Here is a 72,089-nt window from a genome sequence, read left to right as displayed (position 1 = left end):
TTGGGCTCTGTGATTATTCACTTCTGAAATGACTTCAAACATAGGAACACAAAAAATGATTGACTTAAAACATGAAATTTGGCAAGTGATTATACACAATGTGCTCAATTGCTTTCTGTGGAGGTTTTACCCTATGAATTTTTCATAAGAATAAAAAGTACATAATAAGTAATTAATTGATGATTTTTCTTTCATTTAAATAGTGAATATGTCTTATAACTTATAGATTAAGACAATTGTTCTGGTGGACTGAAGTTACAATAGTTTTTCAAATGTTTTGTAAACACATCATTAAAGCTATTAGGATCTAAATAAATCATGTGAATTTATTTCAAACTACTATAATTATTTTTATCAATAGGCTGCTAAAAATCCTAAGTAGACTGGAAATTTTCTACTCCATATGCACATCTTATAAACTTGCCAAAATACATGTATTTTTAAGAATAATAAAAGATTGTGAGCACTAACCAACTGAAATCAAATTTCTCTTTGGTCCATATTTTTACAATTCATATTTTTTCAATCTCATACATTAAAAAGACTTTAAATGCATTTCAATTAATTTCAAGGAAATTTCTGACAACTTACTGATACAGTAGAAGTATCAAATTTGGAGGAATTAAAGGAGAAATAAAAGGAGGAAGAGATAAGGGGAGAAAAGAAATTGTAGTGACCAGTAAGACATACTAAATTTATAACAGCAGATACTACTACTTTTTAACAATATAATAAACAGTTATGAAACTTTTCTCAAGATTAACACTACATTTATATTTTTACTTTAAAATAGGTTATGACTTTTAGGCATAACTCATTTCATTTAGAACCTGACATATTGAACAAGTCAGGGTTTGAAGTTCACATACACCTCAACGTATAAGCAGTATTAGGATTAGAGGAAGTTTAAGATACAAATACTATGATTAAATACTCTCTAGTTGTTAGCTGTCCCATTACGCTCTAGTCTCCTAGAGATATCACAATAAATTATCACAAACTGGATGGCTTAAAACACAGAAGTGTACTCTGTCACGTTTCTGGAGGCCTTCTAGAAGTCGGAAATGGAAGTGCCAGCAAGGCCATGCTCCCTCTGAAGGATCTGGGAAGAAATCACCAGGTCTCTGACCTAAAGCAAGCTCATGAATAAGCAGGTCAATTCCCAATAGTTTTCAAGGCCTGAATATAATTCTCTATGGCTTTTTCTGCTCAGGCCACTACACGCCCCAGGCCTGTGGAAGTCTTGCAGGCCCTATCTTTGGGCTGTGTGTGCTCCAGACTAGCCTCTGACTCCGCATATGTGACACTTGCTGTTACCTGTTTACATGAACAAAAATAATAAATGGTGGACACTATTTGGAACCGATTTTAATCAAAAAATCAACAATGGCCAAAAAAAAAAAAAAGCTTCTAATTTCAAACTAAAAGAGAATAATGTTTTTGAGAATTCTTAGATCATGTGACTTTCTTTGATAAATACAAGATATGTTAAGTACAGAGGGTAGAATATAAAACACGAAGAGTGAATAAAGTCTGTATCATCAATAAATTTAAACACAAAACAAGAAGATAAACTAAACACAAGTTGAAATTCACAGTACCTTCCAGTGAGACTATTAGGCAAATGATGCATTGGGAATATGTGATTATTTAAGAGCAAAACCAATTGAGAGTAAAACACCATAGAAAGGAACAGATCAGTTATCTAAAAGAGTAAAAGAGTGTATTCAGTATAGAGGTAGAAGGTGACTGGACAAAGTAGCTGCTAAATTTGGGGGGAACTGAATTTGCTGGGGAGGAACAATAGGAAGTTAATGGATTCATGTTGATGTATGGCAAAACCAATACAATATCATAAAGTAAAAAAAAAAAAAAAGGAAGTTAATGGAAACTTGCAGGAGGGAAATAAAAATAAGTGAGCTGAAAGAATCAGATGAGAAAAGACCCCTCAAGTCACTATATTATTTACCTGGGAATCTATATAAAGTGTTTTGAGCTGCAGCCCCTAAGGAGATTTTCATGACCAAAATGGCCATTTCTTAACCTGCCCTATGCCCTGTCAAAATGGGCCAGTTATAAGCTAAGAGTATGAAAAGCTGTTAAGTCTGTTTCCTAAAGTTTGTCTGTAACACAGATTTATTAAATCAAAGCCCATGATGACATACTAATTCATAAACATAATTTTATATTAAAATGAGGTATATCTGCAATCATTCAGTTCAGTAGTGCCATTGACAATTAAATGTCCTATGCTCAACAACACAAAAGACTCACCAGTAATATTCCACCATTTTACTCATCCTAATCCAGTCTGTTCTTATAACTAGAGCCTGGTTTTGATATGTCCCCAAATCATAATTTAACATATGCATCACCTCAAGAACAGTAAACCATGAGGGTATCCTGAACTGAGTCACCTTTTCCATCTCTGGAATTCCATACTTAAAAGAAACTGGACCTAGTATGTGTATTGACAGTCCCCTGGAGATGGAAATGGCAACCCACTCCAGTATTCTTGCTTGGAAAATCCCATGGACAGAGGAGCCTGGTGGGCTACAGGGCACGGGGTCGCAAAGAGGCAGACACAACTGTGCACCTAAACAACAACAGACAGTCCACTAGGGCTGCCGTAACAGAACTCCACAGACCAGATGGCTCACGCAACACACATGTTCTTTTTCACAGCTTTCAAGGCTGGGTGCCAAGACTGTGCTCCCAGCAGAGTTGGTTGCTGGTGAGACTTCTCTTCCTGGCTTGCAGATGGCTGTCTTCTTGTTATGTCTTCATGTGGCCTTTCGCTGTGTGCATGTACACTCCTGGTATCTCTTCTTATAAGGCCACCAGGGCTAGTTGATCAGGGCCCCACCTTCCTGAGCTCATTTAACCTTTACTGCCTTCTCAAAGGTCTTATCTCATACAGTCTTATTGGGGTTGAGAGCTTCAGCATATTAATTGGGGGAGGGGTAACTATCATGGTGTGCTGAAATTCATGGGGTCGCAAAGAGTCAGACGTGACTGAGCGACTGAACTGAACTGAACTATCATGGGGTCACAAAGAGTCGGAGACAACTGAGTGACTCATTCACACTCACACACCAACCACACTTCAGTCAATAACACTACGAATAGACCAAAATGAAAGATGGTGAATTTTGATGCCAAAGGCACATGTCTGTTTAGTTGTGATAATAAAGCTCTTTACATTAGCAACAAAATTAGTCTCTTGCTGGCAGTCAGTATTAACAACAGATTTTTCCCCCAGCAAATGGATTCATTTCCTCTAAAGCCTTTCAGTATGTTTGGTGATTATTAAGCAAACCTCCGTCATAAACATTATGCAAGAAAAACCCCATACTAAATGAAATTACACTCTAGCTGCAAGAAGTGCCATCATAAAGATTTGAGAAATCTGAAAATAATTTCAGCCTATAAGATAATTCCAACAAGATAACTTTTCTTTCTTATACTTAAGTGGATCATTCTTTTAACCTTTTTGCAAAGATGTCCACTTGATGACAACAAGGAATTATATAGTTAATATGTTGGCATAGAAGAAAGCTGAGCGCCAAAGAATTGATACTTTTGAATTGTGGTGTTGGAGAAAGCTCTTGAGAGTCCCCTGGACTGCAAAGAGATCCAACCAGTCCATTCTAAAGGAGATCAGTCCTGGGTGTTCTTTGGAAGGAATGAAGCTAAAGCTGAAACTCCAATACTTTGGCCACCTCATGCAAAGAGTTGGCTCATTGGAAAAGGTTCTGATCCTGGGAGGGATTGGGGGCAGGAGGAGAAGGGGACGACAGAGGATGGGATGGCTGGATGGCATCACTGGCTCGATGGACATGAGTTTGGGCGAACTCCGGGAGTTGGTGATGGACAGGGAGGCCCTGCATGCTGAAGTTCATGGCGTTGCAAATAGTCGGACACGACAGAGCGAATGAACTGAACTGAAGTATTCACAACAACAAACACAGCAGAGTGAAGTTTTTGTAACATGTGGAGTCCTTTATCACAATTCTTCCATTTATTTCTGGAATTGAGAGATGCTTTGGTTGTGCAGATATAACTATGCAAACAACACTGTGTGGCTTCAATGAGACTTTCAAATGTTTGCCCAAGTGGAATTTAGGTCTGAGGCATCCGAGGTATAATCAAATTTGAATGTGGATTACTGGAAGGGGGATGTCAGGAAGTCCTTTAGTGTTTGTGGCATAAATAGCTTTTGAAACAGCAGGAGAAAAGAACTGCCTGAAGGCTCACTGAAGGCTTCATATATTTCCATTTTCAGAAGAATATCCTGAAACTAAAGCTATCATCAATATATTAAAATGATCACATTTTTCTTCTTTTTCCCTGCTTTTTAAATCTGCACCAGAGAAACAATAATACAAAAATACTTCTTAGAGCCGTGGAGCTTATGGGGAAATCCGTTGGAAGCTTATTTTTAGAGCATCTATTGTTTCCCTTGGCATGAAATATGAAAAAAAGTATTCTTCAGGATAAAATATTAAGGATTCACATGTATTATTTTATCAGTGCTGGACTGCCCACTATAATATCCTCTAAAATGTAGTTATTAGGTCTAATTTAAATTCTGCAACTTTCTCTCAATTAGATCACTATCACCCACTGGGTGCAGAAACCTGTGGATAGCAGATGTTACAAATCCTTTCTCCTTCAGACAAACTGCGATTTTGGTATATTTCAGGTCTCCAGTTCTCCTGAACATAGCTCTGTGAAAGTCTTGGAGTCTCTTACTGCCACAAGCGAACACTATTTACTTTATTCTTCTGAAAAGAGAAGACATCTATTTGAGGTCCCTAACGATTTGTATCGGAGAAGGCAACAGTAACCCACTCCAGTACTCTTGCCTGGAAAATCCCACGGCAGAGGAGCCTGGTAGGTTGCAGTCTATGGGATCGCTAAGAGTTGTACTCGACTGAGCAACTTCACTTTCACTTTTCACTTTCATGCATTGGAGAAGGAAATGGCAACCCACTCCAGTATTCTTGCCTGGGGAATCCCAGGGACAGGGAAGCCTGATGGGCAGCCGTCTATGGGGTTGCACAGAGTTGGACATGACTGAAGCCACTTAGCAGCAGCAGCAGAAGCAATGATTTGTATAACCAGAGAAAGTCTTATGACTTGGAGAAGAACACTGTGGCTAAATCTCCAAATGAATTGCAATTGTGACACCAGAATGTAAGATGTTCTGACATCAGGGCTTAATGATCTGTTCCCCTAACCATGGAAAGGGCACTGGACAGGTGAGAGAACTAAGGGAATTTCTGTTTACACCTACACTTTTACCATCCTGAATGAGACTTATAAGATTTTTTAGTATTTGGAGGTCTCATTACTGGGTATGCTCATATTAAAGAGGTCTGGGTCTTTCTGTGCCTTGGACAGTAGTTTACAATATGGAACTAGAGCTTTGGAACCATCAGAAGTTGGAATGACATCTTACAGAAGAAATATCTGGTGACAAACTCAGGTGATAAAATTCCATTCACTGATTGATTAATTCATGCATTTATTGACTCACAATAACTATTTTGTATCTCTATAATTATTTAGTATCTCTATATGCTGGGCAGAATTCTGGATACTGGAGACACAAAATAAAACAGGTCAAGTGCTGCCCTCCCCTTAGGGTCTAACAAGAGGAGGCATGCTAAATAAAGACATCACGTGCACTGGAGAAATATAAGTAAAATTTAAAAAAAAAAACTAATCCAGGAAACTTCTCATAAAGGTAGGAGAGAACGAAAACAATATTGTTACCAAATAAACATTAAACCAGAATGTGTTGTGCATCACAGGTGATCTGGTAAAACATTACATAGATAGATATCTCTACCCTCTTATGGGACAAAGCAGGTACAACCCACTACACATGTGTTCTCCAGATAAACAAGAACTGAATCTCAGGTGGGGTAACTGGACTGAACCGCCTGTCATCCACAGCTCATTCTAAATTTATTGGGTAACTGGGGTGGTCCTTGAAATTGCTAACTGGCTTTATCAAAGGAAAAATATACTGCTCTTATTTTATAGGAGGTAGTTTTGCAAGTTGGAGGATGTGCTTGTGATCATAGCCTTCCGCAGAAACCAGGAGACAAGAGTCACTGTCTTCCTGGAAGATTACACACCAGAGAGGGCTCCCAAACCCTTGGGAAGAAATTCCTGAAGTCATTCAGCTGGCAAAAGGCTATTTAGCTTTTAAACAAATTTATATACATAAGAGATAGGAAGAACTTAAAATTACAAATTTTCTAAAGTTTTAAGAAATGAAGGGGAGGTAAGTCTTTCCTCTTATTTTCAACTAGGAGGATTAAGCTTATTTTATTTTGAATTTGCCCTTATAATCTTCTCCCTATGTTACTAAAAAATAGTAGCATTACACTTTTCTAATAATCTCCATTGCTATTTTTACCTTTCTCTGGGCAAGCAGCAGACATTGAAGTATCTAGCAAGTCCAGTAAAATTAAAGAAACACTTTCTTTGAAGTTCATGATAAAACAAATATTTTGTTATCTAAGCTTTTTCCTCTCTTCCTTGAGAAGAGTTCTGGGTTAAGGAAAAAAATTCTGTCCCCAAAGAAATGTTATCTATATTTTAACAGTTCTTTGGAACTGGGAAGGAAAAAAAAAAAAAAAAGATATTTCCTCTTCAAATACTGAATCCCTTTTGATCACTTTGTTTTGATGAAGAGAAAAGAAAGTGTTGGCTTAGGGTACTATGACAATGTCCAAAGGTAGAAAAAGAAACGGAAAGGAGCCAGCACCATCTGTTTCTCAGTGGAGTTTATAGTGTCAATTCTACTTACAGAAATTAACTGGTGTGTTGTGTGTGCATGCTCAGTTGCTTCAGTTGTACCTGACTCTTTGCAACTGAACAAACTGTAACCCACCACACTCCTCTGTCCATGGGATTCTCCAGGCAAGAATAATGGAGTGGGTTGCCATTCCTTCCTCTTGGGGATCTTCCCCACCCAGGGACTGAACTCGTGTCTCCTGCATTGCAGGGGGGTTCTTTACTCACTGAGCCACCAGAGAAGCCCAATTAATTGGTAATACCACCTAAATCAGAATACAGTTAAGATGCAGGCCTCTGTCCCTGTAGTATGATAATTTTCAAATCGTAAAATTCATTTAGAGAAGTAAAGTCTTCTCTTATTTATCAAATGGATAAATAATAAATAGACAAACTGCTTTCTTATCTTCCTGCAAGATTGAACCATCCTCCCCACCCCAGATACCTATTCAGAGAGCTCACTCTTTCCCTGTCATTAGGTTACCTCTCATATGTAATTTTCTCAGAGAGGTTTTACCCTACTACCTTACATAAATAGCACCTTCTCTGTTACATTGAGAACGTCCCTATTCCATTTATTTGTATTTGCTAGCACTTATATTTCCTTGTACTTCCCCCAGCACTTACACAACCCCTGACATGTTAAGGGTAAAACTCTCAAGTGCAGATTGAGTCACCTTCTCTCTTGTAACCTCTACTAAACCCTCTTCTATTCACTAAACAATTTTCTCAGTAAATCTGGAACTAAAGTCTTTTTCCTCTTCTTCTCACATTATTGCATATTTTCATTTTCCAAGGTAACTGTGTGCATATTTATATAGTAACATTTGCTACCTTCAATATACACATCTCTACTACAAGAATTAAAGGCCTTTTAAAGCAAAGACTGTGTTCTTTGCTCTTTAAACCCTAGAAGCACAGTAGCTAACTGCCTGATATATAACATGTGCCAAATAATCAGTTGCTAAATATTAATCGTTATTCAGATAAATATACGTATAAATATTAAAATCTCTAACTTTCTGAAAGGTGAAATCTTTTATAATAAAGCAAATTTAAAGATATATATAGGTACACACAGAGAAAGGAACATGAGTTCATCAGTTTTCCCAGGAAACTATTGGAATTTGGATGGTGGAATTCACTGCCCTATCCAAAAACATGGACTGAACTGGTAAATCTATTCTGAAAGCTATTTGAGATCAGAAAGGTGTTCAAATCCTTCTTGTGTAACACTGTATAGACAGCCTGCTCCTCTGTTTTCTAATGATAGTGGATCTATTATTGTGCTTCTAAGGAGCCATTTTGGAGTAGAGTCAATTTTCTCTACACTGTTCTTTCTTGTTCGAGATTATTCTATAAACCCACAAGATTTGTGACTGATGATACTTTTTTTTCCTCTTCCTTTTTCTACGTTTGGGCACTGTCACAGTAACCTGGACCAATAGTTTTCATGCCATGGAAAGAAAGAGAAAGACTGGAAAAGATTCAATATCTGAAAGGGCAGTGCATTTCTTTCAATTCCAAGGCACTGTTACAACATATACAACACTGATAAAAACTGATTTGGGCACAGAACTTTTTTTCTTAACCTCAAAATTGTCTCTGAGAAGAGACAATGTCATAAATAGCTTGTTTACCACAGAAAAATGCAAGCTAAAATAATTAAATGACAATAGATATATTTAATCTCAACTCCATATAAGGTAACTCTGAAAAAATAAAACATGAATCATTATCTGAATCTATTAAGTATTAAAATAAGAAAGAAACCCCCCAAATAGGATCATTTTATATTAAAAAATTCATAAAACATTTTTATAACTTAAAAGTTATATATCATATATATTTGTACTCTTTAATGTTTTATATGGTAAGGTAGATATTTTCTTTAGGCCAACTAAAGAGGATAAAATGGGTCACAGGATTAGTATTAAAATCATTCAAGTCTTTGGATTACTTTTTTTCTGATCATATGATATTATATGTTAAAACCCCAAAGATGGATGAATAAATACATACATAAGAATGGCACATGTGGAATTTAAATTTATGTGAATTTAGTGAGTTTAAATAGTCAAATATTCAGAAAATACACTGTGCACTGGAAATAGTTCTGGTTTAATAGACTTGGGTATTACGTGATTACTAGAAACCGGTCTGGATTCTTTCAGCAAAGTCATAGGGGGTTATCTCCATTCTTGAATGCAACAGAAACAGGACAGTAGAGCAGAAGTGCTCCCGAGGGAGTCATGACTTCCCTCTAGCCAGGATCCTCTCCACTCAGATTAATAAACCTGTGGCCAAACAGCCATTCCCGCTGAGATTCACAGAGTGTTTATCAGGAATTAAACACTATGGCAGAAAGTGAAGAAGTAAAGAGCCTCTTGAAAGTAAAACAGGAGAGTGAAAAAGTTGGCTTAAAATTCAACATTCAGAAAACTAAGACCATGGCATCTGGTCCCATCACTTCATGGCAAATAGATGGGGAAACAATGGAAACAGCGACAGACTTTGGGGGCCTCAAAAATCACTGCAGATGGTGATTGCAGCCATGAAGTAAAAAGATGCTTGCTCCTTGGAAGAAAAGTTATGACCAACCTAGACAGCATATTAAAAAGCAGAGACATTACTTTGACAACAAAAATCCATCTACTCAAAGCTATGGTTTTTCCAGTAGTCATGTATGGATGTGAGAGTTGGACTACAAAGAAAGTTTAGTGCCAAAGAAGTGATGCTTTTGAACTGTAGTGTTGGAGAAGACTCTTGAGAGTCCCTTGGACAGCAAGGTGATCCAACCAGTCTAACGTGTAAGAAATCAATCCTGAAAATTCATTGGAAGGACTGATGCTGAAGCTGAAGCTGCAACACTTTGGCCACCTGATGGGAAGAACTGACTCACTGGAAAAGACCCTGATGCTGGGAAAGATTGAAGGCAGGAGGAGAAGCGGACAACAGAGGATGAGATGGTTGGATGGCATCACTGATTTGATGGACATATGTCTGAGTAAGGTCTGGCAGTTGGTGATGGACAGGGAAGGCTGGCATGCTGCAGTCCCTGGGGTCACTAAGAGTCAGACGTGACTGAGTGACTGAACTGAAATGAAACACTATGTAAAATAAATATGAAATGTCACTTAGCTATAAAGCATAATTAAATATATATTTTCAGTCTCTTTTGAGTTTGGTTACTGAAATCCATGTATCAAGGTAGAAGCTGGACAGGATTATGTTGTTGTTGTTCAGTCATTAAATCTTGTCTGACTCTTTGCAAACTCATGGACTATATAGCACGCAATGCTCCTCTGTCCTCCACTGTCTCCCAAAGTTTGCTTAAATTCATGTTCATTGAGTCGATGATGCTGTCTAACCATCTTATTCTCTCCTGCTCCCTTCTCCAATTGCCTTCAATCTTTCCCTGCATTACAGTCTTTTTCAATGAGTCAGCCCTTTGCATTAGGTGACCAAAGCATTGAAGCTTTAGAATCAGTCCTACCAATGAATACTTAGGGTTGATTTCCTTTAGGATTGACTGGTTTGGTTTCCTTACAGTTTTCAAGCAATTCATAAAAGTCTTCTCCAGCACCACATTTCGGAAACTTCAGTTCTTTGTGTTATGCTCCGAGCCCGTATCTCCAAACCGACTGAGAGAGCAAGTCCACCACAGTAATGCAAAAACAAGAAGGGAGTTTATCTCTAGCGCGCTAGGGCTCAAGTCTTATCCCACACAAGGGAATCTGACAAGAGCCCCGAACAAAGGAGTATGGCGGCTTATATACAGGCAGTTCTTTGTCTCAGTTACAGGAGTAGCTGGCGTTACATGACTGGCCAGGCAGGATGAGCGCATATCCTGTCTCTTTTTGGGAAACATGACTCAGGTCCTACAGACCGTCGTTAGAGACTGTCGTTTGGTCCCTAACATTCCCCCCTGTCCTTAGATCATATAGAGGAATCTTCCTCTTGGTCCTGAGACACAGTTTGATATTGTTGTGGAAGCACAAACAGCTGTACTGTATTTATGCGTTCTTTTACAAAGGCTATAAGTCTATTGATAATACATGGGCCAAAGGTAAGCATCAGAAGTATTAGCAGGGGTCTCAGCAAGGTGGAGATTAGGGTGGTCAACCAAGGGGATTGTTGAAACCAAGACTCAAACCATCCTTGTTGAGCCTCACGTTGTCGTTTACGTTGGGCTAGTCCCTCTCTCAGTTTGGCCATAGATTTTTTTTAACTATTTTTGTGTGATCAGCATAAAAACAACACTCTTTTTTAGGGCAGCACAGAGTCTTCTCTGTATCTCCCCACAGATCTTTTAGTTATGCCTGGGCGCACCTGGACATGCCCAGAATGCATGATTTGGGAGCTTGCCCCTCTTCCAGGGTACATTTACCACCAGCTTAAGGTCAAAGTATAAGTCTGGCCACCAAGTATTTGGTGGATGTATTGCGGTGGTGGAGTTAAGCATCTCACGTGTTAGTCTATTTTGCAGCTTCCAGGTGATTTTCACGGGTTGATGTGGGTTCACGCTGGCAGCTCCGGAGCAGAGTAACTGGGTCATCCACAAGACGGCCCAGCCGAGCTGTCCTGGTCCTGTTGGCGCCTTTGAAGCTTTAGCCTCAGGGGGTTGGATGGGTGCAGAGATGCTTTTCATTTTTTTAGCGTCTTTCTGCTCTGCTGAAGCAGCTGGGCGTACGTGGTTGCAATGCACCTAAGGCCCGATACTGTCGACCTTTAGGGCAGTTGGGGTGGTAAGAATAACAACATGAGGACCCTTTTATTTGGGTTCTAGTGCCTTGGTTTGGTGCCTTTTGACCCATACCCAATCTCCTGGGCCAATGTCATGTGAGGGAATAGTTTCCTTATTTTGACCCACATGTATTTCCTGGAGCAGTTTTTAGACACGAGAATGCACCTTGCTTAAGGCCATCAAGGCCTCTTGGAATTGTCCCAATGTGGGAGGCGGTAGTTTTTTTTCTTTAAATATTGGACATACAGGGGGAGGTCTCCCATACAGAATTTTAAATGGGGTCAGATTAAGTTGATAAGGAGTATTACGCGCACAGAAGAGGGCAAAGGGAAGGAGGGTCACCCAGTCTCCGCCAGTCTCTATAGCCAATTTAGTTAAAGTTTTTTAGAGTCTGATTTATTTTTTTTTTAACTTGCCCTGAGCTCTGTGGACTGTATTTACAATGTAACTTTTATTTAGTCCCCAGGGCTAGGGCAAGGCCCTGAACTATTTGACTCACAAAAGCAGGTCTATTATCGGAGCTGATGGTCACTGGCAGGCCAAACCTGGGAACTATTTTTTTTTTTTTAATCTTTTTTTTGCCGCTATCATCATGGTTTCTCCCTTTGTAGGAAAAGCCTTCACCCACCCTGAGAATGTATCTACCAACACTAACAAGTACCAGTAACCATACTTGCCTGGCCTTACCTCGGTGAAATCTATTTCCCAGTGTTGCCCTGGTCCTTCTCCCCAATACCTCAGTCCTGCATGTTGTCCTTTTCCTGGCCTCATCTGTTGACGTGCCTTACAAGCATGCACTATTTTTTTACAGTTGTCTGGTGCTGGCGAAATCGCAGGCGCGCAGTCTGAAAGAGCATCAGAGTCTTTTTTTTCTCAGATGAGTAGACAAGTGCAAATGCTCACATAGTTGTCGTCCCAACTGAGCAGGGAGTATCAAGTAGCCGTCTGAGTCTCGGTACCATCTATCTTTATCTTTTTGAAGGTTGGTGTGTTTTTGGATCCAAGCAAAGTCTGTGGATGAACACTCAGGGGTTGAGGGCAGAGTTTCCATACCTGGAGGTGGAAGTCCGATCGCCAACACAGGGGTGATGAAATCTTCATCAGCTACTTTTTGAGCTGCCAGGTCTGCGGCACGATTTTCTCGTGCCGTGGGGCTGTCACCCTTCTGATGTCCAGGTACATGTACTATTGACACAGCCTGAGGCATCTGTACAGCCTCTAAAAGTCTATGGATTTTAGGCAAGTTTTTAATTTTTTTTTCCTTTAGCTGTCAAAAACCCCCGTTCCCGATATATTGGGCCCGGGATGTGTACCGTGCCAAAAGCATAGTGACTGTCAGTGAAAATAGTTTTTTTTTTTTTTCCTTTGGCTCTCTCTAATGCTTGAATCAGGGCAATTAACTCTGCCTTTTGTGCTGAGGTATCCGGGGGAAGGGCCTCTGCCCATATCGTCTGTCCAGAGTCATCTACTATTGCGGCTCCCGCCCGTCTCTGTCCATCTTTTACATAACTGTTGCTGTCTGTGAACCATTTTAGCTCACTGTTATCCAGTGGAGTATCGGTTAAGTCCTTTTGCATTGCTGTTACCCCAGCCAGTATCTCATCACAATCATGGAGGGGGCTATTTTTCTCCGGATTGGGCAAAAGAGTGGCCGGATTTAGAGTGCAGGGTGTTTGGAAATGAATCCATGTGGTGTTAAGTAGCAAGGCCTGGTAGTGCGTCAAGCAGGCATTAGAAATCCATTTACCTGGGGGTTGCTTTAAAATTCTCTCTATGGCATGAGGAGTGTAGACCAAGAGTCTCTGTCCATAAGTCAGTTTATCAGCATCGTGGACTAAGAGCGCGGTGGCCGCGATGATATTGAGGCAAGGTGGCCATCCGGCTGCCACTGGGTCCAGTCTCTTGGAAAGGTAAGCTACAGGTTGCTTCCATGGTCCCCATCGCTGTGTTAGTACCCCTTTTCCTATCCCCCGCTTTTCAACTACAAATAATTGGAAAGGCTTAGATGGATCAGGGAGGGCAAGGGCAGGAGCTTTTAGCAAGGCTCACCTGAGCTCTTGGAAGGCCTCTTTTATTGGCTCAGTCCATTTCCAGTCCTTGTTTTTTTTTTTTTTTGGTCCCCTCATATAGGGGCCTGGCCTTTTCTGCAAACCCCAAGATCCATAACCGGCAATATCCCACCGTTCCCAGAAATTTTTTCACTTGTCTAGGGTTAGCCGGCTTAGGGATCTGGAGGATGGTTTCTTTCATAGCCTGTGTTAGCCACCTCTGGCCCTGTTTTATCTTATAACCGAGGTATGCAACCTCTTGCTTGGCAATCTGGGCCTTTTTGGCACTGGCCTTGTAACCTAAAGTCCCCAAGGTTTGGAGAAGTTCACCTGTTGCCTCTTGGCACTCTTTCTCTGTAGCCACTGCCAGCATAAGGTCATCAACATATTGTAATAAAACAATGGTAGGGTGTTCAACCCGATACTCACCGAGGTCTTCGTCCAGGGCCTCATTAAATAACGTGGGCGAGTTTTTGAAACCCTGTGGTAAGCGAGTCCATGTCAGCTGCACAGGGGTCTGACCACCGTCTTCCTGCCATTTGAAGGCAAAGATCTCTTGGCTTGCGGGGGCAAGAGGCAAACTGAAAAAGGCATCTTTTAAATCTAAAACAGTGTAGCAAATGTAGTTTGGAGGCAAGTTGCTTAGCAATGTATAAGGGTTAGGAACCATAGGATGAATATCATTCACCCGTTTGTTGACTTCTCGTAGATCTTGAACCGGTCTAAAATCAGTTCCCCCAGGCTTTTTTACAGGCAACAGGGGAGTGTTCCATGGGGACCGGCACCTTTTTAGGACCCCAGCATCTATGAGGCATTGTATATGAGGAGTAATTCCTTATTGAGCCTCTTGACTCATGGGATATTGTCCTACCCTCACCGGGGAAGCACTGGCTTTCAGTTCCACAATGATAGGGGGCCTCTATTTGGCTAGTCCCATTTCTGCAGTTTCAGCCCAGGCCTGAGGGTATCTTTGAACCCATGGTTGTATTTTGGGGCTTACTGTCGCTGGGGCCTCTGGCAAGTAGAGTCTGTATTCATCTTTTAATGCCAGAGACAAGACCTGAAGAGGATGCCCAGTCCCATCTAAAACCGACACTTGTCCGTGGTCGAAATGAATTTGGGCATTTACTTTAGACAGTAAATCCCTTCTCAACAAGGGCGCTGGACACTCAGGTATCACCAGAAAAGAATGGGTTACCTGGTGGGCCCCCAAGTTCACATGCCGTTTTGTAGTCCATCCATATCGTTTAGTCCCAGTTGCTCCCTGCACCCAGCTACTTTTTTAGACATGGGTCCATCTTTTTGGTTTAAGACTGAGTATTGGGCTCCTGTGTCCACCATGAAGCGAACCGGTTTCCCCTCCACATTTATAGTTACCCAGGACTCGGGGAGGGGCTTCGAGCTCTGACCCCCCTAGTCGCTATCCTCACCCACGTAGAGGATATGACTGTCTGGAGAGGGAGTCTCGTTCTTGGGGTTCTTGGGCTCCTCTTTTAGATATTTCTTGGGGCATTTATCTTTTCAATGTCCAAACTCTTTACAAAATGCACATTGGTTTTTCTCAAGCTTATGCCTTGTCTTTTTTTCTTCAGTTTTTGAGTCCAATTTTTTCCTTTTTGGAACCTGTTTTTGTTTTCAACCCCAGCAAAAAATATCTGGGCCAGCTCTTTTTGATTTTTACGGTTTTCTTCAGCTCTAATTTTTTTTTTTTCTTCTAATGCGGTCCTCTCTCTCTTTTGGGGTCTCTCTATGATTAAAAACTCTCTCGGCTGCCCTCACTAGATCTTGCAAGGATTGTTTATTTAACCTCCCTATCTTTTGTAACTTTTTTCTAAAATGGGGGGTCTGCTTGATTTACAGATGCTAACATAACTGCCGCTAGTGACTCATCTGCCTGTGGGTCTATAGGGGTATACTGTCTAAAAGCTTTCATTATCCTTTCCAGGAAGGCTGCTGGGCTCTCATTTGGCTGTTGTCTCACTGGATTTATTTTGGCCAAATTAGTTGGCTTTCTGGTGGCCCCTCTAAGGCCAGCCATGAGAGTCTGACAGTACACTCGGAGACGCTCCTTACCTTCAGCGCGTTTGAAGTCCCAGTTGGGTCGCACCAAGGGGAACCCCTCCTCAATGAGGTTAGGCTGTATTGTGGGCCTCCCATCCACCCCTGGCACATTTTTCCGGGCTTTTGACAGGATCCGTTAGTGCTCCTCTGTAGTAAAAAGTACCTGTAACAGTTGCTGACAATCATCCCAAGTGGGATTGTGAGTAAACAGGATAGACTCTAAAAGATCAATAAGACCCTGCGGTTTTTCAGAGAAGGAGGGAGTCTGGGTTTTCCAATTGTACAAATCACTAGTGGAGAAGGGCCAATACTGATATGTCCGTTCTCCACCCTCTCTGGCTGGCCCCGCCCGGACCGGAAACGCATGAATGGTGGAGGAGGGAACCTCCGGGTCTTCTTCTGCTACGCCGGCCATTTTTTTTTTTTTTTTTTTTTTGCCTTTCTCCGAGTTCCCTAGGTGGGGCCCCATTTTCTGGGAGGAGCTGAAGGCTTGGCTCTCTTTTTGGCTTCTCCCGATGAAACCTGTGGAACCTGTGGAAGCAAGGGTGGGGAAGAGGGAAGGGAAGTGAGGGGCTGAAAAACAAAAGGTTTTAGCCAGGCCAAGGTTTCCACCAGGTCCTGTCAGACTAAAATGTATGGACTTTGGTCTGGCTGGGTGTCCCGAAGGGTAGGGAGTGAGCACCTTCTCTCTGACCGCTTGAATAGTAGGCAGGCTGAAGGTGCCTTTTTGTGGCCAGCTGATATCAAAAGCAGGCCACTCGGCAGGACAAAAAGTTACTAACTTGCTTTTTTTCACCAGCAATGATAGATTCTGTGCTCTAGACTTGAAATCAGAGAAGTAGTTAATCATAAGAGATAAAGGAGTAGAAGTCGTTTGTCCCATGATCACAGAAAAGTACACTGGGAGCCAACAGAGCACACAAAGAGCAACGCAGACACCACAAATAGACAAACAGATAACAAACGCAAGGTGGCCACCGACAATGCACTCAATCTTACCTGCAGGATGTTCACAGAGCCAGCTGCCTCCCCAGCACAAAACCGGGCCCCGGCCTTACGCTGGGCTTATTCCAGTAACCAGAGCCAGCTGCCTCCCCAGCACAAAACCAGGCCCCGGCCTTACGCTGACTTAATCCAGTAACCAGAGCCAGCTGCCTCCCCAGCACGAAACTAGGCCCCGGCCTTACGCTGACTTGCCTCTGCACTTAACAGCCAGATGCCTCCCAAGTACAATACCGGGCCTCGGACTTAATCTGGGCTTTTGCAACGTTAGCACCAGTGCTCAGAGCTCTATCTCCTAACGAGGTTACTCCCTTCTACCAGGAGAGTTGTCCTCTCCGGCGGGACGGAGATCCCGGACGAGCCCCCAAATGTTATGCTCGGAGCCTGTATCTCCGAACCGACTGAAAGAGCAAGTCCACCACAGTAATGCAAAAACAAGAAGGGAGTTTATCTCTAGCGTGCTAGGGCTCAAGTCTCATCCCATACAAGGGAATCCGACAAGAGCCCCGAACAAAGGAGTATGGCGGCTTGTATACAGGCACTTCTTTGTCTCAGTTACAGGAGTAGCTGGCGTTACATGATTGGCCAGGCAGGATGAGCGCATATCCTGTCTCTTTTTGGGAAACATGACTCAGGTCCTAGAGACCGTCGTTAAAGACCGTCGTTTGGTCCCTAACACTTTGGTGCTCTACCTTCTTTATGAGCAAGACCTAGTTTACCCCAGAGCCACAGCCTAATTTACCCCACAGCCTAGTTTACCCCACTGCCTAGGTTTCTCCACAGCCTAGTTTACTCCACAACTCACATCAGAAAGCTTCCACAAGCCTGTTATACTCATCCATCAGAGGGCGGACAGAATGAAAACCACACTCACAGAAAACTAACCAAATTGATCACATGGATCACAGCCTTGTCTAACCCAATGAAACTATGAACTATGCCATGTAGGGCCTGCCAGGGTCCAGACCCCACAGTATCCAGGGGAACCCGAAGGAGAAATGGCATCAGTGAAGAGATTTAGAGAGAGATAAGGAAAGAATGTTGTAGATAAGAAAACAGAGGAGAGAAAGAAAAAAAAAAAAAGCGTGGGGGAACCAGGCTTTCGTGGAACTGATCCTGGTCCATCACTTTATTTTCAAAAGGGACTTTTATACCTTGACTTGCACATAGAGGGAAATGAAAGATCCAAAGTCATACAGAGTCAGCCCAAACATTACATCTGTTTTTTCTTTATCAAAACCAGGATTTTCTTCTGCATACCTTTCCCATAAACAATATTGTGTACATTATCTTCTGGCCTTGGAAGCCTATGAACATTTTATGACCCTCTTTTGATAAAGGCTGCTCAACCAGAAAACTTATTTTCCCTTGAAATGTTTTTTTTCTTTATATTTCTAATCTATGTTAGCCTCAGAAAGTATTAAACAAGTTACATTTCTCACGGAGCAAAGGTGCAGTGAGTTACAACAAAGAAAGAACCAATTAGCTCAAAATTCTGATGTGGTTAATTTCAAGGCTACACTTGTTTTTCTTATATTCCAACTATGTTAACTAATGCACTCCCAGGTGCACAGTGGATAAGAGATATGGGAACTTAGCAACAAGCATTGGCCCAATAATGAAATCCTATGCCTAGCACTATTCTAATAGTTTTTAACTCATCAAAAGACCCTATGTTTTAGGCTTCCCATGCCTCTCACAGCTGGGAGGCTGTGAACAATCATATGCGTAGCTGCAAGAGTCTGGATAAACCTGCCAAGCAAGCTAGAATGCTAACAGAGGGGGTTTGATTTGAAATATTCCTCTCATGCCCAGGAGACTTATTAGCTAGAGCCCTAAGTTGATTTTCTCCAGAGAAAGGTGGTCAGGGATAGCCCCCTGTTAATGTCAGAGGAGTTGGTGAAAGTCATGAAATAATAAAACAGAGAGATTCTGGTTTTGGGGTAAATGCTCAAGCAGGTCTAGGGAGCCCCTCAAGTCCTGAAGCCTTGCTTAACAGTTCTCATCCACATGACCTTGTCATGGGTGGGATCTCCCGTGCTGGCTCCCGGCAGGGCCACGCAAGACGGATGGGTCATGGTGGAGAATTCTGAAAAAATGTGGTCCACTGGAGAAGGAAATGTCAAACCACCTCAGCATTCTTGCCTTGAAAATCCAGTGAACAATATGAAAAGGGAAAAAGATATGACACTGAAAGATGAACTCCCCAGGTTTGTAGGCGCCCAATATGCTACAGGAGAAGAGTGGAGAAAAGGCTCCAGAAAGAATGAAGAGGCTGAGCCAAAGTGGAAACAATACCCAGATATGGATGTATCTGGTGGTGAAAGTAAAGTCTGATGTTGTAAAAACAATATTGCAAAGGATCTTGGAATGTTAGGTCCATGAACCAAGGTAAATTAGATGTGGTCAAACAGGAGATGGCAAGAGTGAAGATTGAGTTTTTAGGAATCAGTGAATTAAAATGGACCACAATTGATGAATTTAATTCGGATGACCATTATGTCTTCTACTGTGGGCAAGAATCCCTTAGAAGTAGCCCTCATAGTCAACAAGAGTCCAAAATACAACACTTGGGTGCGATCTTAAAAATGACAGAATGATCTCTGTTCATTTCCAAGGCAAACCGATCAATATCACAGTAATCCAAGTGTATATGCCAACCACTAACACTGAAGAAGCTGAAGTTGAACAGTTCTATGAAGACATACATGAACTTCTAGAACATCAGGAAAAAAAAAAGAAAGGAAAGGTGGCCTTTTTCATCATAGGGGACTGGAATGCAAAAGAAAGAAGTCAAGAGATACCTGGAGTAACAGACAAGTTTGGCCTTGGAGTACAAAATGAAGCAGGGGCAAAGGCTAACAAAGTTTTGCCAAGTGAACACACTGATCATAGCAAACACACTCTTCATCAACACAAGAGATGGCTCTACACAGAGAAACCACCAGATGGTCAATACCAAAATCAGATTGATTATATTCTCTGCAGCCAAAGATGGAGAAGCTCTATATAGGTAGCAAACACATGACCAGGAGCTGAGTGTGGCTCAGATCATGAACTCCTTATTGCAATATTCAGATTTAAATTGAAGAAGGTAGGGATAACCACTAGGCCACTCAGGTATGACAAATTCCTTACAGTTATACAGTGGAAATGACAAATAGATTCAAGGGGTTAGATCTGATAGAGTGACTGAAGAGCAATGGACAGAGGTTTAAGACTTTGTATAGGAGGCAGTGATCAAAACCATCCTTAAGAAAAAGAAATGCAAAAAGGCAAAATGGTTGTCTGAGGAGGCCTTACAAATAGCTAAGAAAAGAAGAAAAGCTAAAGGCAAAGGAGAAAAGGAAATATATACACATTTGAATGCAGAGTTCCAAAGAATAGCAAGAAGATATAAGCAAATCTTCCTCAGTGAACAGTGCAAAGAAACAGAGAAAAAATAGAATGGGAAAGACTAGAGATCTCTTCAAGAATATCAGAGACACCAAGGAAACATTTCATGCAAAGATGGGCTCAATAAACGACAGAAATGTTATGGATCTAACAGAAGCAGAAGATATTAAGAAGAGGTGGCAAGAATGCACAGATGAACTATACAAAAGAGATCTTGATGACCCAGATAACCATGACGGTGTGATTACTCACCTAGAACCAGACATCCTGGAGTGTGAGGACAAGTGGGCTTTAGGAAGCATCACTATGAACAAAACTATAGAGGTGATGGAATTCTTGCTGAGCTATTTCAAATCCCAAAAGATGATGCTATGAAAGTGCTGCACTCAATAAGTCAGCAAATTTGGAAAACTCAGCAGTGGCCACAGAACTGGAAAAGGTCAGTTTTCATTTCAATCCCAAAGAAAGGCAATGCCAAAGAATGTTCAAACTACCACATGATTGCACTCATTTCACATGCTAGTAAAGTAATGCTCAAAATTCTCCAAGATAGGCTTCAACAGCACATGACCTGAGAACTTGCAGATATTCACACTGAACTTAGAAAAGGCAGAGGAACATAGAAAAAGCAAGAGAATTAGAGAAAAACATCTACTTTTGCTTCATTGAGTATACTAAGGTCTTTCTGTGGATCACAACAAACTGTAGAAAACTCTTAAAGAGATGAGACTACAAGACCACCTTACCTCCCTCCTGAGAAACCTGTATGCAGGGCAAGGAGCAACAGTTAGAACTGGACATGGAACAACAGACTGGTTCCAAATAGGAAAAGGAGTACGTCAACACTGTATATTGTCACCCTGCTTATTTAACTTATATGCAGAGTAAGTCATGTGAAATACTGGGTTAGATGAAACATAAGCTAAGATTGCTGGAAGAAATATCAATAATCTCAGAATAGCAAATGACACCACCCTCAGGGCAGGAGGTGAAGGGGACCTGAAAAGCCTCTTGATGAAAGTGTAAGAGGAGAGTGAAAAAGCTGACTTAAAACTCAACATTCAGAAAACTAAGATCATGGCATCCAGTGTCATCACTTCATGGCAAATAGATGAGGAAACAATGGAAACAGTGATATACTTTATTTTCTTGGGGCTCCAAAATCACTGCAGATGGTGACTGCAGCCATGAAATTAAAAGACGCTTGCTCCTTGGGGGAAAAGCTATAACAAACCCAGATGGCCTAATAAAAAGCAGAGACATTACTTTGTCAACAAAGTTCCTTCTAGTCAAACTATGGGTTTTCCAGTAGTCATGTATAGATGTGAGAGTTGGATGATAAAGAAGGATGAGAGCCAAACAACTGATTTTTTTTGAATTGTAGTGTTGGAAAAGACTCTTGAGAGTCCCTTGGACTGCAAGGAGATCCAACCAGTCCATTCTGAAGGAGATCAGTCCCAGGTGTTCTTTGGAAGGAATGATGCTAAAGCTGAAGCTCCAGTACTTTGGCCACTTCATGCAAAGAGTTGACTCATTGGAAACACTCTGATGCTGGGAGAGATTGAAGGCAGGAGAAGAAGGGAACAACAGAGGACAAGATGGTTGAATGGCATCACCGACTCAATGCACATGAGTTTGAGCAAGCTCCAGGAGATGGAGAAGGACAGGGAAACCTGGCATGCTGCAGTCCGTGGAGGTGCAAAGAGTTGGACATGACTGAGCGACTGAACAATCTTTCTTTTGGTCCAACCTTCACATCCATAAATGACTACTGAAAAAAGTGATAACTTTGCTTGCACGGACCTTTTTCAGCAAAGTGATGTCTCTGCTTTTGAATATGCTGTCTAGGTTTGTCATAGTTTTCCTTCCAAGGAGCAAGTATCTTTTAATTCCTTAGTTGCAATCATTGTCTGCAGTGATTCTGGAACCCAAGAAAATAAAATCTGTAACTGTTACCACTTTTTCCACATCTATTTGCCATGAAGTGATGGGACTGGATACAATGATTTTCTTTTCTTTTCTTCTTCTTCTTCTTCTTCTTTTTTTTTTAATATTGAGCTTCAAGCCAGCTTTTTCACTCTCCTCTTTCACCCTCATCAACAGGCTCTTTAGTTCCTCTTCAGGAGATTATACTCACTCTCAGACCTCTTAGACTCTGTCCTTAAATCTGGTTTTACTTCAAAGTTAAAAATAAAAATAAAAACTAAGTTACCCCCAGATTCAAAACTAATTCCTTCTCCCACTTCACTGGTGGCTCAGATGGTATTAGCATCTGTCTATAATGCAGGACAGGACACCTGGGTTCTATCACTGGGTCAGGAAGATCCCCTGGAGAAGGAAATGGCCACCCACTCCAGTACTCTTGCCTGGGAAATCCCATGGATGGAGGAACGTGGTAGGCTACAGTCCCCAAGGTTGCAAGGAGTTGGACACAACTGAGCAACTTCACTTTCTTTCTTTCTTTTCTTTTTCATAAAGTTAAGAAGGGCCTGACAGAGATCTGTTATTTAGGCTTTTTAGTAGAGATGCAACTGATGGAATTAATTTTTATTAGACACATAATTTAGCATTTCTTCAATGCCCTAGCACATTCTAGGTGACACATCTAACAAATATGACAGAATGTCTGGTTGACTGTTTTTCAGAAAGGGGTTGTTTTAGTCTGTTTGGGCTGCTATAAAATATACCACTGACTAGGCAGCTAAAAAAGAACAGACACTGCTTTCAGAGTTAGAAAGATAGAAATCTGAGCTCAGAATGCCAGTGTGGCTGAGAGCTCTCTTCCAGGTCTTAAGATTTCTCACTGTTATTGAGAGGCCCAAAGAAGTAGGAAACTCTCTGAGGTTCTTTTATAAGATACCAATCCCATTCAGGGGTTCCACACTCAAGACTTAGCAACTCCCCCAAATCCTGCATCTTATTATCAGCTCGGAGAGTTAGGATTTTTATCCTATGAATTTGGGAATGATACATTCAGACCACAGCATGAGGATAAAGCAAGATCAACAAAAATCATACAGATATTCAATCAGATACTGGCAAACAAAGGAAGAGTTCATGCCCTAGTCTCTCAGTTCAGTTCAGTTCAGTTGCTCAGTCGTGTCCGACTCTTTGCGACCCCATGAATCACAGCATGCCAGGCCTCCCTGTCCATCACCAACTCCCAGAGTTCACTCAGACTCACGTCCATCAAGTCCGTGATGCCATCCAGCCATCTCATCCTGGGTCGTCCCCTTCTCCTCCTGCCCCCAATCCCTCCCAGCATCAGAGTCTTTTCCAATGAGGCAACTCTTCGCATGAGGTGGCCAAAGTACTGGAGCTTCAGCTTTAGCATCAGTCCTTCCAAAGAAATCCCAGGGTTGATCTCCTTCAGAATGGACTGATTGGATCTCCTTGCAGTCCAAGGGACCCTCAAGAGTCTTCTCCAACACCACAGTTCAAACGCATCAATTCTTCAGCACTCAGCCTTCTTCACAGTCCAACTCTCACATCCATACATGACCACAGGAAAAACCGTAGCCTTGACTAGACAGACCTTAGTCAGCAACGTAATGTCTCTGCTTTTGAATATACTATCCGGGTTGGTCATAACTTTTCTTCCAAGGAGTAAGCGTCTTTTAATTTCATGGCTGCAGTCACCATCTGCAGTGATTTTGGAGCCCCCAAAAATAAAGTCTGACACTGTTTCTACTGTTTCCCCATCTATTTCCCATGAAGTGATGGGACCAGATGCCATGATCTTAGTTTTCTGAATGTTGAACTTTAAGCCTAGTCTCTAACATCACTTAAAATGCCAGTGATAGGGACTTTCCTGGTTGTCCAGTGGTTAAGACTTCACCTTCCAATGCAGGGAGTTGTGGGTTCAATCCCTGATCAGGGGGCTAAGATCTCACATGCTTTGGAGCCAATAAAAAACAGAACATAAAACAAAAGCTATATTGCAACAAATTCAAGGAAGACTTTAAAATCATCTACATAAAAAGAAATCTTTTTAAAAAATGCCAGTGAAGTACATTATTTTGGCAGCAGTTTTAGGAATCGATGTGCAATTCTGTTACAGAGAAATCTGAATTCATTTACTTTGCTATGAGAATGAAAAACATACAAACACACAAAGTTTCTCTTTATATGAGAGCTACTTCCAACCACCCCTCAGGAAAAGAAAAAAAAAAAAGATTCATACATGGTGCACGAATATATGGTTAACATCTGCAGCAGTGAAATTAGAATGAGATAATGAAATAATATGACTGACTAATTTGAATTAGATTGTAGGGTGCAAGATGTGTTCAAGTTTCATACTGAGCATGGCCTGTCTTATTACCTTTCCTATAAGCCTCACTGGAGGATTCCTTTGAACTCAAAAATAGTGAGATCAATACCAAAATCATCCTTCCACCTAACCTATTCAAAACAAAATGCTGCTGGGTTATTTTTTTTTCCCCCTCTCTGGTTATGTACACCAAATCTGGCATGATGACAATTTCCCCCCTTCCTCAAGGGTGCTGATGAGTGAGTGCTAACAATATGAAACATCAGGGTTAATAATGTCAGAAAGATTTACTTCTTAAAAGGCAAAGTCTTTGCAGCCGCATGTAGAAAATGGAGATTGGCAGTTTCATTACTTACCTTAGTAATTCTCTTCCTTTTAAAAACCAATTAATTTTTGTCTTTACTTGGCCTAAATTATACTTCTCTATGAAAGAAGTTACAATGAGACCACTTCTAGACAAATCATTATTAAAGTACCTGGGCAATGATTGATTTTTTTGTTTCTCTCAGAAGACACTATGCTCGTTTTATTCTGGCTTCAGGTTTTAAGATTATTTTAAAGACATGTTTACAAAGGTTTATATTCACATGATATTTTCCTTCAAAACATCAGTGAATCTAGCTTAATGAAGAAGACTTCTGATCAAGAATTTGCCAAGTTAAGATATCAAAAAAAAAAAAAGTCAACTTCTCAAAGGTAATTTTTTACTTACTGAATACAAAATTGAACACACACATCCTTTACTTCAACACATAATCTACTCTACTTGAATCATTTCACCACACCAAAGAATTTTGTTTAAATAATTATAACGCATGATAAGATGAAAGAATATGATAAATATGGGACCTCATAATTACCCAGATATATGGATAATTATTTTGTAACATAAAAATACTGTCAACACAATTTCTTAAATTAAACCCAATCATAAGGAACAAAGAGAATGTAGCTGAGTATACGTATTAATAATAGATTTTCAAAGACAACATGTGATAAATAAGTCTAGACTATTTTGTAGGCTACAGATCATTGTAATCCAGGAGTTCTTCAACTGAAAAAAAAGAATTAAGTAAAATCTTCATAAAGTTCTAATTTTAGACAACAATAATGCATGTCTTTTAAAATTTAAATATCCGTAACTGGCACTTTTTCAGAACTGGAGTATCACTTCAGTTCAGTCGCTCAGTCATGACCGACTCTTTGTGATCCCGTGAATTGCAGCATGTTGGGCCTCCTTATCCATCACCAACTCCCGGAGTTTATTCAAACTCATGTCCATCAAGTTGGTGATGTCATGCAGCCATCTCATCTTCTGTCGTTCCCTTTCCCTCCTGCCCCCAATGCCTCTTGGAATCAAGGTCTTTTCAAGAGTCAACTCTTTGCATTAGGTGGCCAAAATATTGGAGTTTCAGCTTTAGCATTAGTCCTTCCAATGAACACCCAGGACTGATCTCCATAATAATAGACTGGGATCTCCTTGCAGTCCAAGGGACTCTCAAGAGTCTTCTCTAACACTACAGTTCAAAAGCATCAATTCTTCAGTGCTCAGCTTTCTTCACAGTCCAACTCTCACATCCATACATGACCACTGGAAAAACCATAGCCTTGACTAGACGGACCTTTGTTGGCAAACTAATGTCTCTGCTTTTGAATACGCTAACTAGGTTGGTCATAACTTTCCTTCCAAGGAGTAAGCATCTTTAATTTCATGGCTGCAATCACCATCTGCAGTGATTCTGGAGCCCCAAAAAATGAAGTCTGACACTGGTTCTATTGTTTCACCATCTATTTCTCATGAAATGATGGGACCAGACGCCATGATGTTTGTTTTCTGAATGTTGAGTTTTAAGCCAACTTGTTCACTCTCCTCTTCCACTTTCATCAAGAGGCTCTTTAGTTCCTCATCACTTTTTGCCATAAGGGTGGTGTCATCTGCATATCTGAGGTGACTGATATTTCTCCTGGCAATCTTGATTCCAGCTTGTGCTTCTTCCAGCCCAACGTTTCTCATGATGTACTCTGCATAGAAGTTAAATAAGCAGGGTGACAATATACAGCCTTGACATACTCTTTTTCCTATTTGGAACCAGTCTGTTGTTCCATGTCCAGTTCTAACTGTTGCTTCCTGACCTGTATATAGCTTCCTCAAGAGGCAGGTCAGGTGGTCTTATATTCCCATCTGTTTCAGAATTTTCCACTGATTTTTATGATCCACACAGTCAAAGGCCTTGAGATAGTCAATAAACCAGAAATGGATGTTTCTCTGGAACTCTCTTGCTTTTTCAATGATCCAGTGGATGTGAGCAATTTGATCTCTGGTTCCTCTGCCTTTTCTAAAACCAGCTTGAACATCTGGAAGTTCAAGGTTCACATATTGCTGAAGGCTGGCTTGGAGAATTTTGAGCATTACTTTACTAGTGTGTGAGATGAGTGCAATTGTGTGGTATTTTGAGCATTTTTTTGGCATTGCCTTTTTTTGAGATTGGAATGAAAACTGACCTTTTCCAGTCCTGTGGTCCCTGCTGAGTTTCTAAATGTGCTGGCATATTGAGTGCAGCACTTTCACAGCATCATCTTTCAGGATTTGAAATAGCTCTACTTGAATTCCATCATCTCCACTAGCTTTGTTCATAGTAATGCTTTCTAAGGCCCACTTGACTTCACAGGATGTCTGGCTCTAGATGAGTAATCACACTATCATGATTATCCGGGTTGTGAAAATCTTTTTTGTACAGTTCTTCTGTGTATTCTTGTCACCTCTTCTTAATATCTCCTGCTTCTGTTAGGTCCATACCATTTCTGTCCTTTATCGAGCCCATCTTTGCATGAAATGTTCCCTTGATATCTCTAATTTTCTTGAAGAGATCTCTAGTCTTTCCCATTCTGTTGTTTCCTTCTATTGCTTTGCATTGACTGCTAAAGAAGGCTTTCTTATCTCTCCTTGCTATTCTTTGGATCTCTGCATTCAGATGCTTATATCTTTCCTTTTCTCCTTTGCTTTTTGCTTCTCTTCTTTTCACAGATATTTGCAAGACCTCCCCAGACAGCCATTTTGATTTTTTGCATTTCTTTTCCATGGGGATGGTCTTGATCTCTGTCTCCTGTACAATGCCACGAACCTCCATCCATAGTTCATCAGGCACTCTATCTATCAGATCTAGTCCCTTAAATCTATTTCTCACTTCCACTGTATAATCATAAGGGATTTGATTTAGGTCATACCTGAATGGTCTAGTGGTTTTCCCCACTTTCTTCAATTTAAGTCTGAAAGAATTCAATAAGGAGTTCATGATCTGAGCCACAGTCAGCTCCCAGTCTTGTTTTTGCTGACTGTATAGAGCTTCTCCATCTTTGGCTACAGAGAATATAATCAATCTGATTTCAGTGTTGACCATCTGGTGATGAGAACTGGAGTATATATACAGACAATTTTAGTATAGTTTAAGTTACGGTTTTAAATTCAATATTAAATGCTTGCAACATTTTGAAAATATTTATATATTCTGTTTTCAGTTGGTTGTATTTTTTGTGAGAGTGCATATGCTAAATAAATGTATACACATTTATTTAAATATCTATATATACACACATAGCTATATAATTTTATCCTAATCTAAAATATACTGATCTACTAAGCCAGATTGACAGTGATAATGTACATATTGTCAAACTATTTGAGATCATTGTTTGTGGAATATATATTTTTGAATTTCATGATGCCTGATACAAAGTAGGCACTGAGTGTTTGTCTAATGTGAAATTAATTGAAAGACTGAATTTGCATATAATGTATCCTTGAGTAATGCAAATGTGTACTAAACACAATGAATATTTTAGTTTAATGTTGAGACATATATATTACTATTTTTAAGACAAGTAGAATATTCCCTTATTTCTCAATAGAAAATAAAACCATTGGCATACCATATAGAGTGGCATCACTGTAGTAATAACTTCAAGAGCCGTGTCTGCTCTCTAGTCACAAACATGTATGGAGTTGGGGGGAAAATAGGATTGAAACATTACCAGGAAAGACACAAGGAGAACACACACTACACAAAGAAAAATCAAGCATATAGATGAGTAAATATTTCACATTATATACAATCTGCTAAAACTATTAGAAAATTGAAATAAAGACTGAATGAAATATACATAAGAAAAAATTAGATAATGTGGTTTTCTCAGGAATACGTCACACTGAGGAGTTATGAGAATGTAGCTATATTAATCAGATACAGAATTGATATTTTAAAATATTCTAAAACATATTACAATTTTAAAATGCTTATATGAAAAAATTTATGGCAGAATTTATAGTACCTTTTGTAATTAAAATGACAAAATTATAAAGAGTCAGGGCTACCCCTGAATTTGGTTTTAATCAATGTTTCTTTTTGATCTGTTTTTTTTTTTTTTAAGAAATTTAAAAAGTGAGACACTCAATAACAAATAATTGCATATAGAAAACCATTTTATTCATTCTTATATACATCAGAAAAATATCATACTGTTGACCAGTCCATTTTACAAATTTTTAAAATCATTTTGTAATAGGTACATCATTTCCTTTGGATTAGGTTCCATGTATAGAGATACCTTATCTGTTCCCTAGAAACTGGGTACCAGAAGTTCTCTATCCAACATTTTGTGTTCAGAGGTCCCTGAATTTAAGAGTCTTTTGGGAGTTGCTAGGCCCACCTTCCATGGAAGGTCTTTACTGATCTTCTGAACAGAAATAAGGCTTCAAGCCTATGCAAAATAGTCCTTTCCTTAAGTAGTAGCTCTAGGACTTCTGTAAACACAAAATCAAAACATAAAGTCAAAAGCCCTAAAAGCTATCAGGTTTGATCCAAACCTCTTGAATTCCTAACTCAAAGTAACCTATTTTTCTTTCTCATAATTTCTCCTCTCTGAGTTATGACGCTGTCTTCTATTCGTTTAATTAAAGTGAGGTTTATGTTGTTTGTTTACATAAAATAGAAATGTATGGTCCCTCAGGAAATAAGTGTTCTTATTAGAGTGTACCTTCCTTCACCCCATTGCTAAGAAAGTCTTTGAAATTAAAAACACAAGACTTATGTATTTTCTGGAACGGAAGGAGTGAAATATTATCAGTTCCTTCATGATTGAGTTAACTTTCCTCTCCCAAACAAACAGAAGAGGAAGTTTCTAGTTACATAAGTCAAAAGAAATTAAAAAATAAACATCCATGAACTGAGTTCTAAACAAACCACAGAAGAAGGTGATTTTTTAAAAAATAGCCAGTGATAATTGTATATTTAGATTGATCAATCAACCCAAAATAAAGATATCTATAAAACAAGGAGTTACATATTCAAGGAAGCTGATGAAAATTGAGGACCAATCCTAGGTTACTAAGTCAGCCAATAAGACATACTGGCATTCATCATGCATTTCATAAATTATCTGGATTTTTTATGTCATAAAAACACATGTGGAAGAAATAGTTGTAATACGGGATAGAACCCAGGTCTCCTGCATTGCTCCTCTGGTGGCTCAACTGGTAAAGAATCTGCCTGCAATGCAGGAGACCCTAGTTCGATTCCTGGGTTGAGAAGATCCACTGGAGAAGGGATAGTCTGCCCACTCCAGTATTCTTGGGCTTTCCTGGTGGTTCAGTCTGCAAAGTGGGAGACCTGGGTTCGATCCCTGGGTTGTGAAGATCTTCTGGAGAAAGGAACAGCCACGTACTCCAGTATTCTGGCCTGGAGAATTCCATGGACTGTGTAGCCCATAGGGTTGCAAAGAGTTGGACACAACTGAACGACTTTCACTTCCTCTTGCATTGCAGGCAGATTATTTACTGTCTGAGCCACCAGGGAAGTCCAATAGAAATACAATACAGGTTGAAATGAATACAGGAGAAAGATACTGGATAAGCGTGAATTAAAGTCATTTCCTGTAATAAAGTAAAAGAATCTTAGATTTTCTAAAGTGCCATAAGGGCAAAAAAGTTGCAATAATTGAAAAGGGAAGATAGTACACTGGTTTTAACCAGTGTTGAAAATAAAGGAGGTTATGAATTGGGCTTTTAACACTCACAGAAAGCAATTTCAGTAGCTAAAGCATCCTGAAAGACAAAGGAAAATGATCTATGTGGAAGTCTAAAAAAGAACAAATATGAGAGTTATTTAAGCAGCGCTGAGTGAAAACACAGCAAAAAGTGATACGCGAACCTGTAAACTAGATTTTAGAAATAGAGAAACAGACATAACATTCATCATGGGACTTATAATACAACTGAAAGGGAAACCTTTTGATTAAAGGTAATTCTTTCTTTATCTCTCAGGCCCATCTAGTTTCCAACTGTTTGTAAATTTAATGGGAACACAAAACTCTTTTGTCTTTGCATACTTCTCCGCTCCTACTTTGCTTTAAAAAAATGTTTTTTTGCTCATCTTCACAACAACAACAAAAAAACTTTAATTTCATAAAGACTTTGGGGAATTTTTTAAAGGTAAAAAATCTCATTAAAGTGAATAATCAGTAGGCTCTAAAAGTAAATTCAAACTCAGTGAATTAGATTAATAAAAAATGTATCAACACATCAACTTTTTGCATTCTGCTTTGGATGTAGAAAACAGTAAAGAGCAACACGTTTTTGTCTTAGAAAAATATTTTTGGAAATACTGGCTTAGAATCAGTTAAAGTAATAACAGACACCAAACACAGATCCAAAATACTTAGAGAACATGAAGAATACATAATAAAAATAAAATAACAGTTGTGACGTGCAGTTTCAGCTCTGACATCTGCATAGCTTAGAAGCTGTCAATCCCGTTCTTACAGCAAGAAAATGCTCAAAGAACTGAAAATCAATAACATTTCTTAGGTACATCAGAGAACTAAGGTTGCAGGGCAAATTGACACCCTGACATCTGGAAAGCCATGCCAATCCAGAAAGTCAGAGGCAACATTTTATTTACTTGGAGAAGAAACAGCAGCAGCCATAAACTGGTAAAAAAAAAAAAAAAAGCCCAACAACAATAACATTTCAATGGTAATTCTGATGAACTGTGGGAGGCTGAGTGTATACTAGTGTGAGAATGAAAGATTTCTGAGGGGTCATGTTCTCAGGGGTAAACTTAAGTAAAATTTTCATGAGTTTTACCTCCTAGATCCCCCACTGAATGGTCTGAAGATAAGAATTCAAGAAAGATAGCTTCATGTTTCTGGCAGTGATAGGGGAAGAGTGATTATTGTAAAGTATATCCTAGAACAAAGATCTGATCTCCAAGGAAAAAGATGTCATCAGAGCCTTATCCAACAGCAAGGACCTTCATCTCATTCCAGCTCCCTCTAGCATTCATGTCTCACCTTAAGTGTATGCAAGAGGGAAGCTATGCCACGGGGAAGCTCAGAGCCCCAGGGCACCTGTTCACTAAAAGATGGAGATTTACTCATAATATACAATGCTTCCCTTGCCCACACTTACTTAGGGAAGCACAAACGTAAGAAAGGAGACAAAAACACTAGATTAATTTCAAGTCTCAGTGTCCATACCTAGAGCAAACACTAAATATAGCTAACTTCTAGTCAGATTAACATTACCTTATCAGGTAATGTAGTATCCTACATAACTGGCTTTCAATTAAAAGTGAAAAGGCATGCCGACAGGCAAGTAAAAATACCTTCTAAAGATACAGATGTACACCCATGGCTGATTCATGTAAATGTATGGCAAAAACCACTACAATATTGTAAAGTAATTAGCCTCCTATTAAAATAAATAAATTTTTAAAAAGATGCAAATCAAGCATTAAAATCAGATTCAGATATAACACAGATGTTGGGAATTTAGAATGGTTGCAATTAGTATCTTACAAATTACATTGGGAAAAATTAAATGACATGACACATAAGCAAAGAGACAAAGAGAAAGTCCAAGAATTAAAATAAAATGCTAGAATTAAAAAAAAAAAAAAGAATTCACTGAGTTCATCCAGTCACTTCAGTCGTTTCCGACTCTGTGACCCCAGAGAAGGCAGCCCACCAGGCTCCCCTGCCCCTGGGATTCTCCAGGCAAGATCACTGGAGTGGGTTGCCATTTCCTTCTCCAATGCATGAGAGTGAAAAGTGAAAGTGAAGTCACTCAGTCGTGTCTGACTCTTCGCGACCCCATGGACTGCAGCCTACCAGGCTCCTCTGTCCCTGGGATTTTCCAGGCAAGAGTACTCGAGTGGGGTGCCATTGCCTCCTCCGATCAGTAGACTGGACATAGCTAAACAAAGAACCTTGGATTTGCAGATGAATCAGCAAAAATGTCTCAAACTGAAATGCAAACAGAAAAAAAAAAGAAAGAAAGAAAGAAACACACATACCACCCAGAAAAGAACACTCAAGAAATATGGGACACTTTTTAAAGGTATAATGTAAATGAAACTGGAATAACAGAAAAATCAAAGGATGAAGCAGAAGAAATATATGAGGTGAGAGTGACCAAGACTTCCCAAAATTAATGACAGAGATAGTAAATGACAAATTTAGAAAGCTCAGAGAATAATATCAGGCAAGATTTTTTTAAAAACTACATTCAGGTATGTCATATTCAAACTGCAGAAAAACAAATAGAAAGTCGTGAAAGAAGCCAGTGGAGGAAATAAAACATCTTACTTATTGAAGAAAAATAATAAGATTTACAATAGTTTTCTCATCAAAATCCATGCAAGCGAGAGTAAATTGAAATATTGAAAGTCGTGAAAAAATAATGATAACCACTAACTTTGAACACTATGTCTACTGAAATTATTCTTTAAAAATGAAGGTGATATAAGGACTTTCTCAGATTAACAAACAAGAGAGAACAAATTCATGAACAGCAGACCTGACCTGCAAAAATTATTTTTAAAAGTTCCTGAGGAGAAAAATGATATAGATCAGAAATTCAGCACCTGCTTGAGAGGAGCCTAAGAAGTCAAGACATCTCCTGGGTGGGACCCTGTAAGGCAGGGGTTCCCAAATCCCAGGACACAGACTTGACTGGTCAGTGGTCTAGTAGGTAGGAACCAGGCCACAGCAGGAGGTGAGTGGTGGGCAAAGGAGCCAAGCTTCATCTGTATTTGTAGCCACTCCCTAGTGCTAGTATTACCACCTGAGCGCCGCCTCCTGTCAGATCAGCAGTGGTGTAATAAACGTAATGCGCTTGAATCATCCTGAAGCCATCCCCCAGCCCTGGTCTGTGGAAAAACTGTCTTCCACCAATCCCTAGTGGCAAAAATGTTGGGGACTGCCACTCTTAACAAAAAAGGACATCACATACAGACTAAGGAAACCTGAATAAAGTGAAAAGTGTGGGCCTCAGTTAACAGAGTCAGATTCGACTGAAGTGAATTAGCAGCAGCAGCAGTCAAGGATAATCTATTAATATCTGTTTACTGACTATAACACATGTAGCATACTAATGCAATATATTCATAAAAAAGAAAAAGGTGTGGGATACATGGAAAATCTCTACTATTCTTATCATTTTTATGTAAACCAAAAAGATGTTCTAAAATAAAAGTTTTTCTTAAATGAATGAACAATAATAGCACTTTGACATTCAGTAGTCAAAATGTTGCCAAAAATATATAAACAGAAAATATTAAAAGCAGCACAAGAAATGATACACTACATTAAAAAAATGTGAACTACAAATTTTTCATCAGAAATGAGGTGAGTCTGAAGACTCAGAGGGGTGACTAAAAATATTAAAACAGAAATATACACACAAACACATGTATCATCCATTCACCCACACAAAACTGCCAAGCTAAAATTCTATAGAAGTTTAAAATAAATTTTAAAATTGAAGAACAGTTTCCAACTCTGGCTAACATGGAATAATTCCTCTGCTCTAAGTCTTCTACTGATAAGTGAAATCCTAGAAAGAAGGAAAGAGCTATCTGTTCAGACTCTGAAAAACACACAGTAACAGCAGACTGAAAGGGAAATGAAAATCCAAATAAAGGCTGATATGGTGATATTATCTCTCATGTTGATGATATCTTTCATACAGTCAGCTTTAGACTCTATGATGGCTCCTATCTCAGAACCATGAACATAGATGAGTATGAAAGACAAACCCTTTCTTTCTTGACTTTCTTTCTCTAAATTGTCCAGGAAGGGAGATTGTGGGAGTAACTCTTTTTCTTTTTTTTTAATCCTCCTGCCCCTGAGCAACTCACAGCAATGACGTTTGGCTCTGAGATCAGCAGAAACCAAGAAAGAAAGTGACATTGCTCAGTTGTGTCCGACTCTTTGTGACCCCATGGACCGTAGCCTACCAGGCTCCTCCATCCATGGGATTTTCCAGGCAAGAATACTGGAGTGGGTTTGCCATTTCCTTCTCTAGGAGATATTCCCAATCCAGAGATTTAACCCAGATCTCCCATATTGTAGACAGATGCTTGACTGTATGAGCCACCAGGGAAGCTCATTAAGAAATCAAAAAGGTATTTAAAATTATGACAGAAAAATCTTTATATGTGGTCTGAGGAACTGGGAATTGGATGTTCACATGTCTTAACATTTTTGTGGGGAACTCCTGTTATCTTCTATCTTTTTCTTGATCCCAAAGCAGAACCATTTAAAGGAAATGGGTGCCAGCACAGGGAGGTTAAAACACCTCCTTTTTACCCAGAGGACCATGAAAAAGGAGTCATAGGAACCACAGGAGGTGAGGAAATCTGAGAAGAGATGGGAGATGGACAGCAAGAGCTCCTAAATTTGTGTACAAATTCTTAGGCTTGCCCCTGAGCCTCACATGTGTGGAACTGAATTAGTCATTGGGGGCCTCACCCCAAACAGGCTATCTCTCTGCTGAAGAAAAGAAAAACAAACAAAAAAATTATAATAATAGATTATAATCCATATATTAAAATAAACATTATTTTACAAGTGAGTAAATAAATAAATGGGGAAAAGGGAAAGTGTTCCTTCTCTCTAGCTGAATCTCAGCTAATAAATACAGAAGAAATGATGTTAGCGGCACAAAGGGATATACCCTTGACAAGGAACAAGATATTTACCTGTTTAAATAATCTTAAAATATAACTCCACATGTTACTTTTCTAAAAGGTATTGTAGTAGTTTGAAAGAAAAGTGTTAATCAGTCAGTTGTGTTCAACTCTTTGCGAACCCATGGACTGTAGCCCACCAAGCTCCTCTGTCCCTGGAGTTCTCCACTGAGGTGGGTAGCCATTCACTTCTCCAGGGGACCTTCCCAACCCAGGTCTCTTGCATTGCAGGTAGATTCTTCGCCATCTGAACCACCAGGGACACCTCGTTTATAGGAAGAAAAATGGCAGACATTATCTCATCTGACCAAAGTTAATATTATCACTTCTTGATTCAATGTTTTCATTTTTTCAGTTTAAAAATTAGTCCAGTCCAATTTAAAATCTCAATTTCAAATTAAACTCTCAAGCCTAGATTTGCTACAACAAGGAGCCACTCACAATGGAGAACTAGGCAACTGAGGTAACTCTTGTCTCTTTCTACTGCTCTTTCTCCACTTGAATCTACTCTACTGATGGCGACAGGCCGTGAAGGGATGTTTGCTCACAGACTGCTTGAGCAATTGTGGTGAGTCCTTTTTCTCATTTCTTTTCTTTTCTTTTTTTTTTTTTTCACTTTTTTATTTTTTTGGAGGCTAATTAAAGTATTGTATTGGTTTTGCCATACATTGATCATTTTATTGGCATATAGTTGCTGATAGTAGTCTTTTATGATCCTTTGTATTTCTGTGTTGTCTGTTGTGATCTCTCTATTTTCATCTCTAATTTTGTTGATTTGATTTTTCTCCCTTTGTTTCTTGATGAGTCTGGCTAATGGTTTGTCAATTTTATTTAACTTCTCAAAGAACCAGCTTTTGGCTTTGTTGAATTTTGCTATGGTCTCTTTTGTTTCTTTTGCATTTAATTCTGCCTTAATTTTTAAGATTTCTTTCCTTCTACTAACCCTGGGGTTCTTCACTTTTTCCTTTTCTAGTTGCTTTAGGTGTAGAGTTAGGTTATTTATTTGACTTTTTTTCTTGTTTCTTGAGGTAAGCCTGTATTGGTATTCCCCTTAGCACTGCTTTTACAGAGTCCCATAGGTTTGGGGTTGTTGTCTTTTCATTTTCATTCCTTTCTATTTCATTTCTATTTTATTTTATTTTATTTCTATTTTAATTTCTTTTTTGATTTATTCTGTGATTTGTTGGTTATTCAGTAGCGTGTTGTTCAGCCTCCTTATGTTGGAATTTTTAATAGTTTTTCTTCTGTAATTGACATCTAATCTTACTGCATTGTGGTAAGAAAAGATGTTTGGAATGATTTTAATTTTTTTGAATTTACCAAGGCTAGATTTATGGCCCAGGATGTGATCTCTCCTGGAGAAGTTTCCATGTGCACTTGAGAAAAAGGTGAAATTCATTGTTTTGGGGTGAAATGTCCTATAGATATCAATTAGGTCTAACTGGTCTATTGTATCATTTAAAGTTTGTGTTTCCTTGTTAATTTTCTGTTTAGTTGATCTATCCATAGGTGTGAGTGGGGTATTAAAGTCTCATACTATTATTGTGTTATTGTTAATTTCCCCTTTCATACTTGTTAGCATTTGTCTTACATATTGTGGTGCTCCTATGTTGGGTGCATATATATTTATAATTGTTATATCTTCTTCTTGGATTCATCCTTTGATCACTATGTAGTGTCCTTCTTTGTCTCTTTTCACAGCCTTTGTTTTGAAGTCTATTTTATCGGATATGAGTATTGCTACTCTTGCTTTCTTTTGGTCTCTATTTGAGTGGAATATCTTTTTCCAGCCCTTCACTTTCAGTCTGTGTGTCTCCCCTGTTTTGAGGTGGGTCTCTTGTAGACAACATATATAGGGGTCTTGTTTTTGTATCCATTCAGCCAGTCTTTGTCTTTTGGTTGGGGCAGTCAATCCATTTACATTTAAGGTAATTATTGATAAGTTGCCATTTACTTTATTGTTTTGGGTTCGAGTTTATACACGCTTTCTGCGTTTCCTGTCTAGATAAGATCCTTTAGCATTTGTTGGAGAGCTGGTTTGGTGGTGCTAAATTCTCTCAGCTTTTGCTTGTCTGTAAAGCTTTTGATTTCTCCTTCGCATTTGAATTAGATCCTTGCTGGGTATAGTAATCTGGGCTGTAGGTTTTTTTTCTTTCATTACTTTAAGTATGTCTTGCCATTCCCTTCAGGCCTGAAGAGTTTCTATTGAAAGATCAGCTGTTATGAGAATCCCCTTGTGTGTTATTTGTTGTTTTTCCCTTGCTGCTTTTAATATTTGTTCTTTGTGTTTGATCTTTGTTAATTTGATTAATATGTGTCTTGGAGTGTTTCACCTTGGGTTTATCCTGTTTGGGACTCTCTGGGTTTCTTGGACTTGGGTGACTATTTCCTTCCCCTTTTTAGGGAAGTTTTCAACTATTATCTCCTCAAGTATTTTCTCATGGCCTTTCTATCTTCTTCTTCTGGGACTCCTATGATTCGAATGTTGGGGTGTTTAACATTGTCCCAGACGTCTCTGAGGTTGTCCTCATTTATTTTAATTCTTTTTTCTTTTTCCCCTCTCTGTTTCATTTATTTCTACCATTCTATCTTCTACCTCACTAATCCTATCTTCGCCTCTGTTATTCTACTATTGGTTCTCTCCAGAGTGCTTTTGATCTCATTTATTGCATTATTCATTATATATTGACTCTTTTTTATTTCTTCTAGGTCCTTGTTAAACGTTCCTCTTTACTGTGGAGATTCCTCACTGTGGGTGGGGTTGGATGGGTGGCTTGTCAAGGCTTCCTAGTTAGGGAAGCTTGTGTCCCTGTTCTGGTGGGTGGAGCTGGGTTTCTTCTCTCTGGAGTGCAATGAAGTGTCCAGCAGTGAGTTTTGAGATGTCAGTGGGTTTGGTGTGAGTTTGGGCAGCCTGTATATTGAAGCTCAGGGCTATGTTCCTGTGTTGCTGGAGAATTTGCATTGTATGTCTTTCTCTGGAACTTGTTGGCCCTTGGGTGGTTCTTGGTTTCAGTGTAGGTATGGAGGCATTTGATGAGCTCCTATCAATTAATGTTCCCTGGAGTCAGGAGTTCTCTGGTGTTCTCAGGATTTGGACTTAAGCCTCCTACCTCTGGTTTTCAGTCCTATTCTTACAGTAGCCTCAAGACTTCTCCATCTATACAGCACTGATGATAAAACATCTAGGTTAATGATATAAAATTTCTCCACAGTGGGACACCCAGAGAGGTTCACAGAGTTACATGGGGAAGAGAAGAGGGAGGAGGGAGATAGAGGTGACTAGGAGAAGAGGGGGAATCATAAGGGGTGAGAGCAAGCTAGCCAGTAATCACTTCCCTATGTGCTCTCCACAGTCTGGATCCCTTAAAGATGTTCACAGAGTTACACAGAGAAGAGAAGAGGCAGGAAGGAGACAGAGGTGGCCAGGAGGATAAAAGGGGGAATCAAAAGGAGAGGGACAGATCCAGCTAGTAATCAGTTCCCTAGGTGTTCTCCACAACCCAGAACACACAAAGAGATTCACAGAGTTGGGTAGAGAAGAGAACGGGGAGGGAGGAGATAGAGGCAACTTGGTGAAGAAAAAGGAGAGTCCAAAGGAGGAGAGAGCAATCCAGCCAGTAATCTTGCTCCCAAGTAAAAATGGATACTGAAGATTGGGTTCTTCAGTTCAGTTCAGTTCAGTCGCTCAGTCATGTCCGACTCTTTGCGACACCATGAATTGCAGCACGCCAGGCCTCCTTGTCCATCACCATCTCCCGGTGTTCACTCAGACTCATGTTCATCAAGTCCGTGATGCCATCCAGCCATCTCATCCTGGGTCGTCCCCTTCTCCTCCTGCCCCCAATCCCTCCCAGCATCAGAGTCTTTTCCAATGAGTCAACTCTTCGCATGAGGTGGCCAAAGTACCGGAGCTTCAGCTTTAGCATCATTCCTTCCAAAGAAATCCCAGGGTTGATCTCCTGGGAGATCCACCAGATTCATCCAACCAGAATGGACTGATTGGATCTCCTTGCAGTCCAAGGGACTCTCAAGAGTCTTCTCCAACACCACAGTTCAAAAGCATCAATTCTTCGGCGCTCAGCCTTCTTCACAGTCCAACTCTCACATCCATACATGACCACGGGAAAAACCATAGCCTTGACTAGACGGACCTTAGTCAGCAAAGTAATGTCTCTGCTTTTGAATACGCTATCTAGGTTGGTCATAACTTTCCTTCCAAGGAGTAAGTGTCTTTTAATTTCATGGCTGCAGTCACCATCGGCAGTGGTTTTGGAGCCCAAAAAAATAAAGTCTGACACTGTTTCTACTGTTTCCCCATCTATTTCCCATGAAGTGATTGGGTTCTTAAAGGTACAACATTGATAATAAATACCAAAAACGAAAGATTAAAAACCTAGATTAAAGGTTAGATTCTCAAAAATACAATATTAAAGAAAAAAAAAACAAAGTCACAAAAATTATAATATATATATATGAAGTTTGCTTTAAAAATAGGGTCTTTTATTCTTTTTGCAAAGTAATAGTAGGTTATAAAAATGAAAATTAAAGGAGCAATAGAGAACTTAAAAATTTTTTTAATTAAAAAATGATAATAGTAAGACTATATCTAGGGCTTTCACTGGTGTTGTTGTGTACAGTGTGGGGTCAGTTCATTTTCATATAGTTCCTTGATCCGACTTGGTCTTCTCAAGGTCTATAGGCCCCTTCCTATGTAGTCAGTGCTAACTGCAGTGTTTTAATCTATTGCACCTATCACTTCCAAAGTGGTTGCCTCTGTTTATTTTAGCTTCTTCTGTTTGCTGGTTTCTTCAGTGTCTGATTTCTGCCCTGACACAAAGGGGCGGTGGTGGACCCTTTTTTAGGCTCACTTGTTCAATTGTGCTGTGGGGAGGGAGGAACACTGCAAACAAATATCACTGGCATCTGTGGGGAGTGCTCCCAGAGTCTCAGCCACACTGGCTTTGCCCCCACTCACGGCGTGTGTGCTTTCCCAATCTACACTGCTCAGGCTCTAGGTTGCTCTGAGGAACTGTCTGAGGCCGGCCCTGGGTTGCATGCACTTCCCAGGTCTAAGTCACTCAGGTTCAGGTACTCGGGTACTCCTCAAAGGCACAGACTCGGTTGGGCCTGAGTTTTGTCCCCTTACCCAGTCCGAGCAGCTCAGGTGACCAGGTGCTTGGCGAGCACGGTTGTACCTGGTTGGGGCTGTGACTCACTGCCTCCCTCATCCCTGCTGCTTGGTTTTGTGGGTGTAGAATGGGTGCGCCTTCTCAGGTGTGCCGTGTGTCTCTCCTGCGGAGCTGATCTCTGGCTGCGACCCTCCTGGCGGATGTCGACCATCCAGAATACCAAGGAGTCTTGGGTTAGCAATGAAGCTTGCTTGCAGTTTGGTAAATGATACCTCTCTGGGTCCGCGATTGCCCCCTTCCGTCTCTGGCTGCCCCCACCTGCCTGTCTCCGGTGGGGGATAGCTGGTCCACAGCCAGCTAGCTCTGTTCAGTCCTTTGTTCTGTGAGCGGGCCTAGCTGTGTCTTAGGTTAGCGCTTTTCAAGGGATAGCTATCCCACAGTGTGGGTTGCTATCTCTAGTTAGTTCCCTCAGATTGCCCTCTGGGGATTCAGGCCCGGTCCTTACCCCAAGCAATGCAGCCCATGCCTCCCTGTCCAGTCCCCACTTGCTAGTGGTGGATGCAAGCGTCTGTGCTGCTTCTCTGCTGGGAGTTGCCTTTAGGCACATAATTTGTGGGGTTTAATTATTTATTTATTTTTCCTCCCTGTTATGTTGCCTTCTGAGGTTCCAAGGCTCGCCACAGATTCACTGGTGAGAGTGTTTCCTAGAGTTTGGAAACTTCTTTTTTAAGACTCCCTTCCTGGGAGGGATCTCTGTCCCTACCTCTTTTGTCTCTCTTTTTGTCTTTTATATTTTTTCCTACCTCCTTTAGAATACAATGGGATGCTTTTCTGGGTGCCTGATGTCGTCTGCCAGAACTTAGAAGTTATTTTGTGGAATTTGCTAAGTGTTCAAATGCTCTTTTGATGAATTTGTGGGGGAGAAAGTGATCTCCCTGTCGTATTCCTCTGCCATGTTAGAATCACCCCCTCCTCATTTCTTATTATTCCTCACTGAATACTTGTTTGGTGGTATCCTCTGATAGTCCAGTTTCAAGTGTTAACAATGAGTTAGCAGCCGGACTTGATATGTGGCATATTAGGCTGGTTTCAAATTCAAAGTTGATACCACCACGTTAGCCTTTCTGAAAATGGAGTGGGACACTCTTCATGTTCTCCAAACACTATTCTGTTATATCCCAGCGCAGGTAAGATCTTGACAAGGTTTCCTTGTCCTTGGCTAGACTCCTTATGAAGAAAGAGAAGGAGAGAGGGAAAGAGGGAGGGAAAAGGAAGCTGCCTGCCAGCTCTTTTTTCTTTCCTTCGTTCTTGCCTCTCTGTTTCCCCCCAGTAAATATTTAGAAGGCATATATAATGCATATTATTTCAAATAATAATTTAATAGTACTATTTGAATATCCATAATAATGTCTCTAAGTTACACTCTTATTAAAACATGTACAATGACCAACCTAGATAGTATATTCAAAAGCAGACATTACTTTGCCGACTAAGGTCCGTCTAGTCGAGGCTATGGTTTTCCCTGTGGTCATGTATGGATGTGAGAGTTGGACTGTGAAGAAGGCTGAGAGCCAGAGAATTGATGCTTTTGAACTGTGATGTTGGAGAAGACTCTTGAGAGTCCCTGGGACTGCAAGGAGATCCAACCAGTCCATTCTGAAGGAGATCAACCCGGGGATTTCTTTGGAGGGAATGATGCTGAGGCTGAAGCTCTGGTACTTTGGCCACCTCATGCGAAGAGTTGACTCATTGGAAAAGACTCTGATTCTGGAAGGGATTGGGGGCAGGAGGAGAAGGGGACAACACAAGATGAGATGGCTGGATGGCATCACGGACTCGATGGACGTGAGTCTGAGTGAACTCCGGGAGATGGTGATGGACAGGGAGGCCTGGCATGCTGCGATTCATGGGGTCGTGAAGAATCGGACATGGCTGAGCGACTGAACTGAACGGAACTGAACAATGCACTCAATATTATTAATGTAGTGCAATCATTACATTTATAGTCGTTAAGTTCAGAAATATATACAAAACATGTGCTTATGATGCCCGCTGAGTATTTCAAGATGTATTTAGGCTCATGGAAATATCTTCCATATATTTTTCTGCAATGCTAAGAAAACTGTTGTTGCTCTAGAAGACTCAATTTCATACAACTCTGCAGGCTGAATCATGAAATCAGCTCTCAATGAGAAGATGCAGCATCTGACTGTGATTTAAGGTCTTACTAGACCTGAGAAAGGTCCCTAGGTTTCAGCAGTGTAAGATGATGAGGACTCCACAGTGAACAAGGAAAGTTTGAAAATCATCCAGATTTTACATCACATAGATGATACCTTTATAATTTGAGATGTGTGTGAAGGACTAATAGAAAAAAAATCTGTCTAGAAAGTTGACCAATGTTCTCAAGTCTGATATTGCTTCAATGTGAAGTCAATAAACCAACAGTTCAGTCCACTGAACTACAGAAGCCCCTTCACTCACGGTCTCCAATCAAGTTGTAAACAAGTCCAGCTCAATTAATTGGGTATCTATGAACAAAATCCTTCTAGAATCTACTTTTCTATCAAAACTTCGAGAGAAATATTTTGCAAGGTATGACAAGAAACATTGGGAAGATATTTTTTAAAAAGCTTGGAAACTTAGATGTATAGTTCATATATCAATGTTGGAAAATTAAAGCTATATTAGATAATATATAAAAAGAAAAATGTGAAAAGCAAAAAAATAAAGAAAACATAGTTGCAGAGAATTCAGTAAGTGATACCAATTGCTATGTTGAGTAGAAGATATTAAGGAACATATGTTCAGGGAACAGTGATATTGTCAAGACAGTTATTGAAGGTAGCTGGGCTTCCTAGGTTCGTTGCTCACAGAGGCCTCAAGTTCAGTATACATAAAATTGCATTCAGTATCTTTAACATCTGGCTTTCCTTTCAAAACACACACACACACACACACACACACATGCACACACACACACAACTAAAAGGGAAATACACCGTGTGGTTCATTCTCTTTATATTTTCATCATGGTGCAACTCCCATAATCCATTTTCCCAGGCCAGGAGCCTGAAGATTCTCTTAGATTTTTGTCCCTCTGTTAATGTCTGAACTTAATCAAGATACAGACTCCTCTCTCCATCCTTTGGCACTGACGGTTCTTTGCTTCAGATTCTAAGTCCAGATTATGACTCTAATACTGCAACAGGCCTCCTTCTCCCTCTTTCTCTCCATCTCCATCTCTCCCACCATTGTAGTCCCATCAATAAATTTGTCAAACTTTTGCAGAATAATCCTTTTAAAATATCAAATGGATGATGTAATTTCCTCTTTAATAGCTTTTATTTCTGTTAGGATAAAATGAAAACTTATCAAGGCATGTAACACCCCTTTGAAATGAGCGCTTTCTTTCTCTAAACACAAAATATGCCTCAGTTTTTAGCCACGCTAATTTAATAAAGTTTCTCAAGTGTATCATAGTCTTGAATACTTCCATAACTTTTCTCAACCTGGAATCACCTTACTCCCTTTTCACTTAGTCATCTACTTGAATAGAAGGAAAAAGATATTTCATGATACCATCTCTTGACTAAAGAAGTATTCGTTTAGCACCTTGTAAAATAGTCATCAAATTGGTTATAAATGTTAATTTCCAATGCCCGTATTACATATAGAATAAAAAGACTACTAAGACATGGTGCTTAATTTCAAGGAGCTTGTGTTCATTTGGAAGAAATGTTAAAACAGCTAAAGAAATAGTGTATATATAAGGAGAAAGAATGTCTTTTATTATTGGTGCTTTCTGTACCAATTTTTATGAAGCCTAACTTCTAAATCTCTTAAAAGCCACCTTTCCTTCAACAAGTCTGTGTCAATATCCTCTCAAGTGACCACCCAAACTTATCTCATGTCCCTTTAATGCATTATCAACACTGTTGGCAGACTGATGTTTCTAAAATATAGATTGGATTCTATAACTTTCCAGCTTAAAAGCTTTCAGTGGCACCATGTCGTCTATGGGATAAAATTCAAACTTGGTGACACTGCCTTCATGGCCTGTTAAAATCTGACTCTACCTTTCATGTTTTATCTCCTGCAAATATTATTCAGTTCTAGCAACAAATCTTATCATTCTTTGAACCTATCCTGGCTTCTAACATCTCTTGCTTATTCATGCTATTCTTTTTCTTAACTGCCATTCCCATTTGGAAAATCAATACTAACAAACTACATTTTCCTCTCAAGTTTTCTTTGACTTTCCTCTCCCTGATGTCATTACTTTTAAACGTAAATACAGACTAAATATTCGTGCAATAGCACTGTTATACTGTATTTTAATTTTTTTTGGCTATTATCTTTATTTTTTATTTTTTTATTTTTTTATTTTTTTTTAATTTTAATTCTTCTCTATTACACTGGAGATTGCTCAAATACACAGACTATGTTTATTCATCTTTGTGCTTCCTAGGGCTAAATGCACAATAGTTTATAAGAGATTAATACATGTTTAGTAAATGAATTCATTCTTTGAATTATTCAAAAAGAATCAATTATACACATATTCATATACACATATTCTTTCACATATATTGGTTTTTTATACTGAAATGTATTTTTCATCCATATTACACACACACAAATATGTATTATACATACAAATGAGTGCATTGTATGTATGTGCCTAGCTTAAACAAGAACGCTCACATATTCACCATCAGGAAGTGGGTACTTTGGTTTTAAAATGTTATCTGGCATGCCATGATGTCAGTGTGATAGTCTACAAACCCTTGGAAGATGTCAGTACTGACAAAGGCGTTGGGGGTAGGAAAAATAAATGCATATCCAGAATGGAAGTCAGTTTCAACAAGGGTGAACTATTGTCTCCAAACGGTTTGGACAATTTGGAATAATCAATCTAGAACCGACTGGCTGGTGGGTCCCATTGGATGACTTTGCTCTACTGGGTGTTCCATGTTCCTCTCAGATAATGACAGGTTGACCATTCAGCAATGACAGGAGCTAGATCTGACACACGGAGAGAGAAACCCTGCTGCTGGACTAGTCTCTTCACGGGCTCATTGCTCGAGAAATGAGGTGGCTAAGATCAAATTCTGACTGATTTCCTTAAGAGGAATCTTCTTATTGCTCCTGTTGTTATGGGCCTCCTCTAGGTTGAATGCTCATTAGCAGGTAGTAATGCGACAAACAGATTTCTCATGCTTTTTGTCCATACCCATTCTCCATCCACGTGCCTCTTCTGAAAAGCTTTCATGGTTTCCAGCTCTGCTATTTGTGAATGCTCAAGTATCTTTTATGTAAAAGCAGAGCATAGCCAATTACATACTGCTCACAGCTATTCACAGTGGAAGAATTTCTTTCTAATGTTGTGGTTAGGGCCATCGTTGAGTTTGTGGTATGGTAGAAGTTCAGTCTGCTTTGCAGCAACACATCAAGTGAGTCTCCTCACTAAGGAAATCCCCATGAAGCCACAGGTATGAACTAAGGGAGAAGGACTGCTTCTAGAACGCAAGTAAAACAATTTACACTTAATGTAAATTACTGTTGACTCTGACCCTGCTAAAGCCCAAATCTAAATACACCACTTCAAACAAATGATACCACACACATTTTATGTCATTGGTGGAGATTTGCTCTGGGTGTGGCATCAACAGATGTTCTGTCAGTAAGCATTCAATTTCTACTGGATTTTGTGGCAAATAAGGATCTGATTTTTAGAGAGCATATGGTCCTCTGGTGCAGATGCCATGGCCTTGACATACCTGCAACACCTTTATCTAACCTTGCTACGTCTGACACCACTGAATGTAAGTGTCATATAGCCCAAGCAGTAGGTGAGTCGGCTCTGCCCTAGAATAGTAGGTCGAAGTGACACAGAACCCACTAGGTCCTGTGACTCTGTGTTAGTGGTAGGATGTGGTAGGAATAATAATGGTTCTTTATCCCAGAAAGGCAATTCTCTTTGAGGTGGTAGGCCTGGAATTTTCTAGGAGTATGTTTACCACTTCTGGGATGCTTGTAACTTAGCAGGACATCTAGGAAACTTGAATACCAGATACAATTAGCATGATACACTTAATCTGGTGAAGCACTGTGATGCTCCCTAAAATCATGAGATGCCCAAGGCCTCGGAAGAGCAGAATGTAGTAGCAGCAAGAGAATTACTATAGCCCTGGTACAAAACTGTGAATGAATATTGATCCCCTTCCCTCAACAAAATGTGTTACTTTGATACTCTATTGATAGAGACTGAAGAAAATGCATCTTCCACATCAATAGTTATATCCAAATACCAGTAATTGTGTTCTTTTTTAGAAATACATCCAGCGAAACAGTTTAAAATGTGGCATCATTACTTTGGTTTGTAGTAATCCTCTATCACTTGTCATATTAATGGTTTATCTGACTTTCAGTGGGGTCACAGAGGTGAACAGATGGAAGATGCTGGTGCATTTCTTTGTTCTTTTCCTTCTACAAGAACTTTCCCTCAACAGGTCAAGAATGAACCAGAGTCTAAATATCAGTCCTAACTAGCCCTAGGATAGGAGTTTGGGAAGGGCTTGTATACATTGCTATATTTAAAATGGATAACCAACAAGGACCAACTGCATAGCAAAGGGAACTCTGGTCAATGTTAGGCGGCAGCCTGGATGTTAGGAGAGTTTGAGGAGAGTGGATACATGTATATATATATGGCTGAGTCCCTTCTCTATTCACTTGAAATTATCACAACATTGTTAATCAGCTATATCCCAATACAAAGTTAAAAAATAAATAAATGTATCAATCCTAGTGTTGCATTTTTGAAGAATATTTTATAACTTTCATAAAATACACTTTATTATTTATTTTACATAAATCATTTGTTTAACTTTTAAATAGCTATACTGAAGTATAATTTATACACAATAAAATTTACCCACTTTAAGTGTGCAATACAATGACTTTTTTTTTTTTTTTGGTAAATTAAAAGAGATTTCCATGGAATTAGTGTTCTCATTTCCAGGCCCAGCCAAACACTAATCTACACTAGCCTCTCTAGATTTGCTTTTTATATATAATTAATGTAATTATTCACATGATTTTACACCAAGGATTTCTTACTGTAGTGAAGATTTTCTAAATGTAGACTCATAATTTTAAACATCCATATAAGTCTCTCATTTTGTCCATCTCTCATTTTGTCCATCAAGTATAGATTGAGTATCAGGACTCTGGAGAAACTTCTAGGATGCAGAAGTACTATAAAAAGGTCTCATTATACGAATCAAACTTAGTAAGAGATCTCACAATGTAGATCACAGCTTGACACCTCAGAACTGTGCTTTAGAGAGCTTACCATGTGCTTGTTTGATAATGAGTGCTAAACTCAGAAGTACTCAACTGTTATTTTCTTCCCCATCGATTTTTTAATCTCAAGGTGACCCAGCCTGATGTATGCCTACACCAGTTATACAAGGTTCCCAATATATCCTAGCAGGCAATACTAAAGGTAATAAAAGTTGCAAGTCATCTATCTAAAACTACCTGGATAATGAAAGCTCATTTCAGGGAGCTGAATAGATAAGATATTGATTCTGGTGAAAGACAATGTATGCTCAACTCATGGTCTGGTAATAGAGGGAATGGAATTAGAGAGGCTGGCTGTCACCACAAATAACCTGAATCTCCTCATGAACCAAGATGGTTTCTAAATGGGTAAAAGTTTCAACTCAGAGAAACTTAAGAAAATATAGCACTTCCAAGGAAAGCAGAATGAATGTGGAAGAGTATTTCATTATTTAATTACAATCCAGATACCTGATGTAGCTCTTCAATTAAGATTAACCCAAATTACTTTCCACATCACATACTAAACTGACGAAACTTTTATTTCTGCATTAATTTGTTACAGTGGAGTTGGGCTGTTTTATTTTTAGTGTCTTATGTCCCCAGGCATTGTACTAAGATAGGGACCCAGTATTGAATAATGAATGCAATAGAAAAAACACTCAAGTGTATAGAACTTATATTCAAGTGGAACAGGCAAAAAAAAAATAAAGCACATAAAAAGCTAAATGTATAATTTCTAGTAGTAAACAAAAAAATCCTATAGAGGAAAATTAATAGCATAGGGTTAAGAGTTTTAGGAAAGTAGGGACACTTTTTTGGGGGTAGGGATGTCAGGAGGACTTTATGAAGATGATATTTGAGCAGAAAATAGTGAGGTGAAATACAGCCATATGAATATCTGGGCATGAGATTTCTAACCTCAGGGGAAGTCCAGATTTTCCAGGGGAAATCTTCAGGAGAAAATGTAATAAATACATTTTGTGGAGGAGGAAAGGGTAAATCCAGGAAATCCCAACAACAACAACAACAAAAATGAAAAGTCAGACTTGAGGACAGAGTTACCCAGGTCAATTCAGTCCTTATGGGAAACCTTGATAAGAACAATGGATGTTGTTCAAAATATGACTGAAACACCAAGCAGAGATTTTTGAGTAGAAAAATGATAGTCATTTAAAAAAAGAAATAATCTAGCTATTGACAAGGAGTTGGGAAAAAAAAATGAGAGACTACTTGGTAGAGTTTTGGACTATTTCAAAAAGAAATAGCTTGGATTATACTTCAGTGATTACAGTTGAAATAATACATTGTATTTACTGAATAATTCAAAAATATAAAGAATTTCCTTATGTATTATATATAATATTTGAGAAAAGAGTCAAAAATGATTACAATAATTTAATATGAGCAACATGCTCTGGCAGTCCCATATACTTCAAAAAGACTAGGCAATGAAAAGATTCATGGAGACGATGTGGGAATCAAAACTTTGGACTTGGATATGTTAAGTCTCCAATGCATATTAGATAATCAGAGAAAATACATGTGTTAGAAAATGGGATAGTCAGAAGACAGTGAGAGAAAGCATAAGTTTCTAAAAATAAATGTTTGTGTGTCATCAGTATAGAGAGGATTTTTAGAAACACAGGTTCTGGATAAAATCACCAAACAGGAGAAAAAAAAGTACATGGAACTTTGGGACATCAAAGCATTTTAAAGGCAGAAAGAGGAAGACAAGAAGCAAAAGCAGTATGGATCCCTAGAAGTGATCACTACCAGAAGCTAAGAAACAAAACTGTCTTAAGAATGAGAGAGAGAGATAAAAAATGTTAACTGCTCTGAGAGTTCAATTAAATAAGAACAGAATTTTAATAAATTAACTGCTATCTAAGAGAGGCAACACAGAAGTTTATTTCTCATCAAAGAAATTATATGTACATTAGCAGAGGGCAGAAACAGTGAGGGTTTGCTCCATGCAGTCATTTGCATACCAGGCTCCTTCTAGCTCCAGAAAAATAATTGTAGAAGTCAGTCTCTACATCAGTCTATTTTTGGCAAGCTGACAAGAAAGGAGCTACAGATAAATATCCCTACCTCACCCTCTGCCCTTCCTATCATCTCTTGTTGCTCCTTCCATTGATTAAATTCAACTGGAAGAAAAGAGTCAAGGAAGGCGCTGATGCGGTTCATACATGTAAGAAATGTGGAAGTGCCTGAAAATATACTGATGGGGAAAACATAAGATATCAATACATCACTGCTTTAATTGCTAGAAATATGTAAGAAATGTTGATACATGACTATTTGTTTCCCTTTTTATGAACATCATGGATATTGCAACATTGATATATGAATTTAGAGTCAACTTTTCAATGTGCACATACAGAAAGTTGTGATATCTTTATAACTGGAGTTACTTTATATTTATAGATTAATTCATGACTAATTGATACTTTAAGATGCTTACATGCAACATTGATATATGAATTTAGAGTCAACTTTTCAATGTGCACATACAGAAAGTTGTGATATCTTTATAACTGGAGTTACTTTATATTTATAGATTAATTCATGACTAATTGATACTTTAAGATGCTTACATGCAACATTGATATATGAATTTAGAGTCAACTTTTCAATGTGCACATACAGAAAGTTGTGATATCTTTATAACTGGAGTTACTTTATATTTATAGATTAATTCATGACTAATTGATACTTTAAGATGCTGAGCCTTCACATGCAAGGATTTTATTTCATTATTATTATGTCCTCTTTTATGGCATGTGACAATATTTTATAATTTCCTATTTAGAAGTGTTGCACAATCGTTCTTAAGATTACTTTCGATATATCTTATAGACTTGTTTTGCTTTTGAGTGGAGTATTTTTCAAACTATTTCTTCCAGTTGGTTATTATTGATATAAAGTAACACTATGGCTTTCATATATTTCTCACATTTGACAGAATGGTGTTATCAGTGAGCCCTTTTTACACATTTTATCTTTTCTTTCAAAATACTTTTCCCAAAATAAGCCTGCCTGGCACTAGTAAAATGTTTTTATTTTATATTTTCTGCTATAATTTAACCTGAACAAGCCTTCTTGGTTCCACTTTCATTTCGCATGTCTATGTCCTCTCTGACTTAGAGCTGTACATTTAGTTTATGTATATTTTATGATGTTAGTGAAGTGAGTGAAATTCACTCAGTCATGAATGGCTCTTTGCAACCCCATCGACTATACAGTCCATGAAATTCTCCAGGCCAGAATACTGGAGTGGGTAGCCATTCCCTTATCCAGGAGATCTTTGAAACCCAGGGATCAAATCCAGACTTCCTATATTCCAGGCAGATTCTTTACCAGCTGAGCCACCAGGGAAGCCCAAGAATACTGGAGTGGGAAGCTTATCCCTTCTCCATGGATCTTCCTGACCCAGGAATCAAACCAGGGTCTCCTTCACTGCAGGCAGGTTCTTTACCAGCTGAACTATCAGGGAAGCCCTTTATGAGGTTAAGCAAGTTTTAATTTATTGTTTACTAAGTGCTTCTTTTGTTTGTGTCAATGAATAAGTGTTAAAGTTTAAAGTGAGGATTTCAGTCTTAGACATTTTTTTCTTTACAGTTTGATGTGGTAGATCTTCCCATGTGAGACTGAGTTATGTATTTATTCATTTTATATTCTTTTTCTTAGTTGTCTGCTAAATTATTCTCATGAAATTACATGTAATTTTCTAATTACCAATGTTATATTTTGAAGCTCTGCAGCTTTACCTGATCTTTGCATTGTTAATATAATCACCAGCATGAATATCTAAGCTTGTTATTAATTTTTATGAAGAAATGTAGAATTGGCAAAATATCCAAACTGTCACTTTCATTAGTGGATATGATCATATGCAGGTATCATACCTAATTTTCATTAAAAATAGAAAATAATCAAAAATGAATATATCCTTAAATGCACTTTTTCTAAATTTTCCTCATTTCCTCCTTCATTTGAACTGGTAAACTTTTATACATCCTACTCTTTCTCACTACTTTCTTTTTCTGTTTATTTTTTAAACTGCACTTGTATTTATGTTGCTTCAGTGATTACTCTTAGTTAAATTATGTATGTGTATATATAGGTATATAATAAATGCGATTAAATTAATATTATACGTTAAAATCTCAACCTCTGGTTCTGGATTTGTCAGAGGCATCAATATGAATTCTTATTATATGTTATTTGGAAGTGTTAACACATATACAGATAGCTAAAGAAACAAATATAAATGTGTATATATGCATGGGTTCGGAGAAGGCAATGGCACCCTACTCCAGTACTCTTGCCTGGAAAATCCCATGGACGGAGGAGCCTGGTAGGCTGCAGTCCATGGGGTCGCGAAGAGTCGGACACGACTGAGCGACTTCACTTTCACTTCTCACTTTCATGCATTGGAGAAGGAACTGGCAACCCACTCCAGTGTTCTTGCCTGGAGAATCCCAGGGACGGGGGAGCCTGGTGGGCTGCCGTTCATGGGATCGCAGAGTCGGACACGACTGAAGCGATTTAGCAGCAGCAGCAGCAGCAGCATGCATGGGTTACTAGGTATGTTCCCTAGTTCTCTCCGCTAAGAGGAATGACTATTTATAGGCCCTACGGGACAACCTATAACAAAATCATGGTTTCTATATCCCTTTTACCAGTAGAAAGAGCCAGAGTTCACTGGAGAAGCAGTTAATTCTAGAGCTTGGGCAGGGAAAATACAATATGAGCTTGGGGTATGGGATGCCAGATGGACACTCCCAGTTTATGTTTTCATACAGCTAAAACATTGAAGAAAAATTGTAATTAATTTTTTAAATTACTGTGTAACCCACAGTTTTGAGGTATTTTATGAAAGTTGCAAAAAAGACAAAACTGGTTAACTTTTAAAGAGTACATAAAAGTTTCCAGAACATTACAATGCAGCTGTGTAACAATCATGCTAATCAACTGTCTCATGTTTACTATTCATGTGTGGCTACGTGTTTTATCATTCGATTCTTTGACTCTCTTCAGTCTAGTTATAATGGTGTTCTTAAAGTTTCTGGAAATAAGAGTCCTCTTTTAGTCCCTACAGCCTCATGCTCATTATGTAGCCTCTCTAACCACTTGACTTAAGTTCCACTGTGCTTAGAAGAGGGCCTTCAGCAAGACAGTCATGTGCTGAACATGCTGATTTCACATTTATTATGTCACTAATAATCCTTTTCCATTTTCATCATAATGCTCCAATACCCCTTCTTTCTTTTTGAAATTGAGATGCTAAAAGCTTGAATGATTTTCAAGCCCAAATGTAATGTTATAAAAATACTAACACAAGGCAACAATGGAGTGTAGGGAGGGAAACGGTGAGGGCAGAGTTGGGAAAAGTCCTAAGGAATTTGACAAAAAAGGTAAGTTATAGGATGCCATGAGACAGCCTAATGAGATAAGCTGATAGCACCTGGATTGTATTGGTAAGAAACCAAATAAGGCCATTTGTATAAAATTATCACACAGAAATGTTTCCCCAATCATTATAACGCCCTCCTTGCTTGTCTGTTTCCAAACTTTCACCACTGACTCTCAAGTTTTTCTTTTTCTTCCAGAATAACTGGTAATGGAGGACAATAATATAAGTTTTCAGAAGTATGAGGTTTATCACACTGGCCAGAATTGTCATTATCAAAAAGTCGACAAAAAATGCTGGAGAGGGTGTGAAGAAAGGTAAGCCCTCCTGCACTACTAGTGGGAATGTAGATTAAGGCAGCCATTGCAGAGAATGGTATGGAGGCTCCTTACAGAACTAAAAATAGAGTTACCATATGATTCAGTGATCCCACTCCTGGGAATATTTCCTGAGAAAACTATAATTCAAAAAAAAAATACATGCACCTCAATGTTCATAGGAGCACTATTTACATTAGCCAAGACACAGAAGCAAACTAAGTGTACGCTGACAGATTAATGGATTAAGAAGTGATATATGTATACAATGTAATATTATTCAACCATAAGAAAGAATGAAATAATACCATTTAGACTATCATGGATGGACCCAGAGATTACCATACTAAGTGAAGCAAGTCAAAGACAAACAACATGAGATTGCTTATACATGGAATCTAAAACAATTATACCAATGAATTTATTTACAAAATAGCAACAGACTCATACAGATTTCCCTCTTGGCTCAGGTGGTAAAGAATCCACCTGCAGTGTGGGAGACTTGGGTTTTATCCTTGGGTTGAGAAGATCACTTGCAGGAGGGCCTGGCAACCCACTCCAGTATTCTTACCTGGAGAATCCCATGCACAGAGGAGCCTGGCAGGATACAGTGTGTGCGGTCCCAAAGAGTCAGGCATGACTGAGCAACTAGGCACAATAGACTCACACAGAAAACAAACTTATGGTTACCAAAGGGAAAAGGGGAGGAGGGGTAAATTAAGAGTTGGAGATTAAAATATACATGATAATATGTATATAGATAGATAGATACAAACAAGTACTTACTGTATAGCACATGGAAATATACTCAGTATCTTATAATAACCTATAATGGAAAATAATCCAAAATAGAATACACACACACACACACACACACACACACAAGTATAACCCTGGGGAAGAAAATGACATCCCACTCCAGTATTCTTGCCTGGGAATTCCATGGTTAGAGGAGCCTGGAGGGATACAGTCCATGGGGTCACAACGAGTTGGAATGACTGGGTGGCTGAGCACATATATGTATAAACTGTATCACTTTGCTGTAACCTGAAACTAATACAACACTATAAACCAAGTATATTCCAATGAAAACTTTTTTTGAAATATGAAGTTTAACATGATTTAGAATAAGCAGGTTTATTATTAATCACTTTTTGGTCTTTTGGCTAAGACCAACATTGGCTAAGACCATGTTTAGTTCAGTTCAGTTGCTCAGTCATGTTCAACTCTTTGTGACCCCAATAACTGTAGCATGCCAGGCTTCCCTGTCCATCACCAACTCTCAGAGTCTACTCAAACTCATGCCCATTGAGTTGGTGATGCCATCCAACCATCTCAGCCTCTGTTGTCACCTTCTCCTCCTGCCTTCAATCTTTCCCAACATCTGCGTCTTTTCAAATGAGTCAGCTCTTCGCATCAGGTGGCCAAAATATTGGAGTTTCAGCTTCAGCATCAGTCCTTCCAATGAATATTCAGGACTGATTTCCTTTAGGATTGACTGGTTGGATCTCCAGATCATGTATAGAATATTTACTAAAAATGTTTAATTAATTCCTAATATTTATTTACACAATAAAATATGATTACAACATTATCTTCAGAGAATTTAACTTTCATTAAGTGTAGAAAGATGCACTTAGAAGGCTATAATCTATCTATTTAAAAATCATAAACACAGATTAAAGTGTTAACAAGATATCAGGGAAGGATTCAAGAAGAAAAATCCACTTAAAGTCAGCCTCTAAAGGTATGAAAGTCTCTGTTATGGGGTAAGTGGAATTTATTGCTTCTATTAAAATTGAGACTGAGATAGAGACAGAGACCAAGATTTGGTTTTCTTAATAGAAAGAAATTCAGTAAGATGTATTATGCCCTTCTGTTTGAAAGAATTTAGTGGAGGTGCTAATCATTAGCATGTAATTCATTTGTAATACCAAGTTAAAAACGAAAATGCCCGGTCTTTTCAGTCATGTCCGACTGAGACCCCACAGACTGTAGTCCGGCAGGCTCCTCTGTCCATGGGATTCTCCAGGTAAGAACACTGGAGTGGGCTGCCATGCCCTCCTCCAGGGGACCGTCCCAACCCTGGGATCAAACCCAGATATCCCACATTGCAAGTGACTCTTTACTGTCTGAGCCACCAGGGAAGCCCATTATCTAACAGGAAGTGAACTCGCTCAGTCGTGTCCGACTCTTTGCAACCCCGTGGAGTGTAGCCCACCAGGCTCCTCTGTCCATGGGATTCTCCAGGCAAGAATACTGGAGTGGGCTGCCATTTCCTAGTGGTTGGCAAATCCAACTAGTTTCTGAAACTCTGGTATTTTAGTTTTGGTTCAAGTCTAAGGTCAAAACTTAAGGATACCAGAACATGTAGACTATACACAGGGAACACGTTAGGCAGAATCCCTATCTGAAAAAGTGGAATGCTTTTAAATTCAAATTGATTCCGTGGTTGCAGCAACTAGTGTTTACAATAATTTAATTGATTTTTTTCATTTGTTTGTAGGTCAACGTAGTATGTTAAGAGCCTATCTGACCTATATGTGATTTCTGCACAGCTGTTCCAAAGGTGGAAATGTCTTCCTTGGGAAATTCAGCAAAACTGGTTAACAATTAAATAATTCATCCAGGAAATATCTACATAATCCTCCTGAACAAAAGAACTGTTACAAAATAGAAACAAGCCAAAGAATTCACTAAATAAAAAGAATAGAAAAATGAGGCAGTCTGTAACTTCACATTGGTATTTTGTGCTGTCAAGAATCTAAAGGTATTTAATGAATAAATATGTCAACTATTTGACTTGCTTTTGCATCTAAATTTCAATATGAATAAACAAGCACTTTTTGTTCTATAGAGGCAAAATATGAGTTCAGAAAAAAGAGAGATTATAGATTAAAATACTAGAAAGAAATAGATAACCTTTAAATAACTTAATTTTTAAGTTTTAATAAAAATAATATTTTTAATTTATATAAAATTTATAAAAATAATTGTATTAATAATGACTAAAAGAGACACAGCACAAAAATTGTGTGTGTGTGTATTCTGTCGTGTCTGATTCTTTGTGACCCGGTGGATTGTAGCCCTCAAGGCTCCAATATATTATTAAAGAAATTAAAATGTATTTAATTCTTAAAGTTATTTAACAATTATATATATAATTCTCCTAGTGAAAGTGCAGTCACTCAGTCGTGTCTGACTCTTTGCAACTCCATGGACTGTAGCCTACCAGGCTCCTCTGTCCATGAGATTTTCCAGGCAAGAATACTGGAGTGGGCTGCCATTTCCTTCTCAGGAGATCGTTCCAACCCAGGGATTGAACCCTGGTCTCCTGCATTGTAGGCAGACGCTTTACTGTCTGAGCCACCAGGGAAGCCAGATTCAGAGGAAATTTTAGGGCATTTTAGATTTCTATAGGCTGTTTATAATCTTAATGCTACTGATTTTACTCTGAAATTGATATGTATTCAGTGCCATATTTACATGTAAGAATATCTAAACTTTTAAAACATTCTCATTTTATTTTTAAATATTTAAAATTAGAATTTCAATATGTGGTTTACAAGATACTAGGGAAGTAGAAACTTGAGTCTGGCACCTTAGAGCAGTTGGCCATCCTGACATGTGGACACCTTATCTTCAACAAAGGCGGCAAGAATACACAATGGAGAAAAGAGAATCTCTTTAGCAAACGGTGCTGGGAAAACTGGTCAACAACTTGTAAAAAAGTAAATCTAGGACACTTTCTAACATCATACACAAAGATACTCAAAAGGATTAAAGATCTAAATGTAAGGCCAGAAACTATAAAACTCCTAGAGGAAAACATAGGCAAAACATTCTCTGACATACATCACAGAAGGATCCCCTATGACTCACCTCCGAGAATATTGGAAATAAAAGCAAAAATAAACAAATGGGATCTCATTAAAATTAAAAGCTTTTGCACAGCAAAGGAAACTATAAACAAGGTGAAAAGACAGCCTTCAGAATGGGAGAAAATAATAGCAAATGAAGCAACTGACAAAGAATTAATCTAAAAATTATACAAGCAACACCTGCAGCTCAATTCCATAAAAATAAATGACCCAATCAAAAAATGGGCCAAAGAACTAAATAGACATTTCTCCAAGGAAGACATACGGATGGCTAACAAACACATGAAAAGATGCTCAACATCACTCATTATCAGAGAAATGCAAATCAAAACCACAATGAGGTACCATTTCACGCCAGTCAGAATGGCTGCAATCCAAAAGTCTACAAGCAATAAATGCTGGAGAGGGTGTAGAGAAAAGGGAACCCTCTTACACTGTTGGTGGGAATGCAAACTAGTACAGCCACTATGAAGAACAGTGTGGAGATTCCTTAAAAAAACTGGAAATAGAACTGCCATACAACCCAGCAGTCCCACTTCAGGGCATACACACTGAGGAAACCAGAATTGAAAGAGACACATGTACCCCAATGTTCATCGCAGCACTGTTTATAATAGCCAGGACATGGAAACAACCTAGATGTCCATCAGCAGATGAATGGATAAGAAAGCTGTGGTACATATACACAATGGACTATTACTCAGCCATTAAAAAGAATACATTTGAATCAGTTCTAATGAGGTGGATGAAACTAGAGCCTATCATACAGAGTGAAGTAAGCCAGAAAGAAAAACACCAATACAGTATACTAATGCATATATACGGAGTTTAGAAAGATGGTAACGATAACCCTGTATGTGAGACAGCAAAAGAGACACAGATGTATAGAACAGTCTTTTGGACTCTGTGGGAGAGGGCGAGGGTGGGATGGTTTGGGAGAACAGCATTGAAACATGTATATTATCACATGTGAAACAGATCGCCAGTCCAGGTTTGATGCATGATACAGGGTGCTCAGGGCTGGTGCACTGGGATGACCCAGAGGGATGGGATGGGGAGGGAGATGTGACGGGGTTCAGGATAGGGAACACATGTACACCCATGGCAGATTCATGTCAATGTATGGCAAAACCAATACAATATTGTAAAGTAATTAGCTACCAAAAAAAGTTAATAAATAAATTTTTTAAAAAAAGATACTGGGGAATTATTTTTAAATATCTGTTGAAGCAACACATTCAAAAATGAGTTAGGTTTACTTACTACTTTCTAATTAAAATGGAATAGACATTGGTTTTTCTCTAAGAAATATTTTAAATACAATTGGATTACTGTGATAATACCCAAATAAATTTTTGCAGTTTATATCATTTCTAGAGTGTAGCAAACCATCCTAAAGTCCAAAAAAATCATTTTTAATATTAATGTATGACTGTGAGTGCTTGGTGTTGTCACCTCAGTCATGTTTGACTCTTTGAGACTCTATGGACCGTAGCCTGCCAGGCTGTTTTGTCCATGGGATTCTCTAGTCAAGAATACTGAAGTGGGTTGCAATTTTTTCCTCCAGGGGATCTTCCCAACCCGAGGTTCATACCCATGCCTCTTATGTCTCCTGCACCTGCAGGTGGGTTCTTTACCACTTTTGCCACCTGGGAAGTCAAATATTTACAGTTTACAGAAAGTATATTTCTCTCAATTTTATATAAATTAAAAATGATATGAACTTCTAGTTTGGATTTCTATAATTACTTTTATCTATAATATAATAAAATATTTTACTTTAATTCTTAACAAGGTGCTGTCCTGTGATTAGTTGCTGAGTCACGTCTGACTCTATGCAACCCCATGGACTGTAGCCCACCAGGCTCCTCTGTCCATGGGATTCCCCAGGTAAGAATACTGGATGGGATGCCATTTCCTTCACCAGGGTCTTAACATGGTGGAGTTATGCATATTGTTTTTACCAAATTTAGCATATATATTGGGCAACTTTTCCTCACCAACATGATTTTGAACTTTTCTGATTATGATACTCCATTAGGTAAAATATAATACAAGAAATCTGGATTATAGTTTCTACCAAATACAAACTGTTTATCTTTGAATAGAAAACATACTTCCTTTTATAACTGCAAAATAAATCTCTAACTTTATCCATTTTATTACACAGTTTATTTAGACCATGGTGAACTGGATAAAAAAATATGGATAGAAAACTCAAAACTGCACGTTTAAAAATGGAGTATCTTAATCTAATTTCATATGTAGTAAAATAATTATTTTACTTACTATAAAATGTTATTTTAACATGAGGAAGCAAGTACATACAATTTTACTTCCGTGATGGTCTAGATTTTCCTGGTGGCTCGGATGGTAAAGAATCCACCTAAAATACAGGAGACCCAGGTTTGATCTCCAGGTTAGAAAGATTCCCCGGAGTAGGAAACAGCAACCTATTCCAGTATTCTTTCCTGGGAAATCCCATGGACAGAGGAGCCTTGAAGGCTACAATCCACAGGGTCACAAAGAATCGGACACGATGGAACACACACACATAAAATGGTACTGTGTCTCTTTTAGTCATCGAGATAATCTTCACAAGTTTCAGTCAGTTTAGTTGCTCAGTCATGTCTGACTCTTTGTGACCCCATAGACTGCAGCACACCAGGCTTCCCTGTCCATCACCAGATTCTGGAGCTTGCGCAAACTCATGTCCTTCGAGTCAGTGATGCCATCCAACCATCTTATCCTCTGTCAACCCCTTCTCCTCCTGCCTTCAATGTTTCCTTGCATCAGGGTCTCTTCCAATGAGTCATTTCTTCACATCAGGTGGCCAAAATATGGCAGCTTCAACATCAGACCTTCCAAGGAATATTCAGGACTGATTTCCTTTAGGATTGACTGGTTTGATCTCCTTGCAGTCCAAGGGGCTCTCAAGAGTCTTTGAGTGCCACAGTTTAAAAGCATCAATTCTTTAGTGTTCAGCTTTCACAAGTTTAGTTTTTATCAAAAGTTAAAATAGATATACTCCAAAAGTATACAGAAGATCTCCTTTTCTAAATAATACATAAACAAGTTATATTGACGTTCACATAGATAATCTTAATATAATCTAGGATTTACTAATAAATCATATGAGAACATCAAAAATGTGTATGTATAATTGAACCTCATTATTTTTGCTTGCACTTAATTATGCTTTGATTTTATGTTCTCTGCATATGAAATAGTCACTGAGGTCAAAACTCATTACAATGCTTATTATAAGGCTACCATGAATAAATGCATTTGACTATTTTGTATGTCTTAAAGTTTCAAGTTAAATATTTAACCATATTTAATCACTATTTTATAACTCACAAAGAATCGAACAAGACTGAGCAACTAACACCACACCAATAATTATTGTTATTAGGTCTAAGTTTCATCTTTATCCTATTATACAGTAAATGCTGTTGGAAGTCACCTAAATATTTTTTTAAGTATGTGGCACATAAATTAATAAGCAGATTTTTATTGTTCTTATATAAAAAGCACAAATTTATCTGGGCCCCTTCACATGGCATTAGTGCCAACTCAATGGTTTGAAAATATCTGCCTGCCACGCTCCCTGGCCCACCATGCTGACATTTTGTTCCTCTATACACTGAACATCACACAGCTCTCCTAAGGTAATAGCATATGGGTAGCCCTTTGTTTGATTCAACAACACAGACATCAGGGTTTCTCTCAGTGTTTGCTGTGATAAAACCTTGCTGACAATAGGACAAATAAGGAAAAGGAATAGCTAAGCAAGGTTCAGGGTTGTGAAACACAATAAACCAATACAAACAAGAAAATGGTAGATATAAAGTAACAAACAGCCAAGGAGGAACTATAAATGTTTCAGAAAAACAAAATGCTCTGCTGAGATCAGTAGTATAAAGCCAAAGCAGAATACAGAAATCAAATTTCACTCTCGTGTTCGATCTGAAAACAGACCCAGAAAAACAGAACAGCTGCAGAACTTCTATTTTCTCATTCCCTTCTTAAAATTATTGTATCAAAAGCCACATCAACTGCATTTAGCTACTTCTCTTTCAGCTCATCACCATCAGAAGCACAATCATCCCACAATATCCTACTTGCTCTAATCGTGAAATTTGTTACCATTCTAACACAACTCTCAGCAGCATTTTAGACTCCTGACTACTCTCTTCATCCTGTCAAAATGGTCTTCTATATTTTCTTATATATATATTATATATATATATATATATATGTATGTATATGGCATGGCATATGTCACATGCCATTTTTCTGGCTTTCCTCCAACTGCCTTGAACACCCTGTCTCTTTCTTCTTTGCAGGCTCCCCTCTTCTATTCAATCCTTAAGTGCTGAGCTCCTCCAAGGTTTTCTTCTCAACTCTTTGCTCCAGGTATATGTGCTCCTTAGTTTGTCCATGGTTTTATTCTTTAACATTTTACATATTTACTCTTTTGTTTATTTAGGTATAAACATGTTTAGTACAGGAATTTTCAAACATAGATAAAAGTTTCATAAACCTCATTTTTTATAACTCAGGTGCATAGTGAACAACATACAATGAATCTTGGTTTATTTATAATACCTATTATCTACATGCCCCAAGCTGAATCATTTGAAAAAGGCGTATATCATTTCCCCCTTAAATAACCTATCGCTTTTTAAAGCACAGCCATAAAACAATTAATTCAGTCCAGTCGCTCAGTCCTGTCCGACTCTTTGTGACCCCATGGATTGCAGCATGCCAGTGCTGTTTTTGTTTGTGCAGTAATGTCCATCACCAAACAATTACTTATTGTATTCAGTAAATGTTACAATCTTCCTAATAACCCCATTTCTATGTGTCTTTTTTATATTTGCTTTGTTTAGATTGGGATCCTAATAAATCTCATAGGTTGAAGTTTTCATAACTTAAAATTTTTTTTACTCTATAATAGTTTTTCTCCTTTATTTCCCCAATTCACTTCTTGAGGAAACCAGTCCTTCATCCAGTAGAATTCCCAACATCCTCTGTTTAATTCCACCCCTAAAGTTGTCACCGTGCTCTTAACCTCAAAGCTTTCTATAAAATTAATTAGACCCAGAAATATGTGAAATTCACATTAAATTTTTACACAGGGACATTTCACAGGTGGCATCATTTATTTTCAGCTGCTATGCATTTCAAATCAAAACACGTCCATCTCTGTAAGAAGTTAAAATTGATCAGCCTGTTAGGATCTTATGCATCCATTATAACATTTCTCTATCAACCTTTCACCTAATGATTTTAGCAGCCACTGAAAAACATTTATTTTCATTTCTTCACATTATCTACATGTTTTAAAATGCCACCTATAGGCTGGTGACTGACTTCATACTTATAGCCCTAACCTTCACTTATAGCCAACTGTCTACACACTATTCCTGCATGAAGATCTAGTACTTATATCCAAGTTCACTTTGCAAAACAGAAATAATAGTCTTTGATTTTAACCTATAACCAAGTCTTACATCAGTAAATGGAAATATCAGGCAGTGGCCTTCTTTTCCCATAAATTTAGGAATATTCCTTGTTTCTTTCTCTCATTTTATATTATAATCTATTATTATATCCTATTGGCTCTACTTTTCAAATATATCCTGAACATAACTGAATTATATTTTACATCCTGCTACAATCCATAGCCATTTTGCTATAAACTCACCCCTAACTTAATAGCATTCTGATCATCATCCCTGTTACCAAGTTTTTCTTCTACCTAACAGCCAATGCAGTTCTTTCAAAAATAGATCCCACTATTTCTCTATAAAAATAATATGAAACTTTTAAAATTTCAATCAGCATACAATCCAAACTCACTAATATGGTCAATATTATTCTACTGAACCAGGTGCTTGGTTCTCCAACCTCTCCGTACACACCACCTACAGCTGTCCTTATCCTGCTTACCAAACACAGACCATGTTCCCATCCAATACTTTTGTACTTGCTAGTCTCTATATTTAGAACAATCTTCCCAGTATACTCAAATGACTTTCTCACATCTTTTCAGTATAAGTTCCATAGATTATTCCAAACCTCACAGCTAAAGCAGCAGTTCCACCCACCCCTAGTCAATTTTTATAACCATAGTACTTTTGCATAGCAATACTCATTATCTGGAGGTTTTATAAACTGATTAATTTGTTTTCTCCAAATAAAACACATGCTCCACATGGTTAAAGAAGTCTGTTCTTTTTCATTCCTAAACCTAGAACAGTGCCAAAAACATAATTTGTAGTAAGAACTTAATTACTGTTGAGTGACTGATTTGCAACAGAAAAGTTCATTCAAATAATTTACAAAAAATTTTCTTCCTATGAACTAAAAAGTACAAAATACGATAAGCTTTATTAAAATTAAGCTAAGAACTACTCAAATTAAACCCAGAGGTATTAAAGAAGGATGTTTCAGCATTAGATATGATAAGGTTTGAAAAAGAAAAAAATCACAAAAATAACAATAGTCTTTGTGCTTCAAAACAGGATTACTTAAAAACCATAGGATTAAGGAAAGACTTTAAATAAACTGAAAACTTTCCTAAGATATTTTTACAAATAAGTAGTCTTTGAGTCTTATTTGGCAAATCAAATATGGTATTGAATATACCTTACTTTATTATGAAATATTTTTCAAAGCTATTATGTCCCAAATATACAAATGAAACCTATTTTATTATAGAGTTTAATAAATACAAGGCAAAAGTTACAGTTATAACCTATAGTTTATTGTATGTAAGGTCAGATAAGTGCTTTTAATTTTTCAATGCTTAATATAAAGTTCCAATACAAGCTTACTATTGCTAATTGCTACGGTATTTAATTCATTTTATTTTTCCCCTTTCTCATACCAATTACCTGAAAATAATAAAAACTACTTGCACATATTTTATATTTTGAATTTAAATGAAATTAAGTCTGCCTTAAAGACATTTTTCAGATTTAATTAAATAGTTAAAATGGTCAGAAAGTATGCTAAGCACATAGAATGTGTTCATTAAATACGTTCCCTTCATTCTTGAATAAATACACCTCAGTTGGGGATGTGAAAGGAAGAAACCTTCTGAGTTTATCTTAGTGACACTGTTACTAGGCTTCATCCAATACTTTGGGTTTAACTGTGTATCGCATAAAGAGCTTCTGTGTATTTTTTCCTCAAAGACCAACTCCCTTTATATGCACTTCCACCACTGGATTCACAGCAGACAAAACATGACCTTGAAAATGTTACACATACTTAATTTACTGCTTATAAGTTGTTGAACACTGTTTCACTTTGGAGTAAAAGTCTTGTTACCTTAACGTATTTTAGTATTTACAAAATGAAGATTATCATCATCACTTTATCTCATAATTATATGAAAAGTTTGTTAGGTAGTTCATAAGAAACCACAGATGCAATATGTGAATGATTGTATCATGTAGTTCCTATGATGTTATCGATTAGTATTATTAACAGATAATTTACTAGAGGAAATCTGTAATACCGGAGGCCATCTCTTCAATGGCCATATGGCTTAATTTTTCCTTATCTAATTTCTGTCTACTCCTAAGGAAAGGTTTGTTATCCCAATGAAATACCTAGCTTGTCTGGTTTGCATGACATTACTACCCAGCACATCAATATAGTTTAGACAAGGTATACTATGCAATAATTTTTTAAATCATTTTAAATTAGTAACCAAATATTAGGGCACTTAGTTCTATGATTGTTGAATATAATATACCACCAGCCTCTGGAATGTGCTTCTGAAAAATTAATTGCTTCCAGGGCTGGCTGCCAGTTTCCATAGTAACCAGAACATATACTGAAAGGTAAAATATTTAATTTTTTATGATAATGTTTTTCACAGTTTCTTTTCTAGAATGGTTCTTCAGTTAATAATGCCCATCAAGCAACTTCAGCTGAAATAAACATTTATCTACTAACTCATAGCTTGACTGGCATATCCAAAGCATCCTTGTGACACAAAACATATTTCTTTTCAGATTAACTGAGACTAATAACCAAGCTATTGATCAGAATGCCTCCTGGCTGATTCATGAGGTTGGTTACATTTAAACAGCTATTGTTAACTAATATGACAGCCAAAACCAAAAGAATAGATTAAACTAGCATGTAACTGATGCTGGGAGGGATTGGGGGCAGGAGGAAAAGGGAAGGACAGAGGATGAGATGGCTGGATGGCATCACCGACTCGATGAACATGAGTCTGAATAAACTCCGGGAGTTGGTGATGGACAGAGAGGCCTGGCGTGCTGTGATTCATGGGGTTGCAAAGAGTCGGACAGGACTGAGCGACTGAACTGAACTGAACTGATGTTTATTTATTTGCCTAAAGTTTCATATCCTACAGTTTGTTTAGTATTGGAGGTTAGATAACTGTGGGTATCTTGGTAATATTTCTAGAAAATTTTCACTGAGTTATAATTAATTGGATCTAGAACAATATTCCAAGTCAAATAGTTTTTTAACTGTTGTAAATATATGCAGAAGAAAGTCTGGCATTTAAAACATAACATAATGGCCTAAATTCTAAAATATGTAAGCCTCCAAGGAAAGGTACTTTCTTGTGAATTTTGCACAAAAACAGCTTGTACTAAAATTCAAAACACTTTTTTCCCCCACAAGCATACATTAGTCATTTTCTGTGTTTTGCTACCAAAGTAGAATAATTTTAGACATTCCTGACATTAAGGAGAAGACTTATAGGTCTTCCCATTCCCCTCACTCCCAGGTCTTTTTACTCGAGAAAACATATAGTTAAAAACATTCAGAAGTCTCTGGATCCCTTAGCAGAATCCAGAAGTGTCAGGCATGAAGCTATTACTCAAAAACACCAACAGGGATCTCAAACTCACTGGCTTCCAAATCTCACCCGATCCCTAAAGCCATTTTTCATCCAAATGGAACAAGAGGTCATGATCTCTGCTCACAAAAGCCCCAGATATCTCCACTTACCCCAACGGTGGACTCCAATATCACGAATTAAATTTTAATCCACTGTAACATTCAAAATCACGAAAAACAGCAGCAGTAGCACGCAGGAATATCGGGTTTGCAGGGTGATAAAAAACGTGGATGCCAAAATTTGAGAAAAGCCACCCTCTCTAGAAAACAAGTCATTTTCTTCCACATCCGGGAGACCTAGGATGGGGACGAAACCAAATGGCCACAGGAAAGGGACCGTGATCAGCTGGCACTGGGAGGTACTCGTGCCGCTCACCTTCTGCCCTCCGGCTCCAGGGGCAGGGTGTGGCAGTTCCGCAGCGTCCCATGCTGCTGCTTGGGGGCTGCCACAGCGCCTGGAGGCAGCGCAGAGGGCTGGGGTCCGCAGAGAGCCAAAACCCTGCTATGTTTGCAAGCATCTCAGCTCACGGTGGGGATTTGCCACGAGCACCCCACATGGAGGGTACAGGAGGGACGCTGGGCGTGGCCACACCGGTGGTTTGGATTTTTGTGCCTTGTTAAAACAGAAGCACGTGGAGTCCACGTTGCGTCTTGGAACCTCCCCCAGACCTTTGCCTTCTCTGCGTGTTGTCTTTTCATGGCTGCCTGTTTATGGCTTCTAATCAGGTCCTTTGTTTCCATCTTGGTGCTCTTCTCCGTCCAAACAGTATTGGAGCTTTAAGGGATGGCTGGCTTTTGGGGGGATTCGAGACAGTGAGCTTTGACACTGTTGCTTTACTCTGCAGCTGCTCTTACCAGCCTTGGATCCAGGGGCAGTATCATTACCTGATTTTAGAGGTAGGGAAACAAAGATTCCACTGCTACATGATTTGCCCAAATTCACGTTTCATTAAAAAGTTAGCCCCTTTATGACAATCAAATGATTATGTTTAAGTTTAGTTTATGGAATATCCAAGTAGAGAACAGGGCAATAAAACAAAATCATAATGGAATAGAATGGATTGGAAACTCTAAGTCAGCCTGTTGTGTGAGTGTGTGTCCCTAGTGTTTGCCGAGGAACATTTCATAAGGCTTGCCAATGATACATTTGGGTTTTGGTCAAATTTCTGAGTTCATAAAAGTTAACATCTGTCTTCTATGAGTCAGCACTGCCCAAGGAAACTAGAGCATCTCTTTGACCCCGAAACTTGACAAAGTGTTTTTCAAAGTCAGGATCCGTTAACTCATATTAATACTAATTTTTTGTCTCCACTTGAAGTAAAACTGTGTTTGTGGTGTGTGTGTGTGTGTGCACGTGGGTGCACGTGCGTGTGCTAACTAGCCTTATGGAAGCTGGGGAGATAGAGAAGCTAAAATAAGATTGAACTTTGACCCATTGCATCCAAAGCAACCCACTCCAGTATTCTTGCCTGGAGAATCCCATGGGCCTAGGAACCTGCTGGGCTATGGTTCATAAGGTCACACAGAGTTGGACAGGACTGAAGTGACTTACCACGGACACATGCATCCAAAGCAAAATAAAACAATATCCAACATTTCTATAATTGCTCTGAGATTAGTTGCTTAGTTATAGGACTTTTATCCAAAACTCTGATTTTCAACATTAAAGGGTAAGAGTTCATATTGTTAGAAGTTAATATTTGATATAAATTGCAAGATATGGTGAGAAGGTTGGAAGGAGTTAACAAAACTTCAAGGCAATGATAGTCTTAATCAAAATTTCAGGAAAACTGAGACCTGATTGAAATGAACAGGTGTTTATTTGGGGTTTGTTAGGACTATCCCAGGAGACAGACTGAAGCACTTGAATCATGTTTCTCTGAACTACGAAATGGAGGAAGCTTATAAAGGCAGAAGCTGCAAGGCCGCAGATAGTTATATTTTACTTGTGAAGCATTATAATTGGAACTGACGAAGTAAGGGTGCTAGTTAAGAAAGGATTGATTGGGGTCTGAAATGGTTGCATAGTTACAAGGGTGACCTTGAGACCACAAAGTGGCAGCTGTCAACTGATGTCCCAGATACCACTGGTGGTATCCTTCGTTTGATATGTTCACAGAAAATTCAAGTTTCATGGTTCAGGAACATGTGTAAGTCCAGATCTTCAATGGGCACCACACTCTGCTTTTGTGTGCCTGAACGGTAATTACTTCATTACAATTGCAGTTTGTCATCAACACCTTTTCTGTGGTGAGACAGGCTAAGAGAAAATATTTAGGTACCTGGTAATAGGAAGGGTTTGGATGGCAAAATTAGATTCTGGCATCATTCAGTAAGTTGAAAGATGAGCCCAGATTTAAAGTGTTGAAAGTTCAGTAATAAGTAACAGCTTCTGACAATTTGATGAATTATGACTTCTTTTTTTGCTTTTGGAGGGAATGTAAGTCAAATGTTCAGATTGGGTCAGAGTGCAGAAACTCAGCCAAGACAGGTCAATTCAGCAACAGGTCTCCTGCCCCAGAGAAGACTTTGTAGTACCTGCATCCAGAGATAGAGAAAATATAGAGAAACCATCTGAAATAGAGGTTAAAAGTAGAGCCTTTGAAGTACCCAGCAAATAAAAAGGCCCAATGTAGGAACCTAGTCCATACTGGCCCATTCCACTGGAGCCAGCTGGAAACTCACTCTACTCTCTTAGGTTTTGTCAAGTATTTACTGTGGTTAATGTTAAGCATGTAGAATCCCGAGCATACAACAATGAATAAAAGTAAAATCTGAAAATACATTTGGGTATTCTCTTTTGGGATTGCTGGATGATGAAAATCAGAAAGACACCTATAACCTTCTGAAGGTGGAAAATCAGAGGATAGCAGTGATTGGGAATGGCAGATAGAATGATAAACCCCTTTTTAAAGTGAACTGGAAGTAACTGCTATGGTGGGGCTGGTCCATAAACTGTCATCAGATGTGAAATTATGGGTATTTGCATGACAGGCAGCATCTTGCAAATGGCGCCCCACACCAATACTCTTGCCTGGCAAATCCCATGGACAGAGGGCCTGGTGGGCTACAGTCCATGGGGTCGCTAAGAGTCTGACACAACCGAGCGACTTCACTTTCACTTTTCACTTTCACGCATTGGAGAAGGAAATGATAACCACTCCAGTGTTCTTGCCTGGAGAATCCCAGGGACAGGGGAGCCTGGTGGGCTGGTCTCTATGGGGTCACACAGTCAGATATAACTGAGGTCACTTAGCAGCAGCAGCAGCAGCATCTTGCAAAGAAACAGAAAGTAACTGTTGGTTGATCATCATTAGTATGAATAGAATGAGCAAAGACAGAAAATCCAAAGAGGAACAAACTATGGTCTGTAATAAGAATGAATGAGTTTAATGTATGTATGAAGTAATCAATCCTGTAGAAATTCTCTGAGTTTGTGAGATACACGATTGAAGCCTCCTCATACCTTTGTTCTGTAAGGAGTGGCTTTTGCTAGTCCTTCCCTGTGCGCACAGACTCAGAAAATGGGAAGCAGCTGTTAGAGGCACAGGCCTAGTTAGACAGGCTTCCCTGATGGCTCACTTGGTAACGAATCCGCCCGTTCGATTTCTGGGTCGGGAAGATCCCCTGCAGAAGGAATAGGCTACCCACTCCAGTATTCAGCCTGGAAAGTCCATGGGGTAGCAAAGAGTTAGACATGACTGAGTGACTTTCACACACCTAGTTAGATAACAATTGAAACAACTCTCTCCTGAGAAAAAGTATTTAAAAAGTCTTCCATAACTTGAGTTTGACAGATAAGAGTATGATACAATTTTTAGACATTCTACACCTTGTTTACTTTAGGGCTTCACTTGCACTGTGGTGAACAAATAAATAAGATCAAACTCCTGTGTCAAGATATTTCAAAACTTGGATATACTGTAGTCTGATATGATTTCCATATTCAGGTAATTTCAATCCCAGAAGGAGTTGTCACTGTGAAATGGAAAAATTCCATAGACACATATGGAGAGAGAAACTGATGAGTTATTCTTGCAGATCATTCTCAGTACCCTAGAAAATGTAGCTATGTAGCAGCTGTGAAGATGAATGGGATATTTGGCAGTAAATGGGTGACTGGCAAGAAATATTGGGAGCATATGGAAATAGGCTGTGAGCATATGCATTATTATAGAGTATTTTATCAAGAAGGCACGTTAATAGCAAAAAATCCTACCAGCTATTATTATCATTAATGTTTCATCAGAGGCTCACTCAAAGCAAATATGAGATTAAAGTAGATAACCAACAAAGACCTGTCTAGCATAGGGAATTCCGCTCAATACTTTGTAATAACCTAAATGGGAAAAGAATTGGGGAAAAAAAAGATACATATAAGTGTACAACAATCAGTTTTCTGTACTCATGAAACTAATGCAACATAGTTAATCAACTATGCTCCAATATAAAAGTTTTTTTAAAAATTTAAAGAAGTTCTACTGTGGTAGGTGTGGAAGATTAAACAAATATTCGAAAGATAAATATCACTACATATTTTAGTTTATGAAAATAATACTGTATTGCCCTCATGTTTTCCAGATGACTGTGGACCAGTGAAATCTTCAAAAAGGGCAGAGACTGTAAAAGAAATATTTTGGGGTTAATAGGTTAAATTAATTGTACAAGGCATCACAGTAAGAGTCAGAATTAGAATTTTATTGCATCCACAGACCTGTATTCTTTTCATAAGTTTATAGTTTTTGGTTCTTGCAATGGACATGAAGTATTATAATCACAGCTAAGACTTGCTATTATTCCTTGAGGAACATAATTAAACAATTTTGTATTAGGTTCTGATCAGTGAAAAAAATGGAAGAAAAAGATTAAATTGATATTTTATATTACTCTATTTGACAGTCATAAAACTACCAATCATATAGCTATAAACAAAGATTTATACTGTTGGACTTTGTTTTGAAGGTATTTGATTCATACTTTCAAATATATTAATTCTACTCCACTATCTCTATATTTTCATCCTGCTGCTTAAGCAACGAACTGCCTACACAAATTAAAATCAGCTGCAGATAAAAGGCTGGCTTGTGTTTTACTAGTGTTTTCATCATAGAGAGTGTTTTTTGTTTTTTTTTTTTTTTAAATTCCCAGCAATTAGAGGAGCAGTCAGTAGACGTGAAGTTCACAGAACTGAGAGAGGGAGGAAAATCTCATGGATTTTGAACTTTAAAAATTATTAAGGTCTCATGTTTTCATGTCTTCATGTTACAGTTGTTTTTCTGCACTGTGCTCTGTCTTCATGCTTTTGCTTTACTACTTTTCCTGTTTTTAAATTCTGCTTTTTAAGAAGACAATTTAAAGCAAATAAAAGATATTCAATTTGGAAATGAATCAGTAACACTTTCTAACTACAGACCACATGATCCTGCATATATATAGAAAGTCCCAAGAAATCCACAAAGAAAGATACTAGAGCTAATAAACAAATTCAGCAAAGTTGCAGAGTACAAGACACAAAAATTCACTTGTGTTCCCATATACCAGCAATGAATAATCCAAAAGGAAATTAAGAAAACAATTGCATTTATAATACATCCAAAGAGTGAAATATTTGAGAGTAAATTTACAAGTAAGTAAAAACTTGTACTTTGGAAACCATAGTTTTTACTTAAAGAAATTAAAGAAAGCCTAAATAAAGGGAAAGCCATCCCCTGTCCATGGACTGAATAATATA

Source organism: Ovis canadensis, chromosome 4, assembly GCF_042477335.2.
Source record: "Ovis canadensis isolate MfBH-ARS-UI-01 breed Bighorn chromosome 4, ARS-UI_OviCan_v2, whole genome shotgun sequence".
NCBI lineage: Eukaryota > Metazoa > Chordata > Mammalia > Artiodactyla > Bovidae > Ovis > Ovis canadensis.
This window is presented reverse-complemented; position numbering follows the sequence as displayed.